The sequence below is a fragment of the Triticum urartu genome, chromosome 3 (assembly GCF_003073215.2).
Source record: "Triticum urartu cultivar G1812 chromosome 3, Tu2.1, whole genome shotgun sequence".
NCBI lineage: Eukaryota > Viridiplantae > Streptophyta > Magnoliopsida > Poales > Poaceae > Triticum > Triticum urartu.
The window spans coordinates 5,190,138-5,256,924 of record NC_053024.1 but is presented as its reverse complement, the minus strand read 5'-3'; the positions used below and the strand labels follow the sequence as shown (position 1 = coordinate 5,256,924).

Genomic DNA, 66,787 nt, shown 5'->3' with positions numbered 1-66,787 from the left:
AATATCCATGATACTAATGATGATTGCACTAGTTATGATGAAAATGTCTCCTATAAACATGTCAATTTTTGTGGAGTACATTGGGTTTGTAAGTACACACCAAATAGGTAAGATAGATATTGCAAGAAGCATAAGTACTTAGAAACTAAATTTCTGCAAGAAAGTCTTGATGATTGTGCTGAAAGATTCAATATTTTTTGCGCCCCTTGTGAACTTTGCAATGAACATGGTCATTTAAATCTCCAATGCGAATTGTTTCATGACCAAATCGTATCCAAAAATTGTGATAATTTGATTACCCTTGAGCATCATAAAGAGCTTAGTCTTCTTTTGGGGTATGAGGAAATGAAATGTATAACGGAGGGTATTCCAAAATTTAATCTTGATAGAATTCTTGATTTTGATCTATAGAAGATTTATATATATTGTGCGGTGAATTGCATTGAAAATCCTTATATTGCCAATTACATAAAGAAAAGAAAACAAATAGAAGATGAAGAGAATACTAATGAAAGGGAAGAGACTTCCCAATACCCTCCTATTATTTCTTATGATGAATCAGGTAACGAGGAGGCGCCTCCTATTCAACCAATCTCATTAATAAGGAGCTCCAAAAATAGGATTGAACCCACACATGATGTGGCGAAGAAGAAGAAAAGAAAGAGGAAGAGGGGTAAAAAGATGTATCTCCCAAATAATGTTGCCCCTATTACTATTGTGCCTCATGAAAATATAATTGTGGAAGATAATGATACTTCTTATGATCTTGAAAATCTTTTTGGCACTTGCTTGGAAGAATATGATAATTGCTATACTATTGGTGCTATCCATACTATTAATGACGAGAGTGATTATGCTTATAATATGAAAAGGCCCAAGCTTGGGGATGCTATGTTTGATGAAGATGATGTTTTTGAGAATATATTTGCTGCAATTAATGTTTGTCCTAAGCTTGGGGAAGCTATGTTTAATGAAGATGATATTTTTAGTATCCCAAGTTTTGATATGCAAATTTATAATGATAATAACATGCCTCCTACTTATGACAATTATTGTGATGATACATATGCTATAAAAAGTAGTGAGGATTATATTTATAAAACTTGTCATGATTATGGTTACCCCTTTTCTGAACATTACTCTTTTAATGTGGAAACAATTTATAGTGTTCAAGTTTCTTATGATACTCCCACTATTATTCATGAGAAGAATTTTGCTTATGTGGAGAGTAGTAAATTTCCTATGCTTGTAGATCATGAAAAGAATGCTTTAGGTGCTGGTTATATTGTTGAATTCATTCATGATGCTAATGAAAATTATTATGAGGGAGGACCATATGCTTGTAGGAATTGCAATAATATCAAGTTTCCTCTCTATGTGCTTAAAGTTTTGAAGTTATGCTTGTCTTACCTTCCTATGCAAGTTGATTCTTGTTCCCACAAGTTGTTTGCTCAAAAAATCCCTATGCATAGGAAGTGGGTTAGACTTAAATTTGCTAGTAATATTCTTCATGATGCTCTCTTTATGTTACAATTCTTATCTTTTATGTGAGCATCGTTGAAATCATCATGCCTAGCTAGGGGCGTTAAATGATAGCGCTTGTTGGGAGGCAACCCAATTTTATTTTTGTTCCTTGCTTTTTGCTCCTGTTTAGTAATAAATAATTTATCTAGCCTATTTTTAGATGTGGTTTTATGCTTTTAATTAGTGTTTGTGCCAAGTAGAACATTTGGGAAGACTTGGGGAAAGTCTTGTTGATCATGCTGTAAAAAACAGAAACTTTAGCGCTCACGAGAATTGATGCCATTTTTATTTGGAGAGTGATATTTAGTTCATTATTTTTGCATATGATTAATAGATAAATTCCTCAGGTCCAGAAATTTATTTGAGAATTTTATGAGTTCCAGAAGTATACGTTTGGTTCAGATTACTACAGACTGTTCTGTTTTTGACAGATTCTGTTTTTCATGTGTTGTTTACTTATTTTGATGAATCTATGGCTAGTAAAATAGTTTATAAACCATAGAGAAGTTGGAATACAATAGGTTTAGCACCAATATAAATAAAGAATGTACCTTGAAGTGGTGATTTATTTTCTTATACTAACGGAGCTTACGAGTTTTCTGTTAAGTTTTGTGTTGTGATGTTTTCAAGTTTTGGGTAAGGATTCGATGGACTATGGAATAAGGAGTGGCAAGAGCCTAAGCTTGGGGATGCCCAAGGCACCCCAAGGTAATATTCGAGGACAACCAAGAGCCTAAGCTTGGGGATGCTCCGGAAGGCATCCCCTCTTTCGTCTACTTCCATCGGTAACTTTACTTGGAGCTATATTTTTATTCACCACATGATATGTGGTTTTCTTGGAGCATCAATTTATTTTGTTAGGATTTGTTTTATGTTATTTAGAACAATGTTTTGCGTCTTTTATTCCAATAAAAGTGGCATTGATAGTCTTTACTATGCCTATGTTACAAGTATACATGTTGCTGTTTGAAAACAGAAAGTTTACCGCTGTTGCAATAATTCCCTAGAAAAGTCAGAATGTGATAAAATGTTGAAATCTTTTGCATATTAAGATCTGATAAATTTACTACAGTGGGAATTTTCTTTCATAATTTTTGAAGTTAGGGAAGTATGGATGTTGCAGCATTCTTTACAAACTATCCTGTTTAGGCAGATTGCTGTTATGTTTGCATTGTTTGCATATGTTTGCTTCTTTAATGATTCTATTTGAGGATAGGACTATTAAATATGCAGAGGCATTTAGTATGAAATGTTGAATAATAATTTTAGTGATTTTCTACAGTAGAGTATGATAAGGTTTTTGCAATGGTTTATACTAACTTATCTCACGAGTCCTTGTTGAGTTTTGTGTGGATGAAGCTTTTGAGATTTAGGGAGACCGTTATATGAGAGGAATTAAGGAGACACAAAAGCTCAAGCTTGGGGATGACCATGGCATCCCAAGATAATATTTCAAGAAGTCTCAAGCGTCTAAGCTTGGGGATGCCCCGGTTGGCATCCCACCTTTCTTCTTCAACAAATTATCGGTTAGTTTCGGTTGATCCTAAGTTTTTGCTTCTTCACATGATGTTTGCCATTCTTAGAATGTCATTTTATTTTGCTTTGCTTGCTGTTTGAATAAAATACCAAGATCTGAAATTCTTAAATGTTAGAGAGTCTTCACATAGTTGTATAATTATTCAATTACTCATTGATCTTCACTTATATCTTTCGGAGTAGTTTGTCATTTCACTACACCACAGCACTACATCTCCAACAGCCAAGTCGGTCGGGAATGCAAGTTTTCCCAACAGACAGTCGGTCGGGAAAGACTATTGTCGACCGACTTTGTCTGTTGGGGAAAGTCCAGACGGGGAAGCCCTTTCCCGACCGACAGCTTGTTGGCTATGGTGTATCTTTCCCGACCAACATTCTGATGGGCCTGTCGTAGGCCTTTATCGACCAGCAGTCCGTTTGGGCTGCCTTGGGCCTTTCCCGACCGACTATGGGACAGGGTATTCTATCCCGACCAACAATCCGTTGAGGTGACCATGGACTTTTCCCAACCAATGGTCAGATGGGAGTTTGTTTTGCCGACCAACAGCTTGACAGCATTTTGTTTAATACCCACCAATTATTTAGCGTTTGCCTTAACAAAACAGTGTCAATCAAGTAATATATCTCATTACAGCACAATATCAATCAAATTATAGCAACACGCATGTACTCCAAAAATATTAAACCAAAACCAAACAAAAATAGCACATTAATTACTTCTCACAAATGGACGAGGTAACCAATTAATAGGAAACATTTATAGTTCAGTGACCGAGAGGCCAAATAGGTTTACACAGAATATCCAGTTGACCGAGACACCATATATGTTTACACAATGATAGCTAACAGATGCATATCCAGCGATTCATAGTCTGCTCCATTACACAGTTAACGCAAACTGCCAGCTTCATGGTTCCTGGTCAACTTGAATGTCTTTTCTTCAAAGGATCAAGGCAATGAGTAAGTTTCAGCTTATATTCCTAACGAGGGAAAGCTCCTGGTCAGAAACATTTAGTGGTCAATGTTAAACCCATATACACCTGAATATAACAACAACAACAGCAACTGAATAGGGAAACTGATTCACCTCATGTATTTCCTTGTGCTCTGGAAAGAATAGCAAAATTTATATAAAGCATATCTTTGCACTGTTAAGGTCATGACAGCCCACTTATGGAAACATGACATCAGTGATTACTCCACAATGCAACTGAATTGCAGCATATACAAGAACTTTATTACTCTACAGTAGACTAACTTTAAATTTCTTGCTCTTAATTTCAGAGTACTATGGTTCAGTTCATCTTCACAGCAGTTCTAAGTTACTAGGAACACCACAACAACTAAAAATTTCCAATATAGCCTTTATGTCAACCATACATTCTGTTCCACTATAGTAATTAGTAGTAGCAGACTTTTATTTTGTCTATAGTAATTGGCAGTAGCAGACTTTTATTTTGTCTTAGTGGGATCTGAAACAACTTGTTGAAAAAGATTTGTTTAATGTTCGAGTAAATCTTCTGGTAAGCATAAAATTCTAAAAGTAATAGCATCACCATATGACAAATAGGTACTCCCTCCGTCCCATAATGTAAGATGCTTTTGGACACCAAGTGTCAAAAAAATTCTTACATTATGGGACGGAGGGAGTACTTTTCTTCTAGAGAATGGTCGAATTAAGTTCATTTCATATCTAACTTTCACTTAATCTGCTAACATACTTCATTGAAATTGGTAAATCGTGTCATTTAAAGTTCCACTGGCAGATCGTAAACCATCATATTGATAATACTTAGCCATGTGCGTCTGTCAAACTTTTATCTAATATTATATACTAGCTGAACTAAGCTAAAAAAATAAAATCAAAATCGAAGCATTTATATGCCTCGCAATGGATCACATGAACACTGTAGTTGTTACATCCAAAATCTGAACTAAACAGATCTAAGCGATACTAAGAAAATGTCAAAATCAAGGCCTTGATACGCCTCACAATAGATCAAGAAACAATTTAGTTGTTGCAGGAACTATTGTATTGCTACGCAAGCACAATCTTATAGGGATATCTATCAACCATGAACACCACCTTCCTGTGTGTGTGTGTGTATGATGATTGACTGGCCAAGTTTACATGCATATATCTGAATATTAATGAGCTTATTTCTGATAGCATAGAATAACTGTATGTGCTACTCTGAATATGAGTGCTTTGTTTCATGCTTCTCTTGAATAAGAGAAATGGAGACATGATAATGTTAGGATGGAGGAGGTATGCACATGAATTAATTTTCAAATAGATATCAGCGTTTTAACTGGAATATCTTGAAGCTTTCCTTCCCCACTAAAAGACTGAGCGAGATTTTTCTCTATAATGTTTCAGTTATGATAACCAAGAGAAACTATTTGTGCATACAAGTGTTTCAGAAGCTACAATATAGTAGTGGCAAGTCAGGATATAGGTTCCATTCATTTAATCCATCACTGTACATTTAAATTTCCATGGATTGATAGTAGTGACCACAATGCACATGTAATACACTAGAAAACACTGACACAAGTATTGTTCGCTTGGTAAGTTTACCTTCTATTATAATACAAGCAATCTCCAGTATATGATGTGTTCAAACGTCCAATGTCGAAACCTAAACAGTAAGAAACCAGCATGTAACCTGTTAGTCATAAATTCTGGAAGGTGTAAAATTGATAATTGGGTTCCAACAGAAGGAACAAAATTCTAGAACGGCATACAACATGTCAATTAGAGTAAAAAAAATAGCGCATAATGTAGTGCAAGGTCCATATCATGTACTCCCCCCGTTCCTAAATATAAGTCTTTGTAGAGATTCCAATATGGACTACATATGGAGCAAAATGAGTGAATCTACTCTAAACTACATCTATATACATCCGTATGTAGTTCATATTGAAATCTCTAGAAAGACTTGTATTTAGGAACGGAGGGAGTAGTTCATTCACATCAGAAAACAACAAAACAAGTTGTTTCTCAACGTATCATATCAAAGAAATAAGTAATGAGATGTATATTGTGTAGGGGCAGAGTTGATATGATGCACTATACCCATAAGACTCGTGACCAACTGTTATTTACAACATTCAGACTAAATTCTTTTGCAGAAACAGTGCAAACCATCTTCAAACTAAAAGAAAAAGAGTGTCATCGACATCTAGGTCAAGGACAAACATATATGTTGGCAATATTAGATTAGTCATCCTCTCTCAAATATTACAACGAATAGAGGTGTATCGGCTTTTCCATCATCACACCTCTTTGCAGCTTCATCTCTCTGTTGCCGAATCAATCTGCGGATGCAAAAAGGATAGGTAAAGAATGATTGTTTGCCAATAATCAAACAACTACGATCTAGTAAGAAAAACTAATTTAATGGAGGTCTAGGAAAGATGTGTAGTTCTACTGCAAACTGAGTAACTGACGGACAGGAATCCAAGGGAATTCAAGATAGAAGAAGACATGCCTGCTTTGCACATCAAAATTCGAAAAAAACGGAAGGACTCACTGATTACAGGTAGGGGTCGAAGGGCGCAGCCGCTGGGAGAAACGCAACACAGCAGGCAGAGTGCCAACACCGGGAGGAACGCCTAGTCACCACGAAGAAGAACTAGACTCTGGCCGGAGCGTGAGGGTAGGGGCGGCGGCGGCTGCAGCAAAACGGCATGGTAGCGTGGGCCATTGGTGCGGCAGGCGGGGGAGGAACGGAACAGTGCGACAGCCACCGGCGGTAGGCACGTGGGGCAGACGAAGGGATGGTGGATCTACGCCGTGTTGGTTGCCAGCGCTCCGTGCGGAGGAGGCGCGAGAGAGGGGCGAGCCCTCCATGGCGACACACACAGATCGACGGGGCGGCGCTCGATCTGAGGGAGAGGTGCGAAGGAAGAGGATGGGAGCTGCCGCCGCCGCTCAGATCGGGAGAGAAAGAAATAAGGGAGAGAGGGCAGGGAGAGATTAGGTGGGCCGTGGGGGCGAGAAGGCTGAAAAATTCGGATGGGCTTCGCGCGCTAAGTTTCCCGGGCACGCGCGCGTGGATATTTTGGACGGCCCAGTTGGCTACCCACGGTCGGTCGGCATTATTTGCCGGCCAACAGTTTGCCAGTAGTGCAATTTTTACCGACCCACAGTTTGATGGTATATGTTTCAACATTCCCGACCGACAGTTGGTTGTTACACATGTGTATTACCGACCGACAGTTGGATAAAAGTTTTTTCGACCAACAGTCGGTCGGCAAAAGTGAGTTTTGCCAACAGACGTCGGTAGGGAATGCAGTGTCGTGGTGTAGTGTTTGCTCTAGTGCTTCACTTATATCTTTTTAGAGCACGGTGGTGGTATTATAGAAATAGATGAACTCTCATGCTTAACTTATATCATTTTGAGAGTCTTTAATAGCATGGTAATTTGCTTAAAATCCTAATATGCTAGGTATTCAAGAATAATAAAACTTTCATATAGAGTATTGAATACTAAGAGAAGTTTGATGCTTGATGATTGTTTTGAGATATGGAGGTAATAATATAAAAGTCGTGCTAGTTGAGTAGTTGTGAAATTCAGAAATACTTGTGTTGAAGTTTGCAAGTCTCGTAGCATGCACGTATGGTAAACGTTATGTAACAAATTTGAAACATGAGGTGTTATTTGATTGTCCTCCTTATGAGTGGCGGTCGGGGACGAGCGATGGTCTTTTTCTACCAATCTATCCCCCTAGGAGCATGCGCGTAGTACCGAGGTTTTTGATGACTTGTAGATTTTTGCAATAAGTATGTGAGTTCTTTATGACTAATGTTGAGTCCATGGATTATACGCACTCTCACCCTTCCATCATTGCTAGCCTCTTTGGTACCGTGCATTTCCCTTTCTCACATTGAGAGTTGGCGCAAACTTCGCCGGTGCATCCAAACTCCGTGATATGATACGTTATGTCACGCATAAACCTCCTTATATCTTCCTCAAAACAGTCACCATACCTACCTATTATGGCATTTCCATAGCCATTCCGAGATATATTGCCATGCAACTTTCCATCATTCCGTTCATCATGACACATTCATCATTGTCATATTGCTTAGCATGATCATGTAGTTGACATAGTATTTGTGGCAAAGCCACCATTCATAATTCTTTCATACATGTCACTCTTCATTGCATATTCCAGTACACCGCCGGAGGCATTCATATAGAGTCATCTTTGTTCTAGTATCGACTTGTAATCATTGAGTTGTAAATAAATAGAAGTGTGATGATCATCATTATTAGAGCATTGTCCCAAGTGAGGAATAAATAAAAAAAGAGAAAGGCCATAAAAAAGAGAAGGTCCCCCAAAAAAGAGAAAGGCCATAAAAAAAGAGAAGACCCAAAAAAATGAGAGAAAAAGAGAGAAGGGACAATGCTACTATCCTTTTACCACACTTGTGCTTCAAAGTAGCACCATAATCTTCATGATAGAGAGTCTCTTGTTTTGTCACTTTCATATACTAGTGGGAATTTTTCATTATAGAACTTATCTTGTATATTCCAACAATGGGCCTCCTCAAGTGCCCTAGGTCTTCGTGAGCAAGCAAGTTGGATGCACACCCACTAGTTTCTTTTGTTGAGGTTTCATACATTTATAGCTCTAGTGCATCCGTTGCATGGCAATCCCTACTTTTCGCATTAACATCAATTGATGGGCATCTCCATAGCCCATTGATTAGCCTCGTTGATGTGAAACTTTCTCCTTTTTTGTCTTCTGCACATAACCCCCCTCATTATATTCTATTCCACCCATAGTGATATGTCCATGGCTCGCGCTCATATATTGCGTGAAAGTTTAGAGGTTTGAGATTACTAAAGTATGAAACAATTGCTTGGCTTGTCATCGGGGTTGTGCATGATGAGAGCATTCTTGTGTGACGAAAATGAAACATGACTAAACTATATGATTTTGTAGGGATGAACTTTCTCTGGCCATGTTATTTTCAGAAGACATAATTGCTTAGTTAGTATGCTTGAAGTATTATTATTTTTATGTCAATATGGACTTTTATCTTGAATCTTTTGGATCTGAATATTCATGCCACAATTAAGAAGAATTACATTGAAATTATGCCAACTAGCATTCCACATCAAAAATTCTTTCTTTTATCATTTACCTACTCGAGGACGAGCATGAATTAAGCTTGGGGATGCTGATACGTCTCCAACGTATCTATAATTTTTGATTGCTCCATGCTATATTATCTACTGTTTTGAATGTTTATGGGCTTTATTATGCACTTTTATATCATTTTTGGGACTAACCTATTAACCCAGAGCCCAGTGCCAGTTTCTGTTTTTACCCTATTTTAGGGTTTCGAAGAAAAGGAAAATCAAACGGAGTACAATTGACCTGAAACTTCATGGAACTCATTTTTGGAAGGAAAGAAGCCCAGAAGACTTGGAGTGCACGTCGGGGGACCTGCGAGGAGGTCACGAGGCAGGGGGGCGCGCCCTCCACCCTCGTCAGCCCCTCGTGGCCCCCCTGACGTACTTCTTCCGCCTATATATCTCCATATACCCTAAAACTACCGGAGAACACAATAGATCGGGAGTTCCGCCGCCAGAAGCCTCTGTAGCCACCAAAAGCCAATCTAGACCCGTTCCGGCACCCTGCCGGAGGGGGGATCCTTCTCCGGTGGCCATCTTCATCATCCCGGTGCTCTCCATGACGAGGAGGGAGTAGTTCTCCCTCGGGGCTGAGGTTATGTACCAGTAGCTATGTGTTTGATCCCTCTCTCTCGTGTTCTTGAGGTGATACGATCTTGATGTATCGCGAGCTTTGCTATTATAGTTGGATCTTATGTTTCTCCTCCCCCACTACTCTCTTGTAATGAATTGAGTTTCCCCTTTGGAGTTATCTTATCGGGTTGAGTCTTTAAAGATTTGAGAACACTTGATGTATGTCTTGCCGTGGATATCTGTGGTGACAATGGGATATCACGTGATTCACTTGATGTATGGTTTGGTGATCAACTTGCAGGTTCTGCCCATGAACCTATGCATAGGGGTTGGCACATGTTTTCGTCGTGATTCTCCGGTAGGAACTTTGGGGCACTCTTTGAGGTTCTATGTGTTGGTTGAATAGATGAATCTGAGATTATGTGACCGCATATCGTATAATCATACCCACGGATACTTGAGGTGACATTGGAGTATCTAGGTGACATTAGGGTTTTGGTTGATTTGTGTCTTAAGGTGTTATTCTAGTACGAACTCTAGGGCTGTTTGTGACACTTATAGGAATAGCCCAACGGTTGATTGGAAAGAATAACTTTGAGGTGGTTTCGTACCCTACCATAATCTCTTCGTTCGTTCTCCGCTATTAGTGACTTTGGAGTGACTCTTTTTTGCATGTTGAGGGATAGTTATGTGATCCAATTATGTTAGTATTGTTGAGAGGACTTGCACTAGTGAAAGTATGAACCCTAGGCCTTGTTTCAACACATTGCAATACCGTTTACGCTCACTTTTATCATTCGTTACCTTGCTGTTTTTATATTTTCAGATTACAAAAACTATTATCTACCATCCATATACCACCTGTATCACCATCTCTTCGCCGAACTAGTGCACCTATACAATTTACCATTGTATTGGGTGTGTTGGGGACACAAGAGACTCTTTGTTATTTGGTTGCAGGGTTGCTTGAGAGAGACCATCTTCATCCTATGCCTCCTACGGATTGATAAACCTTAGGTCATCCACTTGTGCGAAATTTGCTACTGTCCTACAAACCTCTGCACTTGGAGGCCCAACAACGTCTACAAGAAGAAGGTTATGTAGTAGACATCAGCAGCAGCCGGGTCAGGAGACCCTGCGCGCCCCCCGGCTCAGATTCTAATGGACCTCATCGATCGGCTGACGACTCTGTTAACCACTGCGGTAGAGCCGGCGGATAAAGTCCAGCACGACGCAGAAGTGGCACGCGTGCGGGAGGAGATGGTGCAAGCTAAAGAAAATCTAGCCGCGGAAGAAACCCAGATGGCAGCAGAACGAGCAGCTCTGGACGCACGTGCTCAACAACTTCAAGAAGAAACTTTTCGGCTCTCGGTGGACCTTAACGCATCAAACAAGGTCATGAGGAGGAGGCATCAGAAAACTCAGTCGCGTCTGCCTCTAACGCTGGATCCGAGGAACCTGTTCCATACACCCGGGGCTGGGGGGAGCCACCCGCCGGAGGCAAACCGGGTCACGACACCCGGTGCACCAGTTCAGCCACGCGCCATGGAGCCACCTCTTGTAAATACAGCTCCTCCTCGTTATGTGTCAACACCTCCGGGTCACTTCTCCACCCCCCTGGAAAACCTCATCGCATCATCGGCTCGTTTGGCGGCTCTCCCAATGGAAGGCGACTCGCCAGCAGCAATTGAAACCCGGAGGGTGAGAGAACTACTTCAGACAGCTCTGGCCCAACAGGATGCATACTCCTATAGTCGAGACAGGATTCATTCAACTCCTCGCCCAAGTTGGAGCCTGAGTTACAGTAGGCAAATGGAGTTTGCAGAGATGTCAAGTAATGCTCAACGCCACAACCGGCCATATAGGCATGAGCCGGTGCGGGCTGGAGCCCTTAACTTGGTGGATCAAGAGAGGATTCGTTAAGAGGCGGAACGAGCGGCTCAAATAGCAGCAGAACAGGCGGCTCATCAAACCTTTCCGGCTTATCCAACAACCTTGGTTGAGGCAGGAGTGGCCACAAGAACCAGAGGCGTACCTTGCTTCGTACCGGCCATACGCAATGAGCGGTTGCCAAAAGATTTCAAGGGGCCTCATAAGGTGCCTAATTACACGGCTGACCTACAGCCGGGGGCTTGGATTGAGAGTTATGAGATGGCCATGGAGCTGTTCGAGGTTAGTGACGCTGCAATGGCCAAGTATTTTACCATGATGTTGGATGGAACAGCTCGGACCTGGTTGAAGGGATTGCCACCCAATTCTATCGGCTCATGGGTAGATTTGAAAGCGCGGTTCATCCAGAACTTTAAGGACACGTGTAAGCAACCAATGTTGATTGTGGACCTGACCAACTGCAAGCAAGAGGATGGTGAATCTACAACCCATAGGGTGCGCCGGGTCAAGGAGATAATACATTCCTCTAATAAGATGGATGCCGGCTCGGCAGTCTTGATGTTGGAGAAAAATTGCCGTTTTGAACCTCTGAAGCAGAAGCTGGGGCGGCTTAAATGTGACTGTAATGACATGGGAACGTTGATGGCGGCTCTTGTCAAGTATGCTGATTCTGATACCACCAAGGACCCGGTGTCTGACGAAGAAAAGGCAATGAAGGGAAAAAAGAACGGCAACGGCAAGGGTCACCAGCATAACCCGGCGAATCAGGGAGGTAATAAACGTAAAGCTGATGAGTTTGTTGCTAATACTATTGCGCAGGGTGGTAATCAGCGGCGCAAGGGCAGACAGCCCCCTCGGTCAGGCGAGTCAAGTCCCACTCTTGAGCAATTGTTGAATGAACCTTGTCCGAAGCACGGCACCCGGGAGAAGCCAGCCACCCACCTGTGGAAAGATTGCATGATCATGAAGGCATTTAAAAATTCAAATGCATTTGATGGAGGTCACGGCCCAGGTGGCAGTTCAGGTGGAGGCGGCTTTCAGGGCCCGGGCGCCGGTTCAGGCGGAGGAGGTTTTCAAGGTCAAGGTTATCCTGGGCACCAAGGAGGACATAATCAGCAACCCGGGCAAGGAAATCAGCAGCAGCAATCCGGTTATCAGAGCAACCCTAAGCAGCTGAGTAGTGGGCAGTATCATGTATTTACTACCAGTTTATGTAAGAGGGACCAGAAACTTCACAAGAGGGCTGTCAATGCCATTGAGCCGGCAATTCCACGTTATCTACGCTGGTCGGAGCAGCCTATTGTGTGGAGCAGAGAGGATCACCCGCCCCGGGTTGATAATCCGGGTCACTTGGCTTTGGTAGTGGCACCTCAGTTGGTGGATACAAGTTTACTAAGGTGCTCATGGATGGAGGCAGCAGCATCAACATCCTCTACTATGAGACATTCCGCCGGATGGGATTGACGGATAAAAATCTTAAACAATCCAACACTGTTTTTCATGGTGTGGTACATGGTAAATCGGCATACCCAGTTGGTAAGATTGAGCTGGAAGTAGCCTTTGGGGATGAGTATGACTCCAGAGCGGAAAAATTAACCTTTGAGGTGGTTAAGAGCAAAAACTCATATCATGCTCTGTTTGGGCGACCAGCTTATGCCAAGTTCATGGCTCGGCCGTGTTACGTATATTTGCAGCTCAAGATGCCGGGTCATAAAGGCACCATTACAGTACATGGGAGCCGGAAGATAGCCTTGGAGTGTGAAGAAGGTGATGCTGCCTATGCTGAATCTGTTTGTGCAATAGAGGAGTTAAAATTTTACAAAGATCATGTTGACCTGGCAGACATGACGTCATTAAAGAAACCAACAACAGAGCATGAGCCAGAGTTGAAATTCAAATCAGCCGACGACACTAAGATGGTTGACTTTGTACCTGGCGACTCATCCAAACAGTTCATCATCAGCGCAAACTTGGATCCAAAATAGGAAAGCGCGCTCATCGAGTTCATCCGTGAGAACCGGGACATCTTTGCATGGAAACCTTCAGACATGCCGGGTGTCCCGAGGGAACTCGCTGAGCACACTCTTAATATCGATCCAAAGTTCAAACCTGTCAGACAGTTTCTCCGACGATTCAATGAAGAAAGGCGCAAGGCCATTGGGGAAGAGGTGGCCCGGCTCTTGGCAGCCGGGTTCATTGTGGAGGTCTTTCACCCCAAATGGTTAGCTAACCTGGTGCTTGTACTCAAAAAGAATGGCACCTGGCATATGTTTGTGGATTATACAGATCTGAACAAGGGTTGTCCGGCTGATCCTTTTGCAATCCCCCGTATTGATCAGATCATTGATGCTACGGCGGGTTGTGCACGGTTGAGTTTCTTAGATGCTTATTCCGGTTATCATTAGATTAGGATGGCAGTCAAGGATCAACAGAAGACAGCTTTTATAACTCCTTTTGGAGCTTTCTACTATGTCTCTATGCCTTTTGAGCTTAAGAGTTCATAGGCGACTTACCAGCGGTGTGTGCAGAATTGTCTTCACAATCAAATTGGGCGCAATGTTCATGCTTATGTGGATGATATAGTGGTGAAATCCAGGGAAGAGGAAACCTTGGTCACGGACCTGAAAGAGACTTTTGATAATCTCCGGGTTTACAAAATGATGCTTAACCCGGCCAAGTGTGTTTTTGGAGTGCCAGCCGGCAAGCTCTTGCGTTTTTTGGTGTCTAACCGAGGTATTGAAGCTAACCCGGAGAAAATCAAGGAAATTACATCCCTAGCCAAACCAACCTGCGTCAATGATGTTCATCGGCTGGTGGGTCGTGTGGCTGCTTTGAGCCGATTCATAAGCCGGTTAGGGGAAAAGGCTATGCCACTGTATCAGTTGATGAAGAAAACGGATGTTTTTGTTTGGAGTGATGCTGCGAACGCTGCTTTTGAGGATCTGAAGGCACAGCTGGCTGAGCCACCGGTCTTGGCTGCTCCAATTGAGAAAGAGCCGCTATTGTTATACGTGGCTGCCAACTCACGGGCTGTTAGTGTGGCTATTGTGGTAGAGCGCAAGGAGGCTAGCAAAGAGCATCCGGTTCAGCGGTAGGTTTATTATGTCAGTGAAGTGCTAATTGAATCTAAGCAACGATATCCACATTGGCAGAAGCTTGTTTATGGGGTGTTCATGGCGAGCCGGAAGCTTAAGCATTACTTTCAGGGACATCCAATCACTGTGGTTAGCTCTGCTCCTTTAGGAGATATTATTCAAAACAGAGAAGCCACGGGGCAAGTGGCCAAGTGGGCAATTGAGCTTGGGTCTCATGGGTTGAAGTATGTTCCACGTACTGCAATTAAGTCTCAACCCTGGTCGACTTCATCAATGACTGGACAGAGATGCAGATGCCAGAAGAGAAGCCAGACAACACGTATTGGACTATTCATTTTGATGGATCCAGGCAATTGGAAGGCTCTGGGGCTGGAGTCGTGCTAACTTCCCCACGAGGTGACAAATTTTGTTATGTGTTACGGTTGATGTTTCCTTGCACTAACAACGTAGCAGAGTATGAAGCCTTGCTCCATGGTCTTCGAGTGGCAAAAGAGATGAGCTTGAGCCGGGTCAGATGTCTTGGTGACTCGGATCTAGTGGCTCAACAGGTATCTAGCAAGTGGGATTCCAAGGACCCTCTCATGGAGGCTTATCGCCGAGAGGTTGATGCCGTTGCAGGATATTTTAAAGGTTATCAGGTGGAACACATTGACCGTCGACAGAACAAAGCAGCTGATGCTTTAAGCCGGCTGGGGTCTCAGCATAAGCCGGTGCCACCTAACACCTTTTTGGATGTTTTGCATAACCCCTCTGTCAAGTTGCCCACAGAAGAAGATTTAGCTGTTCCTGACCTGGAGGCGCAGTTGGTAGCGGCTCTTCATGTCATCCCAGATTGGACAGTGCCGTTCTTGGCTTACATGACCCGGGAGAGTTGCCAGCGGATGAGACCCTGGCTCGACAGATAACCCGGCGATCTAAGTCCATGACGATTTCAGATGGAGAATTATACCATCGCAGTGTTTCCGGAGCGTTTCAGCGGTGTGTTTCCCCCGAAGAAGGTCAAGAAATCCTTCGTGAGATCCATGAAGGCGATTGTGGTCATCACGCCGGGTCAAAATCTTTAGTGGCCAAGGCGTTTCGTCACGGTTTTTACTGGTTGATGGCTCACGCTGATGCAGAAGATCTGGTCAGTAGATGTGATGGATGTCAAAAATGTGCACGACGAGCGCATGTGCCGGCTCAAGAGCTCCGGATGATTCCAATCACTTGGCCGTTTGCGGTCTGGGGGCTTGACATGGTGGGACCTTTCAAAAGGTCTAAGGATAAAAGGACACATCTCCTGGTGGCAGTTGATAAATTCACCAAGTGGGTTGAGGCGGAGCCTGTGAGTAAATGTGACGCAGCCATGGCGGTTCAGTTCATGAAAAAAGTGATTTTCCGTTTCGGGTTTCCATACAGTATTATCACTGACAATGGCACTAATCTGTCCCAAGGAGCTATGGAGGAATTTTGTCAACGAGAACACATCCGGCTTGATGTTTCTTCTGTAGCTCACCCTCAATCCAATGGTCAAGCTGAGAGAGCTAATCAGGAAATTTTGAAAGGGCTCAAACCCCGGCTTATGGTTCCTTTACAACGAACGCCGGGCTGTTCGGTGGAGGAATTACCCTCGGTATTATGGAGTATCAATACTATGCCCAATAGGTCTACGGGTTACACACCTTTCTTCATGGTTTATGGAGCAGAAGCAGTATTGCCTAGTGACATCCGTCATGACTCGCCCCGTGTGGTGGCTTATGTTGAAGCTAATAATGAACAAGCCAGACAGGATGCACTTGACTTGTTGGATGAAGAAAGAGACTTAGCAGCGGCCCAGTCAGCAATTTATCAATAGGACATGCGTCGTTATCACAGCCGCCGGGTTAAGTCCAGGACTTTTCAGGAAGGCGACTTGGTGCTCCGGCTCATCCAGGATCTTTCAGATGCACACAAGTTATCCCCACCTTGGGAAGGGCCCTTTATGGTCAGTAAAAATTTAAACAATGGGTCATACTACCTCATTGACGTTCGAGAGCATGCAGATTCACGTAAGTCGGAAGAGAAGACCCGCCGACCATGGAACATTGCTCAACTTCGGCCATATTACACTTGAGCCACCGGCTCTCATCATGTACACACGTTCATGTTGTATATACTATGATAAGCAATAAAGTAAGACCATCGGTCTCTTTTCTTTTCACAAGCTATGCATCTTTATTATTTCTTATTTACAAATGACTATTAAGGAGCTGATCATATTTGAATCAAGTTTAACCTTTTTGGTCCAGCTTGTGATCGTATCCGAATCTAGCTGCAAATCTCATGGTCACTTGGGGGCTTCCTGTTCAAACATAGGTCATATTCGAACCAAAGAGAACATAGTTGTCGTAACCCTCTTGATCGGCTCAAGGCCAAAACTCACTGGGGGCTTCTTGATCGTATCCGAATCATAGCTTAAACCCTTTGAGTCCGACTTGGATCGTATTTGAATCAGGGTCATTAAAAACCTCTCAAGGTCATTTGGGGGCTTCTTGTTCAAACATAGGTCGTATTCGAACCAAAGAGAACATAGCTGTCAGTACCCTCTTGATCGGCGCAACGCCAAAGCCATTGGGGGCTATATGGTCATATTCGAACCTTAGCTTAACCCCTTTGGTCCAGTTTACTGGTCGTATTCGAATCAGAAACCCCCAACCTTTTGAATAAAAGATTAAAATTATGCTTGTTATTTATTGCTTGCCTTTTAGTTTGTTGTTGTTTCAATATTACAAATAAATTAGCTTGGTCTTCTTCACTGGCTCAATTATTAGACAACATAGCCGCCCGGGACATTCAATCCAGCGGTTCAAGGATCAAAAGGTATGAGCTACTAAGGTATAATGATCATTAAGTATTCAAGAAGCATTAGCTTTTCATAAAATATTGAGTTATCAAATTCAATCACCCGGCTTATTTAAACCGGCGATCTAAAGATCAAAAGGGATCAGGTATGGTCATTACTTATACACGCTTACCTGTTGCGTTAACTAAAAAAGTTCGAATTTATATTTGTCTCTGTTTTTATCAAGGTAAATATATTGGCTCTACATTAGGTGTTTAAACCCGTTTGGTTCTAAACCACCATGCCAGTCTTTTCTTTGTATTTACAGGAACAGAGTTCAAACATTGCAGAGATAAGCATTAAGCGATGCATAAGCAAGCATTAAACATTGGCATCTGAAACACAGATTCACATATAAGTATTTTATGCGCGATGGCACAAGCAAACATGCGGTGTTTTAACAGCTAAGCTATTACAAGGCTTTATAAACCCATGAAGATGATCATTGTCCCTCCCTCGCCGGTTCACCATCTTGAGTCTGCTGGAAGTTGGATTTTGACCAATCAAAGCCGTTCATGGCGACAAATTTGGCTTCGTCGTCAATTAAGCCGACCAGGTCAACCTCCGGGGCAAATGTATCTTCTCTCACTGATGGGATAAAGTCTGTTACTTTATATGAGGGAGGGGCCATCTTCTTATTCTCACTATCAAAACCCGGCTGGTACTTGTCCACATTGGTGTCATCTCCAAGACTAGTCGCCTGAGGCCGGACTTCATGGACGCAGGCTATGAAGTCATCCTGATCAAAAGGAGACCCGTCCTCCTTCACGGTAGGATAGCCTCTTGCTACGTCCGCCGGGTCTAGGTCTGGCACCCAAGCCGTGGAGCGGCTTAGGGCAGTCAAAGCTCCGGCTCGCGCGCAGGAGCGTTTTACTTCTTGAAACCTGGCAGGAAGGATGGACAGCTTCTTCAGGACGTCGCTGAGCCGGTTGGGTCCTTGATTCGCATGACAGATGGAAGCCAGAGCCCGTTGTGCACCGATATACAATTGTTCAACCAAAGTGTATACTGCCTTTAGCTTAATCAACGGGTCTTGGCTCAGATTCTTACTTCGCGGACCTGCATAAATTTTTTTTAGAGTCAGTTGGCGGATTATACTCCGGATTGGCAAAAATATACGAAAGGTCAAATCAGGCAGCTTACCAAAGATAGCAGCAACCATCTAAGACACTCGGCCCTTTAATCCGTTCAGCTCTGTTGAAATTTCTTTCAGAGCTGTTTCGGCTGTCTCAGCTCGTCGGGTCAGAAGTGTTTTCTCATTTTCCCAAGTCTTCTCCTTGGCAGCAAAGCTGGTCTTCAAATTTTCCATTGCAGAAAGGCTTATTTTGCAGTTTGGAAGTGGAAGATTTGATTTCTGACTCCTGACTCGCTAGCCGGGTCTTTGCGTGAGTCAATTGAGAGTTCAATTCCGACAAGGCATTCTGTGAAACGTTCAGACAAGTCAAGACTTGGTTTCAAATTCAAATATCCAAATTCAAGATTCAAGTCTCAAGTACTTTACGAATAAACCACTTAACACTTGGGGGCTAATGTATGCCAAATCAAATTTTTATGACTCTACCAACATATTTAAAGTCCCAAGTCCCTTACAAAGTAACAGCACTTGGCACTTGGGGGCCAATGTACGCAGTTCAGCAAGTTTATCAAGGTTAAACCAGAGTGTTAAGTACTTTGAAGACGGTTTTAAATTCTAAAGTACTGATTCATTAATGATCAAAATAAACCGGTCCTTGGGGACTATAGGTGAAGTTTTGTTCTATCAATATCAGGCAAAGATTCAGAGGTAAAAGTCTCAGCCTATATTTTAAGTTTACAGGTTATTCTGTTTCTCTTATAATCTGAAGACTTGGGGGCTGAAGGAATATTAGTAAACCGGAAACAACGTACCTCATACTTCAACTGAAGCTGCTTGACCATCTCGATCTCAGACTCACGACTGGAGTGTACATGACTGAGATAGCCGGATAAGATATCACTAGCATTGAGACGGTCATAGTTGGCAACATCAAAGCGAACCTTCTGCCTCTCCAATGCTTCTTGCTTTGTTGTGCACCAAGCCAGCACCGTTGGGTTCCCCGGCTCAACAAAGCGGCTCCCAGTAATTTGAACATCTTGAGCAGGTGGAGACGGTGGTTTGGTTGAGCTTGACGGTCCAGCTATAGAAGGATTCATAATGGCTTCGTCAAAAGTCGGCTCAGGAGGGTTTGCCTCATTGTCAATAGGCGGGTGTTCTGGAGCGTTAGCCAATGGAGAAGGCGGCCTAGCCGGTTCAGATGCTAGCACTGGTGGGTCTTCCGCCGGTTTAGCCGCCTTCGTCTTGTTGGATTTAGCCTGACCACTAAGGAAAAATATTGCAGGATTGTCATCATAAAGATACAATTGAGCAACCCGGAAGAAAGGAGGATTTCTGATTACCCAGGAGCAGTCTTGAAAGCCGGAAATTGTGTTTGTGATGAGTCGCCTGAAGAACGAGACACCTCCTAAAAAAAGAAAAGAGTTAAAAGAAATACAAGGAGCAGGATTCATTAAAACGAGTTAAAGACAGTAATAAGTAAACCTCGTTCGGACGTTTCCGAGGGGTCTGTTGAAGGACGATAGCCGGTTCATCTTCAATCCCAACTTCACGGCGGCTTTCATGTTGCTGCTTTTTCAAATGAAAGTTGGGATCCAAGTGAGCTAAGGGGTTAGAAAACCTTAATTTACGGATCACTCGTCGAACTTTGTGTCCTGGTAAGGGCTCTGAGTCGGAGGAAATGATAGTTACCTCTGCTTCCCCGGCCTGACTGGCCCAGTGTCATCCTGGCAAGAATCAGTGTCAATAAGATTGTTAAAAAATTGGCTAAGGGAATCAAGGGCTACCTCCGAGTCAGACGTGTCATCAAGTTTCATTAAATCTTCAGCAGTGGTCTTCTTTTTCTTCTTCGATCTCCGGGTCGATTTCTTGGCGTTCATGGCGGCGAGTTTCGCCTTCTTGGCAGCTTCGTGATCATATTTCACTTTCCAAAAGTCAGAGTTGGCCTACAAAGACAAGAGGACGGATCAGTGATAAACAATACGGCTGGACAAAATACAAAGGAAGAAAGATCAGAATATCCTTACTTTTGGTACCGGGTTAAGTTTATAGAAGGGATTTAACCCAACAACACTGCAATCTTCATACTTCGCATTGACCAGAAGGTTTGACATTGAGACAATGTCCTCCTCGGTTAGTTGAACCGGGGTATGACGGAGAGAGTCGTCCGGGTCTCCACCATATTCATACATCAATTTTGAACGACGACTTAATGGAATAATCCGCCATGAGATCCAGCAGTGGGTTAGATCGACTCTGGTTAAACCGTTCCCCAACAAACCGTTGATTCTTCTGATAGATGGAAGCAGCTTCTTGCGTTCAGCAACGGTAAGTTTATCTGGCAGTGCGAACTTGGAGTCAAGACGATCGGGGCGGTAACCCGGCAGTGGCTTCTCGTTGGCGGGTGAGATGTCCTGACCGTAAAACCAAGTTTGGTTCCAGTCCTTTGAGTGACTTGGTAAAACTATGAGAGGGAAGAAAGCACCCTGACGGCACTGAATTGAGATGCCTCCAAGTTCTAAGCTAAGGCCGTTGGTGCACTCGTTCTGCCGGTTCAGATAGAAGTATCTCTAAATAGCTCCACAGTCGGCTCTTGCTGAAGATATACCTCACAGAGCACTTGGAAGTTACAAATATTGGATATGGAATTGGGCCCAATATCCTCAGGGTGGAGTTTGAAAAAGTGAAGAGCTTCTCTGAAAAACTTTGAACCGGGCAGTGAGAAGCCACGGTTCATGTGGCCAGTAAAGACGATCACTTCGCCGTCTTTCGGATTGGGTCGTTCTTCTTCCGGGTGAGGAGCATGATAAGACATGATGCTTTTTGAGGGCAGAAACCCAATGAGGAAGAACTCTTTTAAACGATCCTCAGTTATGGTTGAGGGGACCCAATTACAGATGGTGGGTGTCTTTGACAGCATGATGTGCAAGGAATTGAAAAAGAAATAACAACATGCCGGTTCAGTTTATGGTCAGGATAACAGTTAAAGGCCGAAGATGTAAAACAAGTAATGGCGGCTTAACTAAGGGCTAATGACATATAAGGAAAAGAAAGCCGGAGCGGTAAGCCGCCATGACTACAAAATTTTTCAAAAAGCAGATTCAGCTAAGTATTGGCATAAACAAGTTTTACCAAGCTGTCATTATTATTTTGGATCAAATGGCCGTTCTGAAAAGAAAAATATTCTAGACCTAAAAATCTAGTACAAATGGGTTCGTCAGCTATAATGAAGCATCTATACAGGAAAAAGGGATCTACTGCTATCAAAAATGGACGCAAAACAACTACCGCGCGAGTTATATCTCCTCTTTGGATCAAGAGCGGCTGCGGAGGAAGAACTACTAAGAAGGTTCATGAAGAACGGTGAAGAACACCGATGAACTCGCAAACCCTAATGCAAATCTAAAAAGTTTGAGAAGATAAGACTTACGGATGCGGATTCGCTGCAGAGGGTCGTCGCCGTTTATCTGGACAATTCAGGGTGATGTAGCGGCCAGGCTCGAGGACGAGGATGAGCGTTGCGGCGGCGGCGGAGCTCGAGCAGTAGCTGAGATGGCGAGAGAAAGAAGATGAAGGAGAGGGGAGAATGAGAAAAACCGGCCGCGTGCCTATTTATAAGGGCAGATGCGAACAGACGGGCGCGAAAATCAAGGGAGAACCAAATAATGGTTATCCAGCTATATAGACGCCTCGATTCTCGGGAAGCATTAAATATAAAAGATCCGTTGGAAGATAACGTCATGAAAGTTTTTTGTGTTTTCAAAAGATGACGTCACGGCGGGTTACAGAGTTTTTTCAGACAGAAGATAGATTTCATCTAAGTATTGAAGATTGACAAAGAACAAAGTTCAAATTCAACCTGGGGCCTAATGTTGGGGATATTACTACCAGTATGACCCGCCCAGGAGGGGCCGGGTCAACCCTAATGGCGGGTTACATAAGAAGCCCAATATACATTCAAGATGATAGTTTATTAAACATATAGAAGGCCCAAAGACCTGGGGCCGGCTTAAGGCCCGATATTGTAAACCGCCGTATGTAAGGAAAGACTTATAAAGAAAGACATGTAAAGGAAGTCACTGAGCCGGACACGGTTATGAGCCGGCCGGGACTCTGTAGGCCACCAGACGTCAACCCATGTATATAAGGGGACGACCCGGTGACGGCTTAGGGGAAGAAACAACCAAGTCGATAACCAAGCCGGCGAGTTGAGCCCCTTGGAGATCGAAAGTTCAGCAATACCAATCCCAACTAGACGCAGACTTTTACCTTCATCGTAAGGGGCCGAACTAGTATAAAAACTCTCTTGTGTGTCCTTTGTCCCGATTAACCCCTTTAAGTTTCCTAGTGCGACGGCCCTACGACTAACTCCTTGCTCTAGAACATCTGTCGTGTCAACTCCACGACAAGTGTGAATGCTAGATATAAGATAAAATTATACACACTCAAGTTTTGTGCGGCCTATGTGCACATCATACTATTGTGTGAAAGTCTCTTTACTATACCTTATTTTCCGTATTAAGGAACAATGCAATTTTTTTGCTTATTGTTTGCCAATTTGAGTCATCAATTTTTGTATGTATTTTTTAGGGTGATACCAATGCCCTTAATTCACTCTTGCCTAGAAAAAAGTTTGTTTTTGTTTTAAGTTTTGTATTTTTTTTCTGAGTGTTTCTAACTTTGAAAGACCATGCACATGGGAGCCATCCATGCATGACATTCTGAGGAAATTGTATGGAAGAGTTGCCAAAATGGTGGATCTTTTCGTCCTCTAAATTCATGCACGGTAGATTGTGAATAGAAGCAACTGACATGATTGTGAATAGAATCAATTAATTGACGTGCTCTTGATCTTAGTTCAATAATAAAATAGATTGATCTTCGCTAGGTGAAGACTTTCATGTGTGCTTCACTCGGCAAAAGGCACTTGAAAAAAGACCTCTACCGTGTGTCCGACTAAATTATACAATGGAAGGTGTACAGACGATTCGGGTATAGAGCACAGACAAGTCAATTAGACACATGTTATCCTATATGACTGATAGCTTATTCATACGAACATAACAACATAGCTTTATTCATAACTTTCACAACTTCTCAGTAGTTAATCGTCTGGATTTTATTTATCACTGTATACACTCTGATTTTTCGGCCTGCTTTATGCGTGAGGGGCCTTAGCAGCCACCTACATGGTCTTACGGTGTGGCATAAGTGGCGGCAGCGGCCGGGGGCTCATAGCCTGGCTGCCTCGGCGGCCCGTACCGCGGCGACGGAGGTCCAATGATTTGCGTACGGGATCCGTCCAGAACAGCTACACCTATGAACATGATCAATCGTCATTCCGGCCGCCTCATCTTAGAAAATTCCCTTACAAAAATGGCATGCACATAGTTCTTTACGTACCTTCTTGGACCGCTGCTGAGCATGGCGACGGCATGAAACAGTAAACGATACCTAGGAACGCCATAGCGAATGCGAGGGAAGAAGAACGGTGCATATTCACCTGGCCGGCTTCTCAGTGCGTACACTGTTCACTTTGTGGGCCATATGTTAAATAGGGAACGGTACTAACTACACAGGGGATGGCTACGCACTTGCGCTCTCTTCTTGGTCATGGAGACTTGACTGTGCAGATATGAATGCTTGCTCTAGTTCATGGTCAAAATCTGCCGTGTGGAAATGCAGCTTGAGGACAAGAAATTTGTGGCAGAGTAGTCGTGGAAAGATCTTGTTGTTTGATCTTGAGTAGACTAGACCTACCAAGTCAAGAGTCTCCCAGTCAAGCAGCTTGCAGCAGCAGGTAAGCCGGCAAAATCAGAAGTCGTGTGCCAAACTCTAAAATAGGGCGTACTTCACTACAAACATAGAACTATAATAATGTATAGGCCATAATATACCATATACTCCCTCCGATAAAAATTAATTGGCGTAGCTTTAGCGTAACTTTGTACTAAAGTTATATTAAGGTTCCGTCAATTAATTTGGACGGGTGAGTACTAGATTTTGGGCATGGCTTTGCAGCATGCCACCCAACCTTTGCATGTTAAATCATTATGTGAATCGTCTATAAATTCATTCCTATAAGACTGAAAGAAACCAGACAGAAAACCAAATTAAAACCATATTGTACACCTTAGAAGGAAAAAAGAATATATGTAGAAATAATATGTCTCACATCAGCTTCACATTATGTTAACAACTACTTATACATAGTTGGAAACAGTTGGCTCTAAAACGATGTCATGCAGATTCACCTCAGAAGATTGTGCTCTTATCCAATCAGGTTCTGTAGGAACTGAACATGTAAATAGTCGAAAGAGACATGATTTTCAGCACCCGGGTGCCCATACACCCTCTATGAACAGTAAATTCAAAACAAATTGAAAAAAAAAAAGCAAAAAAATCTGAAACTTTGGGACATCGAACATCATGAAACTTTTGATGATCTTGCAAATTTTTAGCTAAAAATAACATTCGAAGAGCACTCAAATAAAAAAACAAAATCATTGTTCAAAGTTTATGTACCTTTTTAGTAGTGATTTTGTTTTTTTGGTGAGGGCTCCACGAAGGTTATTTCTCGCTGAAACTTTGCAGGCACATCAAACCTTTTATAATCTTTGATCCCTGAAAGTTTCAGATTTTTTTGATGTTTTTTCAATGTTTTATGAACTTATTGTTCATGAGGGTGTAGGGGCACCCGGGAGCTGTTAGACATTTCTCATAGTCGAAATTCACAGCATAGCATCATAGTTATTGTAGTGTTTTTGTTTAGACAAATCATAACTATAAAATCGAATAAAGGGATCATTTGGAAAACAAATATGTGACAAGATCACAATATACGGAATAAGAAATTTTACGACTGTGCTACCAAGTGCTTCCTGTTTTTTAACGAGGCACATACCTTAAGTTGTTCTCCTTCTGAGTTATATCATATATAGGGAACGTTAGTGGTAATGTACTACACTGGGGATGGTTACACTCTTTTCTTTGTCTTGGAGACTCAACCATCTAGATATACTCTAATTCATGGTCAAAGTCTGCCATCGGTATCCGTCGACAAGGGCACCTTTGAAAATGCAGCTTGACGACATTGAATGAGGGACAAAAGGAGTCATGGAAATCTGGACTGCTTTTCTCTTGTATATACCAACTAAGTCAAGAGTCTCCTAGTCATAGTCATGAAGCAGTGGTTCCTCCTATCAAAAATCTACCAGTCCTTTGCTTTCTCAATTTTGTGGGTAGGTAATACAGACATTATTAAGAGAATTTTGCACCAGACAATGGAAGAAATAAAAGGATTGCCCTCGAACTAGTGAATGCAAAAGCACAATTTGCACACCCTGTTCGGTAACCATTGGGGTAGGGGGCGGGGTGGGAGTTTGTGTTGGGATTAGGAGCAGAAGTAGATTTTTACTCTCATTTCCTTGCTTGGTATATTATGGGAATTAGTCTATCATGAACCACTGGTCATGAATTAACCATGGAAAGAAATCGGGAATCGGCTCTCTCAACTCCCATTCCCCTGCCAGTTTAGGCCCTGTTTGGTTCCAAATAAGTCACCAACTTATAAGTTCAAAAGTGAAAAAAGTGACTTATTTTGCCAAACAGACCTAACTTATAAGTCACCCCAACTTATAAGTCATAAGTTGCTCCACCCCAACTTAAAACTTATAAGTCACCCCTTTTTGCATGGGTTCCACCACCTTTACATAAAAAAAAACAAGATGGAAAGGTGTGCTCAGATGACTTATAAGTCAGGTGACCACCAGACAGACGTGACTTATAAGTCACTGGTTTTAAGTCACCTGACTTATAAGTCAGGTGACTTATTGGAACCAAACAGGCCCTTAAACTCTCATTACCTATAATCAATCAAAGGGCTTTTAATCTCCTCACCCCTCAACTCACATTCCCCATCTCTAGTTCGCACGAACCAAAGACGTTGTCAGATAACACCTTCGGGGAGGAAGTGATACACTAGTGTGGTCATTGTTGTAGTCTTATTCAATTTTCCACTAAGGCCCTATTCTTATAAAAAAAATCAACTTTGATACTGAATTAAAAACTTCACAATAAATGGGTTGCTTGCATCATTCTATCAAGAGTCCGAGTGTATACACTTCGTTCAAAGAAAAATATATTTATAGTGATGTGGAAAAAATAAGATGAGAAAAGTAGGCTAGTTTCTTATCAAAGAAATGGAATCATGTTGATCATAAATCTTCTTCTGGCTATGTCATTCAAATTTGTTTCGACGCATTGGTGGTACAATACTTATCATGCTTTTTATAGGGCTAATTTGCGCTTGCAGATATTTTTCCTTATGTGCTGACTCGAAGGGCGGGCGCTTGGTAAGCGGTTGCGGGATCCCCGTGGTAGTGTTGATTGAATATTTTTCATGCTGACATGAAAGGGTGAAAAACTTGAGCTCTGATGATGTGTTTGGTTGAATTGTTTCGTTGGTGATGATTTGTTTTTTGTTTTGATGTATTTATCTCTCGGTGATGGATCGATAATTTCTAAGGCCTATCGAGTATGACTTGTTATGAGCTATATGATCAATTTATTTATAAAGTAGTACAGATTATTTGTAAGCATGTTACTGCAATGGTCATTGCAGTACTAGTAGTTTATTTTTCTCCCCCTGTCCCTCTTTTATATTTTCTTGTTTGAGGAACATTAAAATAAATGTGCCTGTTACCAAAAATATGGGGGGAAAGTGAGAGTAGATTTTTTTTGAACCACCATGTAGGTGTACCCTCTAACAAGATTAATTTTCCGACTTTGCATCAAGACCCGTGCTAGTTCACTATCTTCACCTAAAAAAATTGTTTATCCTATGTGGCACACCATTCTTGAAATTTTCCTTTATATGGGTGAAAGCAAGCACATGAGTTACCATATTTTGGCTATGATCCAGCTTCTTGAGTATGATACTGTGTGAGTCCAGTGAGCGCGCGTGCGAATTTCCTTCGCAATTTGGCCGTAGTTTGACTTATATCGACCATACATTAAACTTTGCAAGTCAAAAGAACTTTCGTACTAACAGTGCCTAGAAGTTTTCGGATATTTATGTGGTGCAACAAAAGTGTCTAAACGAATTTGATCTTCTAGCTATTTAATGTGTACAAAAAAAATTACAAGTTGGGCTGCCTCACCGAACTTCTTGGGCTGTTCGATTTTTGTGCCTGTTATTAATAGTTTCAGTCGCCAACACAGCAAACAATCCTCATCACCAAGAACGTAAGATTACACGTCCCGTGGACTTATATTTGTTAGCTTAATTGGCACCATCATGAATCGTACATGCATAGACAAGAACTGAACATATCGGAGCGACAGGTGCTTCATACATGAGGAACGCTCGAAACAGCCTGCTGCAGGGTCTTGCGGTGCGGCGCAAGCGCCGTTGTCTCCAAGGGCGGTGGTGGCGACGCAATCTCGGCCGGAGCCTCCACCGGGTTCTGGTTCCCGGGCAGTGGCGACGGCGGAGTCCTTGGCTCACGGCGTCCGTCCGGAACAACTGCATGTATCATCAATCATCATCCTAATCCGGCAACTGAGCTGCGAGTAGTGGTTTATTAGTTACCTTGGGCCGCCGCCGAGCATGCTAACCAACAGCAGATGAGTCCCAGGAGGGCAACACCGCGTGCCATGGAAGAAGAAGAGCGCTCCATGATCCTCTCTAGCTGCATAGTACAACGTTGTGACTAGCCTTTGTATTATAAGAGACGGTAGTGGTACGGTCTTGGAGACTATGGGTCAAAGTCTGCCGTCCGTCAACCTTGGAAAAGTTCGGCTGGCTTGAGAACAGCGTCAGTGGCCCATAGTGACGAAAAAATCTTCCTCTTTCGTCTTTTATCTATTGACCAGAGAAGTCAACTATCAAGTCATGCAGCGTGCATCACCCGTCGACGCGTAGTTCGGCACCACAGCATCATTTTCAGCTGACGCGCCACTAATTGGCCCATCGGTCACGGTATAGCTGAAGTGAAAAAGAAAGGACCTTAATTAGGAGAGAACGTGCTCCCCTAGTTTCTGTGGAACAAATTATCGCGCTTTCTAGGAGCCTCTCGTAAACTATGTTGTTCGCTCTGGAGCCTCCTGCGAGCGAACGATGCCATGTGCAGACTTTGCCATGTTAATAATGTTATAGATAGAGGTAAATACACCAGGAGTCATAAAACTTGCACGCGACGGTCAGTTTAGTGCATAAACTTATAAAATACGTGTTTCTGGTCATCAAACTTGCGTGGACGTGCAAATACGGTCATATTTCCTGTACACGGATGTATTCACTGCCTACATGGCATGCCAGCGTGGCCGGGGCCCATTGTCAGTGGCTGAAGCGTTGTGCATGTGATATTTTTTACAGAAACACCCTCAAGTTTTTTTAAAACTTCGTACAAAAGCCCTCCAACACAGGTAATGTTAAATAGTATCCCGCTGGGTCCTGCCTGTCAGTGTGCGTTGTGAATAATTTGGACTAGAAAATAGGTCTGAGTGAGTTCGAACCATCGACTAGCTGTAACAACCACACCACCGTTGTTGTTTACACGGACTACCAATGTGTAGATCCTTTAGGCTAAATAAAGGTGCGCATTTAGAATTATATTTTCTTTTCTCAACATTTTCAAATTTAAATTATTAAAATTCGAACATATTTTCCGCTGATTTGTCTGAAAGGAAATGATGGACATTCATTCTGCACTATATTTTGCTTTTTAGATTTTGTAAATTAAAATTATTAGAATTCAAGCAAATTTTTAGTTGACTTGTCTGGACAATTTACGTACCTTCATTCTGGCCTATATTTTTCAATCTAGTTTTCCAATTTAAAATTATTCGAATTCAAACAAAATTCTGTTGATTTGTTCAAAAGAAATTTATGTACATGCATTATGGACTATATTATCTTTTGTTTGGGTTATTCAAATTCTTAAAAAGGTTGATTTGTCAAAAAAATATGTACATTCATTATGACATATATTTTCTTTAATCAAGATTTTTAAGTTTAAAGTTATTCGAATTTAAACAGAAATTTCTTTTGATTTGTCCAAAGGAAATTATTTACATTCATTCTAAAGTACAATTTATTTTAACTAGGTTTTTTCATTTAAAAGTATTCGATTTCAAATAAAAAATTAGTTGATTTGCCCGCAAACATACATTCATTTTGTACTATATTTTGTTTTATCTACATTTTCTAATGTATTTTTTTGAATTCTAAGCGCATCTCTAGCAAATCCCTCATATCGCGCCGACCCATAAAATAATCGCCAGTTTACGGTTTTGCGCCAAAAAGTTGTCTGAACAACTGTAAGCACACTATAAGGATCCGCATATAAGGGGTCTGCTATAGATACTCTAACAGAAATTGGTTGATTTGTCCGTAAAAAATGCATGCATTCATTCCGGAAAATACTCAAATTCAATAGACAAATCTGGTCAATCTGTCCAAAAAATTTATCTAGAATATAAGTTGTTTTCTTACATAGAAAAAACAAAAGCAAAATACATAAAATAAATTGTGTTTATCTTTTCATGTGTCATTGTTGCCGGATGGTTCGAACCGGGGCTTCCACCTTTTCACGAACCCTTTTCTGGTTTTGATTTCTATTTTAATTAGAACGGTCCTCATATATAAAGCTAATTGTGCACGTTAGACGTCAAACGTCAAATGTCAGTTAGCCGATTGGCGGGCAATATGCATGCGAATTGCAGGTGTGGTCAAATCCCATCCATACTGATCCATCTTTTTTTCCGTTTTATTTCAGAATTTTCTGTGTAAAAAATGAAATGCAAGGGTGCTTTCTGGAAAAAAAATGCATGCGGATTACTCACCTCCTCAGCCACTGACAGCGGGCCCATGTAATGTTTTTTTTGACATGAGAGCCCATGTAATGTTGGCACGCCGTGCATGCATGTAATACGCCCAGCTACGGTAGAAAGAATCGTATGTGCACGCCCACGCAAGTTTGATGACTAAAAACATGTATTTTACAAGTTTATGCACCAAACTGACCGTCACGTGCAAATTTTATGACTGCCCGTGTATTCAAATTTTATGACTGCCCATGTATTTACCTCTTATAGATAGTATAATATGGCAAATGTTGCAGCAAGGAAAGTGACATGGTACAACATCGAAAGTTTGTCACATGATCATTGATAGCAGTGCTGGATTTGTCGTACTATAAGAGAGATAAGTGCCAATGCTATAGCAGAGAAAATTATCGATATGTTCATGAATCGCCATGCTAACAAAAAACGATTGCCATGTTGCAGTAAAAAGATTTGTCATGGAGCAACAATAGTGTGGATTGTCATGCTACAAGCAGGAAAAATGTCGTGCTACATGGAGAAATTGCCACACATGCTTTCAACAATTGCGATGCTACATCACGGAAGAATGCAATGCCACACACGATCTCATTCGCTCAAAAATAATAATAGCACAAATATTTGTATCGTTCTCTCACGGGGGTGATTTTGAGCAAACATTGCACCACCACGATAGCCCCGTATCACCACATTGAGATTCACACTCAGGGATCGGTTGTCCCATAGACCGTTCACTCAAAAAAATAACGCTCCTGTGGGACGTTTGCTATATATCATTTCCAAAATAAAAAGAACACAAAACATCTACACTGCCAAGGGCAACTAGGGCAGCGAAACTGTAACTGCCACCGAGCAAAAATCCTCCCCCATTACTCCCTTGCCGGAGCCGAAGGATGTGGGAAAGCCCCTTCCAGCGATAGATAGCAGCAGGGCTCTCTCTCCCGGTGCTAGAGGGGCTGGTGGTGGCAGAGGTGCAGCGAGTTCTTCGGGTGTCGTGTTGAGGTGCAGGCGGTGGCTCCGTAGCAGCGGCACCACTAGGTTATTCCTCTCCTACCACGGGAGGCAGGGTGGTGGCATGGAGAGTGTGTGACAGTGACACATGTTCCAAGGCCCGTCTGGTCCGCCTGCCTACGAGCGACCGCCTCTGTTGCTGGATCATTCGTTCTTATCAAGTTTTAATAGTTTGAGGCTTGGTTCAAATTAAAAATTGTCATAGATTATTCAAAAGTGATCATATTTCAAAGCCCTCATCACAAGGATCATGAATATGCAAACACAACATAAATTAAACTTTCAGCTCAAATATATAATAAATTGAAAGTCAAATGAAAAAACATGAGAGATAGGATGGATGGAGCATGCAATGCCTAACAAAAGCTTGCGTGCATAGGTCGCTCCCATAGTAATCAAGGGCTAAGTCATGTATTTAATTCATGCTACAGTCAACTCATTCAAAAATCCGAAGTGATGGTGTGAGGCGGGCAATATATTTCAACACCTCCCCTCAGGTCTAGGCTATTTTAGTCCTTAGACGTGTGATCGATGTAGGCCGCATAATCATTTTTATTTAATACTGCATTAGCAGGGTCTTGAACTAAAGACCTCTGGGCTCTGATACAATATTGAATTAATGCTTCATCCAACTCATTCAAAAGTCTGAACTGATGGAAGGAGACGGGCAATATATTTTAACACCATGCACATAATCTTTTCACCTTTCTGAATCATGAGGTGGATGAGCAGTCTACAACAGCCCTAAATGTGGGAGCAATGGCCCCGCAGGTGCCACAAATCTCCTCCCATACATCCGACATAATAATAAAATTATTATTTATAAGTCACAGATGCAAGTAAGCCAGTGTGAAAAAATCTCCTCTCATCGAAAATTCACAAGAGTGGACGAGCTCGCGTGGTCTCGGAATCGCTGGGCGCTCGTTCGCATATGGATATGGGCTGCGTCAGGTTCTGTCAACTGTGTCTGTTCTTTTAAAATCCTGATACTTGATCCTGTAGGGCTGATGGGACCCGCATGCACAGTGGACGGACGTTTGCCGGATGTGGTGACGACGTCCTGGACCGATTTAATGTTCACTCTCTTTTCCTTCCATTGTAGAGACTTTCATATATACATTCTATGTACAATCATGTCATGCAAAGTAAAATGTATTAGACGTGCACCTTTATCTTATTTATATGTTACAACATGTTGAAATTTGATCTTTTTTTTTCTTCTTATACAATGTGACATGGTTTGTAGAAGATTTTTTTTCATTGTCCCACGGAAATCCAAACTCAATATTTGACAAAGATTCACACGTATAATTTTTTGTACCTAAATGTATTTGTGTGTGTGTGCGCGCGCGCGGGGGGGGGTGTGATACCTGTGGTGTGTGTAACAATGGCAAATTTTTTATTCTAAAGTACTTAAGTAATTAATAATCGGAATATTTTTCTTCTTAGAACATGCATGTGTGTGCCATTTTATACGTTTATTTCTAGTAGACAAATTTCTCTTCTGTAGGATGGAAAAGTAATAAATTTCTTTTCTGTAGCATGGCAAATTAATAAATATATGACATATTTTTGAGAAATTAATTCATACACTACCATGTGCCCATGGAAGATTTCCTAAATTTGCCATCTTTTCAAAGAACAAAATTCTTTAAATTTTCCATGTTCACATGACGAAAATTTCAAATTCGCCATGGATTTCAAGAAAAAAAATCCCCTAAATTTGTCATGTGCCCATGGAAAATTACAGTAGTTGCCATGCTTTTTTTTAGAGAAATAACATCCCTATACTTGCCATGTGCCTATGACAAGTTCCTAAATTTGCCATCCTTTTAAAGAACAAAATTCCTAAATTTGCCGTGTGCCTATTACATTTTTTTTGCGGGAAGTGCCTATTACATTTTCCCCATAAGTTACCATGATCTAGGAATATTATTTTTTCTAAGTTTTTCATGACCTATAGAACATTTTCTCTCAAAGTTGCCATGGATAATGGCAATTTTAACTTGCATGTTTTTTGTACATACACATGGCAATTTTTCAAGTGTTTTTTTTTGGTAAAATCGTTGTTATATCACGGCAAATTTATCAAATGTATCTTTCGCCAAAAAAATAATTGTATGTAGCATGTCAAGTTTTAGACGCAGAAAGAACATACAGAGTTTTTTACCATCATGGCTACATTTTTACATGTGAAATTTGTTTTCACACATGGCAATAAACTTTTTCCTGGTCCATGGCAAGTTTAAGATCAATTAGTTATTCAATTACTCCGCAAAAAAAGAGATTTCTTTTTGTTTTCCTGCCACACGCTTTTTTTTTGAGATGGAACACTATATTCCATAGATCACACTGGTCCTGCCACACGCTTTTGTTTTCCTGCCACACGCCGGTGAAGGGAGCGTTCGCGTCCTATCATTGCTGCTTTTTTTAGCAAAAATCATCGCTGCTGCCCTCACGGCGTTGGTTAACTCCGTCAGGAACATAGTGGCCCACAACCCTTTCTGTACCTTTCCCGGCTCCCTATGCAAACTAGTATTTTCACCGTCCATAATTACTGCCACCACGTGACCTTGTTCCATTGGTCTACAAACCAGGAGCATGCGAGCTCGTCCTCCACATCCTCTCATACACTGTTTTCTTCTATATTATAAAAAGGACCTAGGACCTCTTTTTAAAATCTTCGCAGATGAAAAGAATGGCATCGCATGTCATTATCTTCTTCCGTGCTATTCTCAACGACTCCCCTTCCTCCACAAAAAATATTCGTCTCCGACGCACACCGCCGCCCTGCCGTCTTTGTAGTTGCCGCCACGCGGTTCCCTTTCACGTATGTCGTTCAGCTCCGCTCTGTAGGGATGGACAACTCACCGGTGCTGCATGTAGGCCTCTCCTTATGGCTCGCCGTTGTCCCATCTGCTACATGTGCAGCTCTGCCACACCACGATGGTGACGCAGAACAAGGCTAATGGTAACACACTGCTCTTTGGCCGTGTGCATGGTCGTTCTTTGGCCGATCACTTTGCTGCATACAACGGCTAGCTCCGTTAGGAAGACGTGTTTGCACTGCTAACGCTGCAACTGATTTTACTGTTCATGCACCTGGGCACCGAATCGTTGTGTCCTTAAGTTCACCCCTTAACTCCCACCTGCAGCATGCACTGCTCACGGATGGTCCCACCGAATGTAGTACAGCACTATAGAAGTGCTAACGATATAGAAATGCAAATACAGATTCGTGAACCACATAGAAATGCAAATACATAATCTTGAATTAGATAAAAACGCCACGTCCACTCCCCTTCTTTGGTAATAACATCTATAAATAAACACGTAAAGGACGGAGAACTGTGTATAGATGTGATGTGGCCGCAATATGGGATCCCCTAATCTTAAGTTCTACTACCTCTGTAAACTAATATAAGAGCGTTTAGAATACTAAAGTAGTAATCTAAACACTCTTATATTAGTTTACAGAGGGAGTAGTTTTTAAAAAATAATCGTACCAAAAAATTAAAAATAATAATCAGGAATAATGTAGTACATCAATATAGAAGTGATAAAGGATATGGAAATGCAAATACAAAATCTTGAACCGCATAGAAATGCAATATAAAATCTTGAACTAGATTAAAACTCCAAGTCCACATCCCCTTCTTTAGTAATAGCTATAAATAAACACGTAAAGGACGGAGAACCGGGGTATAGATGTGAAGTGGCCACAATATGAGATCCAATGCATATTTATTTATTTTGAAGAAAGAGAGGCCTCACCTTCGATTTCCATTAATAGAAACCAGGGTGTGAAATTACCCGGAACCAATGCCTGGCCGTCCGCAGAATGTTTGGAGGAAACAACCTCTTCCACAAATATAGCTGCAACCCCATTCTTTATAATGAGCCATACATCTAGATCATCACCATCATATCCACAATCAACCACGATGGCGTCCAAAGTCCTTGTCGCAATCCTCCTGCTCGCCGCGGCGACGCCAGCGTCGCTGGCTGCCATCGATGTGGTACAGCTGCTCGCCGGAAAGCCCCAGTACGCGACCTTCCTGAGGCTCCTGAAGGAGACAAAGGTCGCCGATGACGTGAGCCGCCTCAAGTCGGCTTCCGTGCTGGTCGTCACTGAGAAGACCGTGAAGCCACTCTTGGCGGTGCCGGCCGCCAAGCAGAGGACGATCCTCCTGCATCATGTGCTCATCAAGTATTTCGACCCCATCCAGCTGGGCGAGATGAAGACCAACGTTGCCAAGCTCCAGACCATGCTCTCCAACACGGATGAGGACATGGGCACCATCGACTACTCCAAGGACAAGGACGGCCAGATGTACCTACGCTCCCCAGGCGCCGACAGTGTCGCCAAGCTCGTCAAGGTCGTCGCCGCGCGCCCCTTCACCATCTCCATCATGGAGATCAGCGCGCCGCTCTTGTGCCCCAAGCTACTCGGCCCTGGCGCCGCCGGCGCTGCCGCTGGCAGGCCCAAGGGCAAGGGCAAGGGCAAGATCAAAACCATGTCCGCTGAGGAAGGGGCCACCGCCGCGGCTCCAACTGCCTGATCTGAGAATTGAGTAAGGTGGCCCTGCAGGTCCCCCGTTGAACCATGCGCGCACAACTTTGGATTTTATCTTAATGCCAAGGCTTCATACATCTTCTTCTTTTCTGCTACTGTACTAATTTTGTGTTTCCAGTATCCTATGATTATTAGTGAAGTGAATCGCAGTACTACTAGAGGTTGGGGCGCACCTCCTGTGCAGCGTGCGTGTTTTTTTTTTTCTTGTTTGGTGCAAAGGCAGTCAGATCGAGGAAGAATGTAACAACTGCCTTCTTTTTGAGACAACTACTTTTGTTGTTGCTTTTTTTATGGACCCTGGTATCTCCCGAACGTTCCGTCTGCGGGGCTCCTGTACCGAACACACAGTTTTTTTAGGGAATACCGAACACACCGTCTTTCTTTTTTTGAGGATCAATGTAGCTTTATTACTCAAGTAAAGCTAGGAATCTCTTCTGAGATTGTCTGAAGGATACAATCAGGTGGCACCGTCCACCACACATTACACCTCCCATCACCTAATCCTACTTTTGCTAGCTTATCCGCAGCTCCATTGAACGATTTCGTTTGCTAGGCGAAACCCTCCAGCGCGATCCCCCAACGTGACATACCCCTCCCATCGAGCATTTTATATTTGGAGCTGAAGGTGCTGGTTAAGGTGGCCCTCCAGGACGCCCCGTTGAACCATGCGTGCACAACTTTGGATTTTATCTTAATGTCAAGGCTCCATACATCTTCTTTTTTCTGCTACTGTATTAACTTTGTGTTTCCAGTTTCCTATGATTATGAGTCAAGTGAACCAAGTACAACTAGAGGTTGGGGCGCGCATCCTGTGCAGTGTGCGCATTTTTTTGGGTGCAAAGGCAGTCAATCGAGGAAGAATGTAACAACTGCCTTATTTTTTGAGACAACTGCTTGTGATGTTAATTTGATTTTATGGACCCTGATATCTCCTGTACCGAACCAACCGTTGGCTGGGTAGGGTCGATCAATCGAACAGCGTGACCAAACACCCCATCGCTCACTAATAGAGGTTGCATCAATCCAACGCTGGGCCAAAAACGTGCCAAGTAGTAGCCCAAAAAACAAGCCTTATTAACGCTGGCCGAAAAGATGTCCCTCTTGCACTGGCACGACTAGGAAAACCTAGTATTTGCCATGTCTTACTGTAGATTCAAAACACCGCATCCTAAAACTGTTGAGACCACAAAAAAATGCAGAGGAAAAAATACGCAAAAATATGTAACGCATAGCAATTTGGTGAGGATATAATATGCATTGGCCTTGTGGTATATGTTTCTACCTTGTGTTGGCCATACTCTAGTTTATAAAGTTTTTCATGCTTTAATTAATAAAAATTACCATGGTGGTGTATTTTAAGTTGTCGTGGTAAAACATGAGGATTAAATCTTCAGGTATTATTTCACGGGTGGGGCGAGTTAGAATTTACCTATGATTTTAAAAACATTAGCACAGAAAATGTGGATTATTTTTGTAAGGTGTTTGACAACGTACATGAAGGCACAAAATATGTGGATTAAAAATTGCCATCACGTAGAACACAAAAAAGTGTACCATATATTGTTTAATAGTAATTTTTCATGTTTCATATAGAAAAATTAACGTGGTCCCATGCATGCAAAGAATCCCACAAACGATGAAACTAAAATTTTCATGGATGTAAATTAAATTTACAGGGCACTATAAGTAAATTTTCCATGGCAAAAAAGGTAAATTTTTCATGAGCAATTAAATTAAAAATTCCCATATATGGTAAAGATAAATTTTCCATGGAAAATAAAAAAAAGGAAAAACTTTTCATGGCAATAAAAGTAAACTTGCCATGGAAATAGGTTAATTTGCCATGCCACAAAGTAAAATTTTCCCTACTCTTAAAAAGGATAAAATGTTATGAACATCAAATTTTCATACATGTTTGTCATGTGATAAATTCCATGAAATATCTCAAATCTTGATTTGATGTATGAGGCATGCATTTTTGAAAATTTTGGCATATCTTAATCTACATAACTTTTTTGCTATGACATGGTTAATGAACTAGACACACTAGTAGAAAACGGCCCATTAGCCCCGGTTCCAGAGGCCCTTTAGCCCCGGTTCTGGAATCGGAACTAAAGGGTCGGGACTAAAGCCCAAAACCATTAATCTTGGTTCGCTTACGAACCGGGACAGAAAGGGTTCCACGTGGCCGTTGCGGGGCGCCTAGGCAGAGGACCTCTAGTCCCGGTTGGTAACACCAACCAGGACCAAAAGGCATCCACGCGTCAGGAGCTGGCAGGAGCAGCGGGTTATGTTTTTTTTTTGAAGGGGGGGGGGTTAGGGGGTTTTGAAGGGTTAATTTAGTGGTTTCATATATTGTGTTAGCTAGCTAATAGAGGGAAGTGTATGAACAAAGTTGCCATGGTAGATGCATATTAAAAAATTTCCATTCTAATTTTTTCTTATAATTGTCATGATTTGTGTAAGAAAAATGCCATGTATGTACATTGTAGTGGCGTATTGAAAATATGAACAAAGTTGCCATGGTAGATGCATATTTAAAATTTCCATTCTATTTTTCCTTATAATTGTCATTCTTTGTATAAGAAAAATGCCATGTATATAAATTATTTCTGCCATGATACAAAGGTCGGCACCGCCAAGAGTGGCTTTATGCGACCTTCCCGTGGCTCCTGAAGGAGATAAAGGTCACGGATGCACTACTAGGGAAAACTCTATACACAGAATCTTAGCAGCAGCACGGCTCAAAAAGGAGCACTGCTACTAGTTAGCAGTAGCGCGGGTGTGGAAAACCCGCTACTGACAAGTGCTTAGCAGTAGCGCGCTCGGCGTAACCCGCGCTGCTACAAATATCGACCGATAGTGCCCACCCAACTCCATTTAGCAGCAGCGCGGTGCCGCCAGCCGCGCTACTGCTATAGCTGTAGCAGTAGCGCGGTTTTTCTGAGGTCGCTGCTGCTAATTTTCAAATCAGGCACACTTTTGGCCCCGGTTAGCTGTAGCGCTTGTACTGAAAGCGCGCTGCTGCTACTTTCTTAGCAGCAGCGCGTTTTATGTACCGCGCTACTGCTAATCCACACCCACCATCTTTTCCCCATCCGTCCTCCCCTCCCCCAAATCCCTCCTCTCTTCCGCCACTCTCTCCTCTCTCTCTCTCTCCATACGTTCTCATATTGACCTCTTGCCCATGCGCCCCTCCTCCTCCATGGCACCGAAAGAGGGCGCCGCCTCGCGCCACTGGTGTCTAGGAGCACGCCGGTCTTCCACCGGCGTCTAGGAGGCCGCCGCCTCGCGCCACCACGCTGGAGACCTAACCACCGGTGACCAGCCCCGCTACTCCCTCCATCTCCTTCCTCTCTCCCTCGCTTTTCTTTCTCTCTCTCTCTCTCTCTCTCCCTTTGGTTTGACTCACAATCCCATGTCCATGCCCGTGCAGGTAGTCGCCATGGACGACCATATCTGGCATGGTCGGGAAGAGGAGCCCCACGCTGCTGCCTTGCTCTTCCATGGAAACAGGCCCTCCTGCAACAGCCACTGCCAGATCTGGTCTGCCGCTGCTCGTTCATGCCTCCGGCGACCCCAACCATTGCTGGATCGAACAACTGTTGCCATTAACAACACGCACGGGATCGAGATATCTTTTTCTTTGGAATGTAATAGTAGTAGCGCGGGGTATAAGACCCGCTACAGATAATTAGCAATAGCGTTGTACTGCAACGCACGCTACAGCTAACCATGTATAGCAGTAGCACGTGTCAACACGCGCTACTGCTACAAGTTAGCTGTGGCGCCGTATTAGTAGCGCTGGCGCCCCGCGCTACTGATACATCCAAAACCCGCGCTACTGCTAGGCTTTTCCCTAGTAGTGATGACGTGAGCCGGCTCAAGGCGGCGTCCGTGCTGGTCGTCCCCGAGAAGGCCATAAAGCCACTCGTGGCGGTGCCGGCCGCAAAGCAGCGGACAATCCTCCTGCATCATGTGCTCATCAAGTATTTTGACCCCATCCAGCTGGGCGAGATGAAGTCCAATGTTGCCAAGCTGGAGATCATGCTCTCCAACATGGATAAGGACAAGGCACCATCGACTATTCCATGGACAAGGACGGCCAGATGTACCTACGCTCCCCAGGCGCCGAAAGTGTCGCCAAGCTCTTCAAGGTCGTCGTTGCGCGCCCCTTTACGGTCTCCATCATGGGGATCAGCGCGCCGCTCTTGTGTCCCAAGCTACTCGGCCCCGGCTTCGCCGGCGCTGTCGCCGCTGGCAGGCCCAAGGGCAAGGGCAAGATCAAAAACATGTCCGCTGAGGAAGGGGCCACCGCCGCTGCTCCAACTGCCTGATCTGAGAATTGAGTAAGGTGTGTTGGAATAAGCTACAACGGCCGTGGCGCGCGGCGGCCTCCGCGCTGCCCGCGGTGCGCGGCGGATATAAAGGTCTTGGCAACGGTGCACGGCGAGCGCGTGGCGTCGGCATCGCGCGGCGAGTCCACGGCGGTGTGGCGTGATGCCGGGCGCGCGGCGAGCGCGTGGCATCGGCAACGCGCGGCGAGTCCACGGCGGTGTGGCGTGATGCCGTGCGCACGACGAGCAGCGGCGTTCGCGGAGACGAGGAGGTCGCGGAGGACCTGCGTGGTGTCGCAGAGGCCGCGGCGGCTCGGCGCGACGACCGTGGAGGCGCTGCGCTGCGGTTGACGGCGCAACGGTGCAGGGCAATAAGCGCGGCGGCGAGCCGGGCGCGACCGGTGCGTGTTATGGGTGCGCACCAGACGCGTCGGGCGCGTCGGGACCGCGGGAGTGGACCGCGTCGAGGCGCTGGACCTGGTTGCGCAGATCGCGTACGTGCGCGGCGGGAGCGCGGGGACGTGGGGACTGCGCGCGAAGGGCGCGGCGGCACGGTGGCAGGCTTGGCAGCGACATCAGGGTGGTGGCGGCTACAACGTCGACAACGACGGACTCCTCTAGGTCGTGGCTTAGGGGGTGTGTGTTGGAATAAGCCACGGCATGTGTGGTCGGGCTCATCGGGCGCGTCGGATGCGCGCGGGACGGGCGGGACACACTGATACCGTCGGGCGCGTCGGTGGCGCGCGGGACGGACGGGACGTGCGGGACGCAACAACGTGGCATATGTGTGTAGCGTGTGTACTCAGTCTGGCACGTAGAGCAGGCCGTTGGCGAGTGTGCTGGCCAAGTTTGCTACTCCTACATGCAAGGCTGAGTTAGTTAGCTAGGTGAGCTTTTTTAGGAATGGATGAGTACGTGCGGTTAGTGGCCGGTTGTGAGGCCGGGTCCTGCGTAGGTGCATAGATTAGTGGCCGGTGTGGTTGATGAGCTGTGCGCGTGCATCTTCTACTTAAGTGCTGTGCTTGTGCCTGTAGCCGTGAGGCAGTTGGAGCTCTGAATAGTAACGGGGCTGTGAAGCCGGATGAAACTCCAGTGTACTGCGTGCTCCTCCTTCTTTTACCTCCATCCATCCGTGTGAGAGAACGGTTCCAACAAGGTGGCCCTGCTGGACGCTCCCGTTGAACCATGCCTGCATAAGTTTGGATTTTATCTTAATGCCAAGGCTTCATACGTCCTCCTTTTTTTCTGCTACTGTACTAATTTTGTGTTTCCAGTATCCTATGATTATTAGTGAAGTGAACCGAGTACAACTAGAGATTGGGGCGCGCCTCCTGGTGCAGCGTGCGCGTTTTTATTTTCTTTTTTACGGGTGCAAAGGCAGTCGATGGAGGAAGAATGTAACAACTGCCTTCTTTTTTGAGACAAATGCTTGTGTTGTTACTTTATTTATGGACCCTGATATCTCCCAAACGTTCCGTCTGCATGCGGGGCTCCTGTATCGAACAAACCGTTAGCTGGGTAGGGTCGATCTATCAAATGAGGGAGCAACTAGTTAACGAGCGCTCCTTCGGGAGCCTTACAATGATCAGCATCACTTGATGCGTTTTCAGCCATTTACCACGTGTCGCACTCTGGACGCTTCCTTCGGATTTTGTTTTTTTATTTTTCCGCACGTGTTTTCGGCTTTTTAAACGTTTTTTTCCGGGTTTTTTCGACGTTTTGGTTTTCCCCTGGTCTTTCTTACCTTTTCGATAAAAAAAATTCGAAATTTTTTTTTGCGCGAAAAAGCAGGTTTTCTTTTTTTTTTCCTTTCGCGAAAGTCACGGTTTTTCTTCCGCGAGAGGCACGGTTGTGCTTTAGCAAGAGTCACGGCCGTGCCTTTCGGAAACGGAAAAAAAACGTGTTTTCTGTTTTTTTCATACGCACACGCAAGATCATGGTGATGCATAGCAACGAGAGAGGAGAGTGTTGTCTACGTACCCTCGTAGACCGTTCGCGGAAGCGTTATATCAACGCGGTTGATGCAGTCGTACATCTTCACGATCCGACCGATCCAAGTACCGAAAGAACGGCATCTCCGAGTTCTGCACACGTTCGGCTCGGTGACGTCCTCGCCTTCTCGATCCAGCAAGAGGGGCGAAGTAGTAGATGAGTTCCGGCAGCACGACGGCGTGGTGACGGTGTTGGTAAAGAACAATCTCCGCAGGACTTCGCCTAAGCTCTACGAAAACTAGGACGGAGGATAAACTAGTGGGGACGGGGTTGCCGGCACACGGCTTGGTGTTTCTTGATGTGTCTTGGGTGCTAGCCCTACCCCTCTATTTATATGTTGAGCCTTGGGGTCGAAACTTGGAGTAAAAGCCTCCACAAAGTCGGTTTCATCCGAAAGGTAAGAGTCCTTCTCGGACTCCAGGGCCAGACGCCAGGGTTCCCGGTGTCTGGACCCAAACGCCAGGGACCTGGCGTCTGGCCCCTGGACTCCGCAAAACTTCCTTTTGCTCTTTTCCAAAAACCTTGTGGGCTTTCCCCTTTGGCCCAAATAAAGTGTTCTCGTACCCAAACATTTCGGGAAACATTCGGAACCCCTTCCGGTGAATTCCGGAACCCTTCCGGTGACCAAACACTATTATCCCATATATCAAACTTTATCTCCGGACCATTCCGGAGTTCCTCGTCGTGTGCATGATCTCATCCCGGACTCCGAACAACATTCAGTCACCAACATACATAACTCATAGTACTATATCGTCAACGAACTTTAAGCGTGCGGACCCTACGGGTTCGAGAAGTATGTAGACATGACCGAGACACCTCTCTGGTCAATAACCAATAGCGGGACCTGGATGCCCATATTGGCTCCTACATATTCTACGAAGATCTTTATCGGTCAGACCGCATAACAACATACGTTGTTCCCTTTGTCACCGGTATGTTACTTGCCCAAGATTCGATCGTCGGTATCTCAATACCTAGTTCAATCTCGTTACCGGCAAGTCTCTTTACTCGTTCTGTAATACATCATTCCGCAACTAACTCATTTAGTTGCATTGCTTGCAAGGCTTAAGTGATGTGTATTACCGAGAGGGCCCAGAGATACCTCTCCAACAATCGGAGTGACAAATCCTAATCTCGAAATACAACAACCCAACAAGTACCTTTGGAGACACCTGTAGAGCATCTTTATAATCACCCAGTTACGTTGTGACGTTTGGTAGCACACAAAGTGTTCCTCCGGTAAACGGGAGTTGCATAATCTCATAGTCATAGGAACATGTATAAGTTATGAAGAAAGCAATAGCAACAAACTAAACGATCAAGTGCTAAGCTAACGGAATGGGTCAAGTCAATCACATCATTCTCCTAATGATGTGATCCCATTAATCAAATGACAACTCTTTGTCTATGGCTAGGAAACATAACCATCTTTGATCAACGAGCTAGTCAAGTAGAGGCATACTAGTGACACTCTATTTGTCTATGTATTCACACATGTATCATGTTTCCGGTTAATACAATTCTAGCATGAATAATAAACATTTATCATGATATAAGGAAATAAATAATAACTTTATTATTGCCTCTAGGGCATATTTCCTTCATAATACACATTGCCTTGTGGTATATGTTTCTACGTCGTCAAAAATATGGCATGTCTTAGCTATACTCTAGTTTATAAAAAATTTCATGCTTTAATTAATAAAAATTACCATGGTGTTATATTTTAAGTTGCTGTGGTAAAATATGTGGATTAAATCTGCTGGTATTATTTGACGAGTGGGAACGAGGTAGAATTTACTTATGATTTTCAAGAACATTAGCAGAAAAAATGTGGATTAATTTTGTAAGGTATTTTTACTACATACATGAAGATATAAAAAATGTGGACTAAAAATTATAATCACGCAGGACACACAAAAAGGTGTAGCATATATTGTTTAATAGTAATGTTTCATATAGAAAACTTTCCATGGTCCCATGAAAGCAAAACCTCCCACGAACAATGAAAGTAAAAATTGTCAGAAGACAACAAATTTAAGGATTTTGTTCTTTGAAAAAGATGGAAAATTTACAAACAAGATTGCATGCTATCAGATTATTTGAGGTACCCCCCTCCCCCCTACCCCAACATGTAAAGAAAGGCAATTTCCATCCTAATGACACATATAATTAACCAATTGTGAAAAAATTATGAAAATTGGCACTATGGCACTGGTTTAGCTCCCCCTCCCCTATCTTTCAAACCTGCAAAACATTTTTTTTGCATACATTGGTTTCCACACATGAATTGTGACTAGATAAATTTTAGTTGCATGTATCATTGCAATCTCCTAAAGTTGACACTCTTCCAAACCCACTTTCACCAATATAATGATCATAAATAGGAGGCATGCTACCATCATTATAAATTTGCATATCAAAACTTGGGAGACTAAAAATATCATCTTCATTAAACGTAGCATCCCCAAGCTTGGGACAAACATTAATTGCAGAAAATATATTCTCAAAAACATCATCTTCATCAAACATAGCATCCCCAAGCTTGGGCCTTTTCATATCATAAGCATAATCACTCTCATCATTAATAGTATGGATAGCACCAATAGTATAGAAATTATCATCATCACAATGAGAAATAGGAGCAACATCATTTGGGAGAGATACCTTTCTACCTTTACTTCTCTGTCTTTTCTTTTTCTTCTTCACATCATGTGTGGGTTCAATCCTCTTTTTGGAGCTCCTTATTAATGAGATTGGTTGAATAGAAGGCTCCTCCTCGTTACCTGATTCATCATAAGAAATAATAGGAGAATACTGGGAAATATCTTCCCATTCGTTAGTATTCTCCTCATCTTCTATTTGTTTTTTCTTTATGTAATTGGAAATATAAGGATTTTCAATGCAATTCATCGCACAATACATATAAATTTCTTCTAGATCAATATCGAGGAATTTCTCAAGGTTATATTCTGGAATATGCTTAGTTTGGCATTTCATTTCTTCATCACCCAAAAGCAAACTAAGTTCATTATGATGTGCAAGGGAAATCAAGTCATCACAATTTTTGGACATGATTCGATCATGAAACAATTTGCATTTGATATTTAAATGACCATGTTCATTGCAAAGTTCACAAGTATGGCTAAGATATTTTAAATTTTCAGCACTAACATATAGCCTCTCTTGCAACCATTTAGTTTCCAAATACTTATGCCTCTTGCAAAATCTATCTTCCCTGTTTGGTTGTACTTGCAAGCTCTGTGCACTCCACAAACATCGACATGCTTAAAAGAGATATTTTCATCATAACTAGTGCAATCATCATTAGTACTATGGATATTCAAAGAGATCATACTAATAACATTGCAATCATGCTCATCATCCAAAGATTTAGTGCCAAACATTCTATAGACTTCTTCTTCGAGCACTTGAGCACAATTTTTCTTTCCATCATTATCACGAAAGATATTAAAAAGATGAAGCGTATGAGGCAAACTCAATTCCATTTTTTGTAGTTTTCTTTTATAAACTATACTAGTGATAAAACAAGAAACTAAAAGATTCGATTGCAAGATCTAAAGATATACCTTCAAACACTCACCTCCCCGGCAACGGCGCCAGAAAAGAGCTTGATGTCTACTACACAACCTTCTTCTTGTAGGCGTTGTTGGGCCTCAAAGTGCAGAGGTTTGTAGGACAGTAGCAAATTTCCCTCAAGTGGATGACCTAAGGTTTATCAATCCATGGGAGGCGTAGGATGAAGATGGTCTCTCTCAAGCAACCCTGCAACCAAATAACAAAGAGTCTCTTGTGTCCCCAACACACCCAATGCAATGGTAAATTGTATGAGTGCACTAGTTCGGCGAAGAGATGGTGATACAAGTGCAATATGGATAGTAGATAATGGTTTTTGTAATCTGAAAATATAAAAACAGCAAGGTAACTAATGATAAAAGTGAGCGTAAATGGTATTGCAATGCGTTGAAACAAGGCCTAGGGTTCATACTTTCACTAGTGCAAGTCCTCTCAACAATAATAACATAATTGGATCATATAAGTATCCCTCAACATGCAACAAAGAGTCACTCCAAAGTCACTAATAGCGGAGAACAAACGAAGAGATTATGTTAGGGTACGAAACCACCTCAAAGTTATCCTTTCTGATCGATCTATTCAAGAGTCCGTGTAAAATAACATCAAGCTATTCTTTCCGTTCAATATATCATAGAGTTCGTACTAGAATAACACCTTAAAGACACAAATCAACAAAAACCCTAATGTCACCTAGATACTCCAATGTCACCTCAAGTATCCGTGGGTATGATTATACGATATGCATCACACAATCTCAGATTCATCTATTCGACCAACACAAAGAACTTCAAAGAGTGCCCCAAAGTTTCTACCGGAGAGTCAACACGAAAACGTGTGTCAACCCCAATGCATAAGTTCACGTGGTCACGGAACTCGCAAGTTGATCACCAAAACATACATCAAGTGGATCACATGATATCCCATTGTCACCACAGATAAACACATGCAAGACATACATCAAGTGTCCTCAAATCCTTAAAGACTCAATCCGATAAGACAACTTCAAAGGGAAAACTCAATTCATCACAAGAGAGTAGAGGGGGAGAAACATCATAACATCCAACTATAATAGCAAAGCTCGCGATACATCAAGATCGTATCACCTCAAGAACACGAGAGAGAGAGAGAGAGAGATCAAACACATATCTACTGATACATACCCTCAGCCCCGAGGGAGAACTACTCCCTCCTCGTCATGGAGAGCACCGGGATGATGAAGATGGCCATCGGAGAGGGATTCCCCCCTCCGGCAGGGTGCCGGAACGGGTCTAGATTGGTTTTCGGTGGCTACGGAGGCTTCTGGCGGCGAAACTCCCGATCTATTCCGCTCTTCGATGTTTTTAGGGTATATGGATATATATAGGCGAAAGAAATCGGTCAGGCGAGCCACGAGGGGCCCACGAGGATGGGGGCGCGCCCAGGGGGGTAGGGCGCGCCTCCCTGCCTCGTGCCTCCCTCGAAGCTTCCCTGACGTCTACTCCAAGTCTCCTGGATTGTTTCCGTTCCAAAAATAAGTTCTGTGAAGTTTCAGGTCAATTGGACTCCGTTTGATTTTCCTTTTCTGCGATACTCTAAAACAAGGGAAAAAAAACAGAAACTGGCACTAGGCTCTAGGTTAATAGGTTAGTCCCAAAAATCATATAAAATAGCATATAAATGCATATAAAACATTCAAGATTGATAATATAATAACATGGAACAATACAAAATTATAGATATGTTGGAGACGTATCAAGCATCCCCAAGCTTAATTCCTGCTTGTCCTCGAGTAGGTAAATGATAAAAATAGAATTTTTGATGTGGAATGCTACCTAACATATTTATCCATGTAGTTCTCTTTATTGTGCCAAGAATATTCAGATCCATAAGATTCAAGACAAAAGTTTAATATTGACATAAAAATAATAATACTTCAAGCATACTAACAAAGCAATCATGTCTTCTCAAAATAACATGGCCGAAGAAAGCTATCCCTACAAAATCATATAGTCTGGCTATGCTCTATCTTCACCAGACAAAATATTTAAATCATGCACAACCCCAATGACAAGCCAAGCAATTGTTTCATACATTTGGTGTTCTCAAACTTTTTCAATCTTCACGCAATATATGAGCGTGAGCCATGGATATAGCACTATATGTGGAATAGGATGGTGGTTGTGGAGAAGACAAAAAGGAGGAGATAGTCTCACATCAACTAGGCGTATCAACGGGCTATGGAGATGCCCATCAATAGATATCAATGTGAGTGAGTAGGGATTGCCATGCAACGGATGCACTAGAGCTATAAGTGTATGAAAGCTCAACAAAAGAACTAAGTGGGTGTGCATCCAACTTGCTTGCTCATGAAGACCTAGGGCAATTTGAGGAAGCCCATAATTGGAATATACAAGCCAAGTTCTATAATGAAAAATTCCCACTAGTATATAAAAGTGATATCATAGGAGACTCTCTATCATGGAGCATGGTGCTACTTTCAAGCACAAGTGTGAAAAAAGGATAGTAGCATTGTCCCTTCTCTCTTTTATTCTCATTTTTTGGGCCTTCTCCCTTTTTTATGGCCTTTCTCTTTTTTTCGTCCGGAGTCTCATCCCAACTTGTGGGGGAATCATAGTCTCCATCATCCTTTCCTCACTGGGACAATGCTCTAATAATGATGATCATCACACTTATATTTAATTACAACTCAATACTTAGAACAAGATATGACTCTATATGAATGCCTCCGGCGGTGTACCGGGATATGCAATGATGCATGAGTGAAATGTATGAAGAATTATGAACGGTAGCTTTGCCACAAATATGATGTCAACTACATGATCATGCAAGCAATATGACAATGATGAAGCGTGTCATAATAACGGAACAGTGGAAAGTTGCATGGCAATATATATCGGAATGGCTATGGAAATGCCATAATAGGTAGGTATGGTGGCTGTTTTGAGGAAGGTATATGGTGGGTTTATGGTACCGGCGAAAGTTGCGCGATACTAGAGAGGCTAGCAATGGTGGAAGGGTGAGAGTGCGTATAATCCATGGACTCAACATTAGTCATAAAGAACTCACATAGTTATTGCAAAAATCTATTAGTTATCGAAACAAAGTACTATGCGCATGCTCCTAGGGGGATAGATTGGTAGGAAAAGACCATCGCTCGTCCCCAACCGCCACTCATAAGGAAGACAATCAATAAATAAATCATGCTCCGACTTCATCAGATAACGGTTCACCATACGTGCATGCTACGGGAATCACAAACTTTAACACAAGTATCTCTCAAATTCACAACTACTCAACTAGCATAACTCTAATATCACCATCTTCATATCTCAAAACAATCATCAAGTATCAAACTTCTCATAGTATTCAATGCACTTTATATGAAAGTTTTTATTATATCCCTCTTGGATGCCTATCATATTAGGACTAAATTCATAATCAAAGCAAACTACCATGCTGTTATAAAAGACTCTCAAAATAATATAAGTGAAGCATGATAGTTTAACAATTTCTTCAAAATAAAACCACCACCATACTCTAAGAAGATATAAGTGAAGCACTAGAGCAAATGGCAAACTACCCCGAAAGATATAAGTGAAGATCAATGAGTAACCGGATAATTATGAAACTATGTGAAGACTCCTTAACATTTAAGAATTTCAGATCTTGGTATTTTATTCAAACAGCAAGCAAAACAAAATAAAATAAAATGATGCTCCAAGCAAAACACATATCATGTGGCGAATAAAAATATAGCTCCAAGTAAAGTTACCGATGAACGAAGGCGAAAGAGGGGATGCCTTCATGGGCATCCCCAAGCTTAGGCTCTTGGTTGTCCTTGAATATTACCTTGGGGTGCCTTGGGCATCCCCAAGCTTAGGCTCTTGCCACTCCTTATTCGATAGTCCATCGAATCTTTACCCAAAACTTGAAAACTTCACAACATAAACTTAACAGAAACCTTGTGAGCTCCGTTAGCGAAAGAAAACAAAACACCACTTCAAGGTACTGTAATGGACTCATTCTTTATTTATATTGGTGTTAAACCTAATTTATTCCAACTTATCTATGGTTTATAAACTCTTTTACTAGCCATAGATTCATTAAAATAAGCAAACAACACACGAAAAAAAGAATCTGTCAAAAACAGAACAGTCTGTACTAATCTGTAGGTTTCGAGTACTTCTGGAACCCCAAAAATCCTGAGAAATTAGGAAGTCCTAGGCAATTTGTTTATTAATCTACTACAATTTGAATTGTATTTTATCGCTCTCTGGTAAAAAATGAAAATTATTCTCGTGAGCGCATACTTTTTGTTTTTTACAGCAAGATCAAATAACAATCACCCAAGAAGATCCTAAAGGCTTACTTGGCACAAACACTAATTAAAACATAAAACCACATCTAACCAGAGGCTAGATGAATTATTTATTACTAAACAGGAGCAAAAAGCAAGGAACAAACATAAAAATTGGGTTGCCTCCCAACAAGCGCTATCGTTTAACGCCCCTATGTAGGCATGATGATTTCAATGGTGCTCACATAAAGGATAAGAATTGTAACATAAAGAGAGCATCATGAAGAATATGAATAGCACATTTAAGTCTAACCCACTTCCTATGCATAGGGATTTTGTGAGCAAACAACTTGTGGGAACAAGAATCAACTTGCATAGGAAAGCAAAACAAGCATAACTTTAAGATTTTAAGCACATAGAGAGGAAACTTGATATTATTGCAATTCCTACGAGCATATATTACTCCCTAATAATAATTTTCAGTAGCATCATGAATGGATTCAACAATATAACCAGCACCTAAAGCATTCTTTTCATGATCTACAAGCATAGAAAATTTACTACTCTCTACATAAGCAAAATTCTTCTCAGTCGGAATAGTGGGAGTATCATAAGAGACTTGAATACTATAAATTATTTCCACATTAAAAGAGTAATGTTCAGAAAAAGGGTAATCACAATCATGACAAGTTTTATAAATATAATCATCACTACTTTTTATAGCATATGTATCATCACAATAATTATCATAAGTAGCAACTTTGTTCTCATCATAATCAATTGAAACCTCTTCCAAGATAGTGGAATCATCACTAAATAAAGTCATGACCTCTCCAAATCCACTTTCATAATTATCATAATAAGATTCAACATCCTCCAAAATAGTGGGATCATTACCTCCTAAAGTTGACACTCTTCCAAAACCACTTTCATCAATATAATCATCATAAATAAGAGGCATGCTATCATCATTATAAATTTGCATATCAAAACTTGGGAGACTAAAAATATCATCTTCATTAAACGTAGCATCCCCAAGCTTGGGACAAACATTAATTGCAGCAAATATATTCTCAAAAACATCATCTTCATCAAACATAGTATAGCACCAATAGTATAGCAATTATAATCATCACAATGAGAAATAGGGGCAACATCATTTGGGAGAGATACCTTTCTACCTTTATTCTTCGTCTTTTCTTTTTCTTCTTCACATCATGTTGTTGGGGAACGTAGTAATTTCAAAAAAATTCCTACGCACACGCAAGATCATGGTGATGCATAGCAACGAGAGGGGAGAGTGTGATCTACGTACCCTTGTAGATCGACAACGGAAGCGTTTGGTCGATGTAGTCGTACGTCTCCACGGCCCGACCGATCAAGCACCGAAACTACGGCACCTCCGAGTTCTAGCACACGTTTAGCTCGATGAAGATCCCCGGACTCCGATCCAGCAAAGTGTAGGGGAAGAGTTCCGTCAGCACGACGGCTTGGTGACGATCTTGATGTACTACTGTCGCAGGGCTTCGCCTAAGCACCGCTACAATATTATCGAGGACTATGGTGGCAGGGGCGCCGCACACGGCTAAGAATATGATCATGTGGATCAACTTGTGTCTCTAGGGGGTACCCCTGCCTCCGTATATAAAGGCTCAAAGGGGGGGGGTGCGGCCGGCCTAGAGGTGGCGCGCCAGGAGGAGTCCTACTCCCTACGGGAGTAGGATTCCCCCCCCCCCAATCCTAGTTGGAATAGGATTCGTGGAGGGGGGAAAAGGAGAAGGGGGGCCAGCCCCCTCTCCTTGTCCTATTCGGACCAAGGGAGGGGAGGGGCGCGCGGCCCATCTCTGGTTGCCTCTTCTCTTTTCCACTAAGGCCCACTAAGGCCCATATAGCTCCCGGGGGGTTCCGGTAACCTCCCGGTACTCCGGTAAAATCCCGATTTCACCCGGAACACTTCCGATATCCAAACATAGGCTTCCAATATATCAATCTTTATGTCTCGACCATTTCGAGATTCCTCATCATGTCCGTGATCACATCCGGGACTCCGAACAACCTTCGGTACATCAAAATGTATAAACTCATAATATAACTGTCATCAAAACCTTAAGCGTGCGGACCCTACGGGTTCGAGAACAATGTAGACATGACCGAGACACGTCTCCGGTCAATAACTAATAGCGGGACCTGGATCCATATTGGCTCCTACATATTCTATGAAGATCTTTTATCGGTCAGACCGCATAACAACATACGTTGTTCCCTTTGTCATCGGTATGTTACTTGCCCGAGATTCGATCGTCGGTATCTCAATACCTAGTTCAATCTCGTTACCGGCAAGTCTCTTTACTCGTTTCGTAATACATCATCTCGCAACTAACTCATTAGTTGCATTGCTTGCAAGGCTTAAGTGATGTGCATTACCGAGAGGGCCCAGAGATACCTCTCCGACGATCGGAGTGACAAATCCTAATCTCGAAATACGTCAACCCAAAAGTACCTTTGGAGACACCTGTAGAGCACCTTTATAATCACCCAGTTATGTTGTGACGTTTGGTAGCACACAAAGTGTTCCTCCGGCACATGGGGAGTTACATAATCTCATAGTCATAGGAACATGTATAAGTCATGAAGAAAGCAATAGCAACATACTAAACGATCGGGTGCTAAGCTAATGGAATGGGTCATGTCAATATCATTCAACTAATGATGTGATCTCGTTAATCAAATGACAACTCTTTGTCCATGGTTAGGAAACATAACCATCTTTGGTTAACGAGCTAGTCAAGTAGAGGCATACTAGTGACACTCTGTTTGTCTATGTATTCACACATGTATTATGTTTCCGGTTAATACAATTCTAGCATGAATAATAAACCTTTATCATGATATAAGGAAATAAATAATAACTTTATTATTGCCTCTAGGGCATATTTCCTTCACATGTGTGGGTTCAATCCTCTTTTTGGAGCTCCTTATTAATGAGATTGGTTGAATAGAAGGCTCCTCCTCGTTACCTGATTCATCATAAGAAATAATAGGAGAATACTGGGAAGTTTCTTCCCATTCGTTAGTATTCTCCTCATCTTTTATTTGTTTTTTCTTTATGTAGTTGGAAATATAAGGATTTTCAATGCAATTCATCGCAAACTTGTTATCCTATATGACTGATAGCTTATTCATACGCACATAACAACGTGGCTTTATTCATAACTTTCACAACTAATTATTAATATCACAAATCATCTGGATTTTATTTACCACTGTATACACTCTGATTTCCGGTCTGCTTTATGCGTGAGGGGCCTTAGCAGCCGCCTACACGGTCTTACGGTGTGGCAGAAGTGGCAGCAGCGGCCGGGGGCTCATAGCCTGGCTGCCTCGGCGGCCCGTACCGCGGCGACGGAGGTCCATTGATACGGGATCCGTCCAGAACAGCTACACCTATGAACATGATCAATCATCATTCCGGCCGCCTAATTTTAGAAAATTCCCTTACAAAAATGGCATGCACACAGTTCTTTACGTACCTTCTTGGAACGCTGCTGAGCATGGCGGCGGCATGAAACAGTAAACGATAGCTAGGAACGCCATAGCTAATGCGAGGGAAGAAGAACGGTGCATATTCATCTGGCCAGCTTCTCAGTGCGTACGTTGTTCACTTTGTGGGCCATATGTTAAATAGGGAACGGTACTAGCAGTAGTGGTACTAGACTACACCGGGGATGTCTACGCACTTGCGCTCTCTTCTTGGTCATGGAGACTTGACCGTGCAGATATGAATGCTTGCTCTAGTTCATGGTCAAAATCTGCCGTGTGGAAAATGCACTTTGAGGATAAGAAATTTGCGGCACAATAGTTGTGGAAAGATCTTGTTGTTTCGTCTTGTATAAACTAGACCTACGAAGTCAAGAGTCTCCTAGTCAGGCAGCTTGCAGCAGCAGGTAAGCCGGCAAAATCAGAAGTCGTGTGCCAAACTCTAAAGTAGGGCCTACTTCACCACAAACGTAGAACTATAATAATTTATAGTTCTATAATATACATTATACTCCCTCCAATCCAAATTAATTGGTGTAGCTTTAGTATAACTTTGTACTAAAGTTATATTAAAGTTCTGTGAATCAATTTGGATTGGAGGGAGTACTAGATTTTGGGCATGGCTTTGTGGCATGCCACCCAAACGTTGCATGTTAAAATATTATGTGAATCGTCTATAAATTCATTCCTATAAGACTGAAAGAAACCGGACAGAAAACCAAATAAAAACCATATAGTACACCTTAGAAGGAAAAAAGAATATACGTAGAAATAATATGTCTCACATCAGCTTCACATTAAGTTAACGACTACTTATACATAGTTGGAAACAGTTGGCTCTAAAACGATGTTATGCAGATTCTGCTGAAATTTGAGATGGGCTCTAGGCTCATATAGCAATTTCTGAAAAATCTCTAAAGGCCCATGTGGATTATATGGCACTATGTGTAGTGGGAAGTTTAGTCCCATCCCGGAAGTGGAAGAGGAGTTGGACCTCCTTATAAGGGTTTCTTTTCTACATGCTATTAGAGCTTGAGAAGAGAAGAAGCCCTCGCGCACTCCTCCTCCGCCGCCCGCCTCGGCACGACGCGCCGCGCCGCGCCGCGGGTTGCGGGATCGAGCCGAGGCAAGCTCACACCTACGCTCTTATTTTTGCCAGTCACTATCTGAGAGCTGGGCCACGATCTGAGACGTCGGATCGTGGGCTGGCACGGACTCGGACGTGGGTCGAGAGTTCTCTGACAGCTGGGCCACGATCTGAGACGTCGGATCGTGGGCTGGCACGGATTCGGACGTGGGTCGAGCCCACGTCTCTCCACGCGGCTGCGCCTATATAAGTTTGCGGTGTCTCCTAACCCTAGCCGCCACGAACAGATCACATCTGCTCCACGCACACGCCCACCGTCGTTCCCTTGCTGCTGCTGTCCGAAACCACGCCTACTGGAGGGTATAACTCGTTTATCCTGCTCCTACTGTTTTCTGTTTTAGCCATGCTAGCGTTATACGTAGATCTTTGTGCAATTAGCGTAGTATGTGCTTGCTTGACTGAATATCAGTATGCGTTTATTTGTGTCTATGTCATGCTAGTGATTTACTCGTGGATTAATTTAATCGAGAAATTGCCTATTTACTCAACAGATTCACCTCAGAAGATTGTGCTCTGATCCATTCAGGTTCTGTAGGAACTGAACATGTAAATAGTCAAAATTCACTACTCATACATAGTTGGAAACAGTTGGCTCTAAAACGACGATGTTATGCAGATTCACCTCAGAAGATTGTTCTCTGATCCATTCAGGTTTTGTAGGAACTGAGCATGTAAATAGTCGAAATTCACAGTGTGGCATCATAGTTATTGTAGTGCTTTTCTTTAGACAAATCATAACCATAAAATTGAATAAAGGGATCCCTTATTGCAAGTGCTTCCTGTTCTGTAACGCGGCACATACCTTAAGTTGTTCTCCTTCTGAGTTATATCATATATAGGGAACGTTAGTGGTAATGTACTACACTGGGGATGGTTACGCTCTTTTCTTTGTCTTGGAGACTCAACCATCTAGATATACTCTAATTCATGGTCAAAGTCTGCCATCGGTATCGTCGACAAGGGCACCTTCGAAAATGCAGCTTGACGACATTGAATGAGGGACAAAAGGATTCATGGAAATCTGGCCTTGTTTTCTGTTGTATAGACCAACTAAGTCAAGAGTCTCCTAGTCATAGTCATGAAGCAGAGGTTCCTCCTATCAAAAATCTATCAGTCATTTGCTTTCTCAATTTTGTAGGTAGGTAATACAAACATTATTAAGAGATTTTTTTCACCAGACAATGGAAGAAATAAAAGGATTGCCCTCGAACTAGTGAATGCAAAAGCACAATTTGCACACCCTGTTCGGTAACCATTGGGGTAGGGGCCGGGGTGGGAGTTTGTGTTGAGATTAGGAGTGGAAGTAGATTTTTATTCCCATTTCCTTGCTTCGTATATTATGGGAATTAGTCTATCATGGACCACTGATCACGGATTAACATGGTACCCCATGGAAAGAAATCGGGAATCGGCTCCCTCAACTCCCATTCCCGTACCAACTTAAACTCTCATTACCTATAATCAATCAAAGGGCTTTTAATCTCCTCACCCCTCAACTCACATTCCCCATCTCTAGTCCGCACGAACCAAAGACGTTGTCAGATAACACTTTCGGGGAGGAAGTGATACACTACTGTGGTCATTGTTGTAGTCATATTCAATTTTCCACTGAGGGCCTATTCTTATCAAAAAAATCAACTTCGATACCGAATTAAAAACTTCACAATAAATGGGTTGCTTGCATCATTCTATCAAAAAACCGAGTGTATACACTTCTTTCAAAGAAAAATATAATTATAGTGATGTGCAAAAAATAAGATGACAAAAGTAGGGTAGTTTCTTATCAAAGAAAAGGAATCATGTTGATCATAAATCTTCTTCTGGCTATGTCATTCAAATTTGTTTCGACACATTGCTGGTACAATACTTATCATGCTTTTTATAGGGCTAATTTGCCCTTGCAGATATTTTCCCTTATGTGCTGACTCGAAGGGCGGGCGCTTGGTAAGAGGTTGCGGGATCCCCGTGGTAGAGTTGATTGAATATTTTTCATGCTGACCTGGAAGGGTGAAAAACTTGAGCTCTGATGATGCGTTTGGTTGAATTGTTTCGTTGGTGATGATTTGTTTTTGTTTTGCTGTATTTATCTCTCGATGATAGATCAATAATTTCTAAGGCATATCGAGTATGACTTGTTATGAGCTATCTGATCAATTTATTTATAAAGTAGTACAGATTATTTGTAAGCATGTTACTGCAATGGTCATCGCAGTACTAGTAGTTTATTTTTCTCCCCCTGTCCCTCTTTTATATTTTCTTGTTTGAGGAACATTAAAATAAATGTGCCTGTTACCAAAAATATGGGGGAAGCTTTGCTTCTTTGCGGCCTTGTTCTGCGCGAAGTCTCAGGAGTCTCGGCGGTATTCAAGATGGAAGCGGGCGGCAGTAACCCTAGTAAAAAGATTTCACATAGCGAGGAGGTTGAGGAGTTGCTCGGCAGATTGGCTCTCCATGAAGATCAGGGCGACGATTTCGTATGGGAGGAGGAGGAGAATCTGCCAGATATTCAAGCTATGTGGTTAGCAATTGCGAGGGTACACACAGACAAGGGATTCCGTTCGTCGGCTTTGTACGCGGACATGAGGTCTGCTTGGAATCCCGCGAAGGGTGTGCGGTGGCGTATGATTGACACCAATTTGTTCACAGTGCAGTTTGCATGTCTTGGTGATTGGTGTTGGGGAACGTAGCAATAATTCAAAATTTTCCTACGTATCACCAAGATCTATCTATGGAGAGACCAGCAACGAGGGGAAGGAGAGTGCATCTACATACCCTTGTAGATCGCTAAGCGGAAGCGTTCAAGAGAACGAGGTTGATGGAGTCGTACTCGTCGTGATCCAAATCACCGGAGATCCTAGTGCCGAACGCACGGCACCTCCGCGTTCAACACACGTACAGCCCGGTGACGTCTCCCATGCCTTGATCCAGCAAGGAGAGAGGGAGAGGTTGAGGAAGACTCCATCCAGCAGCAGCACAACGGCGTGGTGGTGGTGGAGGAGCGTGGCAATCCTGCAGGGCTTCGCCAAGCACCACGGGAGACGAGGAGAAAGAGAGGTAGGGCTGCACCAACGGGGAGAGGAACTCATCTCGTGTCATGTGCAGCCCCAAAACCTCCACTATATATAGGGGCAAGGGGGAGGCGGAGGCGCCCTAGGGTTTCCCCTAGGGGGGCGGCGGCCAGGGCAGATGGGATCTCCCCCTTGGGTGACTTGGCCCCCAAGCCAGGAGGTGGGAACCCTAGATGGGGCGCCCCAAACCCCCTGGTCACGTGGGGTTAGGTGAGGGGGGCGCACAGCCCTTTAGTGGGCTGGTTTGCCCCCTTCCCTTGGCCCATGAAGCCCCCCAACACTTGCCGGGGCTCCCGAAACACCTTTCGGTCATGCTGGTCATCACCCGGTACCTCTGGAACACTCCCGGACTCCAAAACCCTTCGTCCAATATATCAATCTTTACCTCCGGACCATTCCGGAACTCCTCGTGACGTCCGGGATCTCATCCGGGACTCCGAACAACATTCGGTAACCACATATAAACTTCGTTTATAACCCTAGCGTCACCGAACCTTAAGTGTGTAGACCCTACGGGTTCGGGATACATGCAGACATGACCGAGACGTTCTCCGGTCAATAACCAACAGCGGGATCTGGATACCCATGTTGGCTCCCACATGTTCCACGATGATCTCATCGGATGAACCACGATGTCAAGGACTCAATCAATCCCGTATACAATTCCCTTTGTCTAGCGGTACGATACTTGCCCGAGATTCGATCGTCGGTATCCCGATACCTTGTTCAATCTCGTTACCTGCAAGTCTCTTTACTCGTTCCGTAACACATCATCCCGTGATCAACTCCTTGATCACATTGTGCACATTATGGTGATGCCCTACCGAGTGGGCCCAGAGATACCTCTCCGTTTACACGGAGTGACAAATCCCAGTCTCGATTCGTGCGAACCCAACAGACACTTTCGGAGATACCCGTAGTGTACCTTTATAGCCACCCAGTTACGTTGTGACGTTTGGCACACCCAAAGTATTCCTACGGTATCCGGGAGTTGCACAATCTCATGGTCTAAGGAAATGATACTTGACATTAGAAAAGCTTTAGCATACGAACTACACGATCTAGTGCTATGCTTAGGATTGGGTCTTGTCCATCACATCATTCTCCTAATGATGTGATCCCGTTATCAATGACATCCAATGTCCATGGTCAGGAAATCGTAACCATCTATTGATCAACGAGCTAGTCAACTAGAGGCTTACTAGGGACATGGTGTTGTCTATGTATCCACACATGTATCTGAGTTTCCTTTCAATACAATTCTAGCATGGATAATAAACGATTATCATGAACAAGGAAATATAATAATAATTAATTTATTATTGCCTCTAGGGCATATTTCCAACAATTGGAACATGGCAATGGCTCAGGGACCTTGGTTATTCAGGAATCAAGCAGTAATTCTATTGGAGTATGACGGCTATACAAATCCTAGAACGATAGTCCTGGATAAAGTAGCTGTGTGGGCTAGAATTTTTGGTCTGCCGGACAATTACTTGAATGAGCCGGTGATCAAAGGTATGTGCAGGAAATTGGGGAAGATCCTTGAGGTGCAAATTCAGTTGTCGGCTGGATATGTTGGTGATTTTGTCCGTGTTAGAGCTAATCTTGATGTCAGCAAAAAGCTTGAGCGCTTTGTCTCCATCACACGGGGGGGGAAAGAAGGACTGGTATATGGTTAAATATGAGAAACTTCCAATTTTCTGTAACAATTGTGGTTTGTTGGGCCACTGGTATGAGGAGTGTGGCACCGGTGAGCATGATGTGTCTAAGTTTGAATGGGGTGATTTCATATTGGCAGATGAATGGCGAGGAGGAGGAGGTGGTCGTGGATCAGGTAGAGGGGGTGGAAGAGGCAGAGGTGGAGCAGTGTTCGGTCGGGGTGTTGGCAGAGGTGCGCCGCCCAATGATGCAACTAATTCGGATGGGATCCCTGTGAATAACTGGAGGTATAACAGTGTGTTAAACACAAGATCTATGGGTAAGACAGCGATGGAGATTGAGGATCCAGGTGCAACAAATACTATTCTATCAAGCCAAGACGTGAGAAGTAATTTGCTAAATATGCATGGGAAGAGAGGACCGGATGATATAGTAAGTGCCCCTGGTGACTTGGGTACGAGTTTGGCTATTGTTCCAGTACACCAAGGAGGCTCCAAGGATGCCCTGGACAGCGACGAGATTGTTGAGGATCCAGAGACTGTAATATCGGATCCGGCTGCTGTTAATACACCCAAAGAAAATGTGAGGAAGAAGGTAAAGGGAGAGGATGGATCTGTTATTAGCAACGATAATGATGTTTTGGCGGGCTCCCTAGAGGGGCGCCACCCAGGACAATGAATGCCCTGAGTTGGAACTGCCGGGGAGGGGGGAATTCCCGGACAGTTCGAGATTTGGCGACGATGGTGCAGTCGCATTCCCCCAAATTTGTGTTTTTGTGTGAAACTCGACGGAAAGTTAGTAAGATGAGGAGATATAGGGGTCGTCTCGGCCTTAAGGGTTTTGAAGGTGTGGATAGCTCGGGCATGAGTGGTGGTTTGGCGTTATACTGACATGAATCATATCAAGTTACTTTGCTGGGGAAGGATGAACGGTACATTGATGTTTCTGTCATAACTGAACCGAACGGTAAGCCATGGAGATTGACCGGGGTGTATGGAGAGCCTAGGGTGGAGAATAGACATCTTAAGTGCACAATCTAATTTACCCTGGCTAGTAATCGGAGATTTTAATGAGGCGTTGTGGAGTTTTGAACATATGTCCCTTACAACCCGCCCTGAACCACAAATGGCAGCTTTCCGGGATACTTTGATGCTTTTTGATTTAGTGGACCTGGGTTTTTCAGGTGTGCCCTATACCTACGACAATATGAGGTCTGGTGCAGCAAACGTGCGAGTCCGTTTAGATCGAGCGGTGGCTACAAATTCTTGGCGGAACCTGTTTGCTTTTTACAGTGTGCGGCACCTTGCGTCTCCATGTTCTGATCATGTGCTGTTATTGCTCAAGGGTGCCCCGGACCAGGAACAACGTAATGTGCATCCACGCAGGTATGAGATATTTTGGGAAAGAGACGTCGGGCTACCAGAATTAGTCCGCAAGGCTTGGGAGGCCTATGCAGTGATGGATGATCTAGGCCATGTCAATAAAGCTTTGAGAGACACTATGGTGTCCCTTCAGAAGTGGAGCAGTAAAAAGTTTGGTAATATCACAAGGGACATTAATAAAACAAGAACCCGGCTAGAGGAACTAATGAATATGAATGCAGATAGTGCAGAAATCCAAGAGGTTTCGGATAAACTCAATGAATTACTGTACAAGGAGGAGATGATTTGGTTACAACGATCAAGGATCACTTGGTTGAAAGAAGGTGATAGAAACACGAAGTTCTTCCAGAGTAAGGCGGTTTGGAGAGCAAGAAAAAATAAAATCACTGAGATACATGATGCTAATGGTACTGTACACAAAGATGCTCAAGCCATGGGTGATGTAGTCTCGTCTTATTTTCATGACATCTTTGCTGCTGACGCAACCCTTGATGCCACGGAGGTTTTGGATCTTTTTAATTTAGTTGTTTCAGATGATGATAATGTTAAACTTTGTAGCGAATTTTCGGATGAGGAAATTTCGGATGCTCTTTTTCAAATTGGGCCTATAAAAGCCCCTGCGCCAGATGGTTTTCCAGCAAGATTCTTTCAGAGGAATTGGGGTGTGGTGAAGACTAATATAATTAAAGCAGTGAAGGAGTTTTTCAGAACTGGTATTATGCCGGATGGTGTTAATGAGACATCTATCATTCTTATTCCGAAAATTGCGAATCCAGTCAAGGTCTCCGATTTCTGGCCTATTAGCCTATGCAATGTTATTTACAAGATTGTTTCCAAATGTTTGGTTAATAGATTGCGTCCTCTCCTGGACGATATAATTTCTCCTGAGCAGAGTGCCTTTATATCTGGTAGGATGATAACTGACAATGCCCTGATTGCATTTGAGTGCATCCACCATATTAAACAGGAGAAGGATCCTACTAAGGGATTTTGTGCTTACAAAGTGGATCTATCAAAGGCATATGATCGGGTTGATTGGAATTTCTTCAGGCAAGTGATGCAAAAGATGGGGTTTTCACATCGATGGATTGACTGGATTATGACCTGTGTCACATCGGTGAGATATACTGTAAAATTAAATGGATCCTCCTTGGATTCATTTGCACCGTCGCGTGGGCTTCGGCAAGGTGATCCACTCTCCCCGTTCTTATTTCTGTTCGTCGCTGATGGTCTATCTTCTATTCTCAGAAATAGGGTGAACTCTGGAATTATTTTGCCAGTGAAAATTTGTCGTAGGGCTCCGGGAATCTCTCATCTTTTGTTCGCAGATGATACACTATTGTTTTTTGAAGCAAATCGTCTACAAGAGGAAAGAATTAAGTCTTGTCTTGACCTTTATGCTAGAGCTACAGGCCAGTTTCTAAATTATAATAAGTGTTCAATCATGTTCGGTGAAGCATGCCCTACCAATCTTGAGGAGGAGGTGAGAGATACTCTGAATATTCGGAATGCTGGTTTCGAGGAGAAATACTTGAGTCTTCCAACACCCAATGGTCGCATGTCCAAAGGCAAGTTTCAAAATTTACAAGCACAACTCTTGAAAAGACTTGTCCAATGGGGTGATGGCCATCTTGCTCAGCCAGGCAGGGAAGTTCTTATTAAATCAGATGCGCAAGCACTTCCTACATATATTATGGGTGTTTTTAAACTGCCTTTTTCTGTGTGGGATGATTTAACAAACATGATGAGGAACTTCTATTGGGGTTCGAGGGAAGGAAAACGAAAGGTTCATTGGAAGGCTTGGCAAAAACTCTAGCAGCCAAAATGTAAAGGCAGAGCTGGGTTTCAGGACTTTCGGATATTCAATCAAGCACTACTCGCGCGCCAGGCATGAAGACTATTGACAAAACCGGATAGCCTATGTGCTCAACTTCTTAAAGCTCGGTATTATCCAAATGGGAAGCTAGAGGACACTGTGTTCGCAGGTAACGCCTCGTCCACGTGGACGGCGATTTCTCATGGCTTGGATCTTTTGAAGAAGGGGCTAATCTGGAGAGTCGGCAATGGCCAGCAGATAAGAATCTGGCAAGACAATTGGATTCCAAGGCCTTTCTCATATAAACCTATCTCGCCACAGGGCACGTGTCGGTTCCGCTTTGTCTCCCAGCTGCTCAACAACAATGGTTCATGGAATGTAAATTTGTTGCAGTCTATTTTCTTGCCATGTGATGTTACAGAGATCCTAAAAATTAGAGCCTCGCCAAGACTTGGAGATGATGTGCTTGCATGGGGACCCGGAAGATTGGGAGCCTTCTCTGTGAAATCTGCTTACAACATGGCTTTTGAAGAAACCTGCAGAATGACTTCGGTTGCAACTAGTTCGGCGCCTGATGGTCGTAGGACGTGTTGGAAAATGATATGGGGTAGCAACGTCCCACCTACAATCAAGAATTTTGCATGGCGTGTGGCTGTGAACTCGCTTCCAACTTGGGAAAATAAACACAAGCGAGGACTAGAGGAGTAGCACAGCCCCAGGCGTAATCTGCATCTAGCTCCGCCACTGTACACATATGATGTGCCGACGTGGGTTTACTAGCTAGTAGTCATTGGTTACCTCTTGCCGCCGCCGAGCATGACAGGGAACAGCATATCAGAGCAAGGATCACAACGCCGCGTACCAAGGGCGGAGGAGAAGTAGAACGCTTCATGATGCGTTCTCCTTCCTGTCACAGCTTCTCATGTGTGTTCTCTTTGTGCATGCATGTCTTGTTTTATATAGTAGGTAACGCAAATACAACTGCCTACGCGCACTCTGACTACAGTCTATATTTCTAGTCTATATTCTTGGTCTCGGGGAATTATGTATGGTCAAAGTCTTCCCTTGGGTCAACAGGCAGGGCATCTTTGGAAATTTTAGCTTCAGAACAAATAATTGGTGGCGAGCACTGTGGAAAGATATTCCTCCCTCGTCTTGTATGGACCAAGGAGTCAACACTATCGGCTATACCTATCATGCAGCTTGTTGGCACCACAGAAAAAAAAGATAAGAGTTTCTTCGAATTGCTAGCTTATTACAAGACTTGTTTTTCCAGTTGAATTTCCCACAGCATGTTTTTTCTGCCAGTTTTGCTAATGGTCAGGTGCCTCAAAACAAGTATTGTTTGAGTCGAAACTTTTTTCTCAAGCCAGTAGCAGCCCATATAAAAAGGTTCAGCTTGTTCCAAATTTTTTCGCTAGCTTGGAACAGCCCATGCTCGGTTTGTTCTAAATTTTTTTTCATTTCACTAGCTTGGAACAGCCCACGTAAAAGGTTACTGTCTTTTTTTTTTGCGAATAATAAAAGGTTACTGTCTCGCTGGAGCATGCCCACAGTCCACACACAAAGGCCTGGCCTGATCAATCAATTTATTTTAAGATTCCCTAAAAAACAAGTGCTTGTGTGTCTTGGACATTGCAATTTAATAATTTCAGTTTTATATATCTTTGCAATTTTCAGGATGTATCACCTGCAGTGCAATGGGTTCCAAAAAGTGAATATTTGTCATGAGACAGGATAAAATTTTCCATGGGCAATGTACTCAAATCGCAATGTTAAATAAAAGTGAAATTTGCCACGATCCATTAACTAAATTTTCCATGGTCAATTAATGAAATTTCCACAGTCCATAAACTAGATTTGCCAGGGTAAGTTACTAAATTTTCCATGGGTCCATTACTAAATTTGCCTTCAACAATTTTTGCCTTGGTGAATTGGTTATATGGTACCATATGAATTTGCCGACAATATTATTTTTCACACGACAACTTTGCCAACATTGAATATGAATTTGAATATCGGATTTCATGAAAACTAAAATTGCCATGACAAAAATTGGAGACATGCCAATTTCCGTGATCCATAAACTACATTTGCCATGCTCAATGAAATTAAATTGCAATGGTCCCACAAAAAAGTAGTTTTCCATGTTGCAAACAAACAAATTTTCCATGTTGCAAAAAATCTGATCTACTTCATTCTTTTGTGACGGAACATACATAACATTAACAATAGGTACTTGACATTTAAAACTCTTACAGATTATTAAGAAACGATGAATATAGCCATCTTACTGAAAGATTTGTTTTTTATAAAAGAACGCTAGAGCCATGCATCTCCATACTTAGTTTTCTGGAGTTAGTAACATATCGCTGGCACTGGCAGTTCTTCACTCTGCCAACAAAAACGATAAACTTTCTGAGCGCGCGCTAGTATAGTCCATCACATCGGTGGCACTGGAACAGCCTGCTGCAGGGTCTTGCGGTGCAGCACTGCAGGTGCCCGCGGCGTAGTGCTGGGGCGGCGGCGGTATGCCGTACCCTGGCGTGGTGCTGCCTGTGGCGCCGGAGGGCTCTGTCCCTCACGGGTTCCCTCCGTATGAACTGCATGCATGCACACCACAAGTTAACCGAGTGTATATGCAGAATATATACATTACATTACTTCTGTGGAGTGAACCAAGTAGTTCTCGCAAAAAAGAAGTTGTTAGTCTAGTAGAACAAATTACCTTGGATGTCAGCTGAGCATGGCAGGGAGCAGGGTATGAGTGTGATGGCCAGGATTGCCATGGTTGGTACCATGGAAGAAGAGGAAGATCTCATCATATGAACACCTTTTTTTCCAAGTAATTCCAATTGGCTCTATGACAACGGCAGAGAGAAGTTTTGTGTGCAAGACTTGTGCAGCGCAAAGACGTCGCAGGTATAAATATATATACGTAGATATCGGATATTATGTAGTACCTACTCTGAAGAATCGTCTTAATAGAGACAGTTCACTTAATGGCCGGTCAAAGTTCTTGGCGTTTCAAATAAAAGAGTTGTTGTAGCTTATCTATGGCTTCAACCTATATGTAGTCATCACTGCAGCATGTGGACGCGTGGAAGCTTATGCGCTCTAGGTGCAGCCGTCTGGAATAGGTTGCACAGGATTTATTTAATTAGTTTGGATGGCGAGCCTCTCGTAGATTATGTGTATGAGCTATGTAATCTCGGGTTCGGCCAGTAATGGTTGTGTTTTTATTTATTTGTTTTACTGTCTGGAACTCGGTGACTTAAACTTGATTCATGTTTAATAATATGGTTGTGTGTGTCCAAATGATGCAGAGGCAGGTGGAGTTCCTGTCTGAGAGTAGTTCCAGCAGCTCCGCCACAGTAATTCAATACCCATACTAGTTGCATTATACAAGTATTTGCATTCATGAAGTAGAATATGTACGTCGACATCTTAGATGTCAATTTGCTTGACATCAATGTGCACCTTGAATGCTTCGATGTAGTCACTTGGACAAACGAGCTCGTCGATAAGGTTGCCACGGCAGACACAAAAGGTGATGGGTCCTTCAACAACGGGCATGATGTTTATTGAAAATTTTGTTTTTCACATGCCGCCGGCGAGGGCCGCGGTGGCGGCGGGCCCGGCGCCGAAGGCACCTAGGCGGGTGGACGCGGCAAGATCCCATCGGAGGCGGCAGGGGTGGTCCTTCTCGTGGGATCTGAAGGCGGTGGCTGGGGCAGCGATCCCTTGTTGTGGGGCGGTGGCCGAAGCGTCATCTGCCGGCGGAGCAAAGACCCTGGGATGGATGGCGGCGGT

The 66,787-nt window shown here is 43.0% G+C and overlaps 1 protein-coding gene, 2 long non-coding RNA genes and 1 pseudogene across 3 annotated transcripts; 2 read left to right on the top strand and 2 right to left on the bottom strand.

The window, feature by feature from the left end:
- Positions 1-23,727: 23,727 nt before the first annotated feature.
- LOC125547522 lies at positions 23,728-24,256 on the bottom strand. Its single transcript, XR_007300698.1, has 2 exons — positions 24,106-24,256; positions 23,728-24,019 (listed from the first exon to the last, which is right to left on the bottom strand). It is a non-coding gene; the product is annotated as an uncharacterized LOC125547522 (long non-coding RNA).
- Positions 24,257-27,899: 3,643 nt separating this feature from the next.
- Positions 27,900-28,396, bottom strand: LOC125547521. Its single transcript, XR_007300697.1, has 2 exons — positions 28,295-28,396; positions 27,900-28,228 (listed from the first exon to the last, which is right to left on the bottom strand). It is a non-coding gene; the product is annotated as an uncharacterized LOC125547521 (long non-coding RNA).
- A 7,059-nt stretch (positions 28,397-35,455) lies between these two features.
- On the top strand, positions 35,456-36,364 carry LOC125547520 (fasciclin-like arabinogalactan protein 3). Its single transcript, XM_048711359.1, has one exon. It carries the CDS (start codon positions 35,457-35,459, stop codon positions 36,120-36,122), a length of 666 nt encoding a protein of 221 aa, XP_048567316.1. The 5' UTR covers position 35,456; the 3' UTR covers positions 36,123-36,364.
- A 3,217-nt stretch (positions 36,365-39,581) lies between these two features.
- LOC125546440 lies at positions 39,582-40,473 on the top strand (annotated as a pseudogene).
- The last annotated feature ends 26,314 nt before the right edge of the window (positions 40,474-66,787 follow it).

Excerpts from the sequence above, each read along its gene's own strand:
- LOC125547520 (XM_048711359.1), top strand. The coding sequence starts at position 35,457 with ATGAGCCATACATCTAGATCATCACCATCATATCCACAATCAACCACG.